The 70,118-nt window shown below is 49.6% G+C and overlaps 2 protein-coding genes across 3 annotated transcripts; both read right to left on the bottom strand.

The window, feature by feature from the left end:
• Positions 1-10,733: 10,733 nt before the first annotated feature.
• Positions 10,734-31,082, bottom strand: MATN1 (matrilin 1). Its single transcript, XM_059868781.1, has 8 exons — positions 30,995-31,082; positions 27,275-27,621; positions 21,728-21,950; positions 17,709-17,834; positions 17,049-17,462; positions 14,560-14,712; positions 12,280-12,360; positions 10,734-10,783 (listed from the first exon to the last, which is right to left on the bottom strand). Exons 1-8 carry the CDS (start codon positions 31,080-31,082, stop codon positions 10,734-10,736), a joined length of 1,482 nt encoding a protein of 493 aa, XP_059724764.1.
• A 9,498-nt stretch (positions 31,083-40,580) lies between these two features.
• Positions 40,581-62,409, bottom strand: LAPTM5 (lysosomal protein transmembrane 5). 2 transcript variants are annotated; one of them, XM_059868647.1, is made up of 8 exons: positions 62,222-62,409; positions 56,370-56,463; positions 50,593-50,669; positions 49,693-49,821; positions 47,476-47,601; positions 46,585-46,680; positions 43,317-43,409; positions 40,581-41,714 (listed from the first exon to the last, which is right to left on the bottom strand). In XM_059868647.1, exons 1-8 carry the CDS (start codon positions 62,306-62,308, stop codon positions 41,640-41,642), a joined length of 777 nt encoding a protein of 258 aa, XP_059724630.1. In that variant the 5' UTR covers positions 62,309-62,409; the 3' UTR covers positions 40,581-41,639. The 2 variants fall into 2 exon arrangements, with proteins under 2 accessions (XP_059724630.1, XP_059724632.1); XM_059868649.1 differs by having other exon boundaries at positions 47,476-47,598; positions 62,222-62,407.
• Between the last annotated feature and the right edge of the window lie 7,709 nt (positions 62,410-70,118).

Genomic DNA, 70,118 nt, shown 5'->3' on the forward strand with positions numbered 1-70,118 from the left:
AGTGTTCCCATTCCCATATCCAGCTTTCCCAGTGTTCCCAGTGTTCCCATTCCCATATCCAGTGTTCCCAGTGTTCCCAGTTTCCCAGTGTTCCCATTCCCATATCCAGCTTTCCCAGTGTTCCCAGTGTTCCCATTCCCATATCCAGTGTTCCCAGTGTTCCCAGTGTTTCCAGTGTTCCCATTCCCATATCCAACGTTCCCAGTGTTCCCAGTTTCCCAGTGTTCCCATTCCCATATCCAGTGTTCCCAATGTTCCCAGTGTTCCCATTCCCATATCCAGTGTTCCCAGCGTTCCCAATGTTCCCAGTGTTCCCATTCCCATATCCAACGTTCCCAGTGTGCCCAGTGTTCCCAGTGTTCCCGTGCCAGTCCAGCCCATTTGGGCTCATTTCGGGAGGAACCGGCGCCGTTCCCCAGCTCCCCGGGCGGGGCTGAGGAGGCAGCTCAGGGCGGCATTCCCGGAGCCCGGCGGTGCCCGGGGACGGACAGGGAGCATCCCTGGATCCCGGGAGGGACCCCAGCCTCCCGCAGCCTCCTGGCGCCGCGCACCCCGCGGAGCTGCTTATTTCCTTATTTATCGATTGATTTCGTTATTTATTGATTTATCTATCCGTTCCACTTTGTTTGCGGCGGGTCAAACAAATCAAAGCTCGCCGCCGCGGTGCCGATTAGGAACGGCTAATTGGTGCTGTCATTAATTACCGTCGGTGTCACGGACAGGAGCCGGGCGCGGCTTTGGGGGATGCCAGCCGTGATTTGTATTCGCGTGGGGACATCTAGTGACAGCGGCGACAAGTGCGAGCATCCCGGGGATGGGAAGCCTGGATCCCAGCCGCTCCGGCCACCTGCATTCCAGCTCGGGAATCTCTGCTGCTCCCCCGCCCTGTCAGCCCAGGGCACCCTCGGGCCGTGTCCCCAGATGGGTTTTGTCTCGGGTGTCTCGCCATGGGGCAGGGCACCCCCAAAGCTGTGTCAGCCCCGCGGGATCCCTGCAAGCGGGATGTGATGGGGGCAGGGATAAGCCTGGCTCAGCTTTGGGCTCCTCTGGTGCCCAAAGGGGACAGGGGACACCCCTGTGCCAGGGGCCACTGACCACACCCGGGGTGATATCGGGCAACAGGAGGGTCCCAGTGCTCCCAGTTCAACTCCTGCAGGTCCCAGTGCCCCTCACCTCTGGATAAATCCCAACCCCACTGGCAGAGTCAGCCTGGCTCCCATTCCTGTGGCCTTCCCTCAGGGCTGAGTCTCGTCCTGTGCATGGCCTGGGCTGTGGTGTCCCCTAGAGCTGGGTGTCCCCTGCAGCTGGGTGTCACCTGGAGCCAGGTGTCACCTGGAGTGGGGTATTACCTGGAGCTGGGTGTCACCTGGAGCTGAGTGTCACCTGGAGGTGGGTGCCCCCTGGAGATGGGGGTTACCTGGAGCTGGGGGTCACCTGGAGCTGGGGGTCACCTGGAGTGGGGTATTACCTGGAGCCAGGTGTCCTGTGGGCATCTCTTACCCTGCAGCTGCTGCTGGGGGGGCTCCCCCAGTCCCTGCTGTCCCAAATGTCCCCTGCTCACACAGCCTCACCTGCAGAGGACAAGTCCAGCTCTTGTTTCATGTTTTGCTGCTCCAGGCCTGGATCTTTTCCCCCCTGGATCTGTCATTGTCCCTGTCACACCCCAGCTCCCTGTGCTCTGGGCATCTGCTGTTATCCCAAAATGGTTTGGGTGGGAAGGGACTTAAACCCCACCCAGTGCCACCCCTGCCATGACAGGGACACCTCCTACTGTCCCAGATGCTCCCAGCCCCAATGTCCAGCCTGGCCTTGGGCACTGCCAGGGATCCAGGGGCAGCCACAGCTGCTCTGGGAATCTGTGCCAGGGCCCAGAGAAAGAGGTCTAAATGTGCCAGGGTAAAAAATTCTTATCCCTAATAAGAAATAGGTTTATGGCTCCTTCCAGAGCAGGGTGGTGTTATGGACAGACTGGAGGGTTTGGTGAAGTGAACGTGTCCCACCTGACCCCACAGAGGGAGAGGTGGGACTAGAGCTGCCCTCCAAGCCCCAGTGCCCATCTGGAGCAGCATCTGGGGCTGTGACAAACCCATGTCCCTGTCACTGTCCCTGCCCTCTGGGAGCTCTCACTTCACTCCCCCATTTCCAGGAGGAAAGACTCTTTGGGCTGAGGATTTCCCATCTCTGCCCTAAGGGCTGCACTGAGCTCCAAAACCACTTCCACCTTTACCATTTTATCTCTCTGCCCCAATTTGCATCCACCTTAAATTTTTACCTTCCACCTGCTGCTATCAAGATCTCCCCCATAAAGGTCTGAAATTAATCCTTTATTTCCCAAAGCAGACCTTGCTATCAGTAATTAACTTTTTTCAAATTAGCTGCTGAGACACAGTGGCTAATTAATGGGCACAGTGATAAAATCCCAAATCCAGGTGATTGCACTGAAAGTGCAGGAAAGGGCAGGGAGTGATTTTCCCATGGGAATTAATAATTTTGTGCTGTTCTGGAAGGTCCAACAACAGAATCCCTGAGACTCCAAGGAACCCTGGCCCAGGATCCTGAGGAAACCTCTGGGATCCCCAGAGCTCTGGGCCAGGAGCTCCCCGTGCCACCTGAGCCCTGCCAGGCTGCGCTGAGGTGCCAAATTCCCTGCTCCCACTTCACAAGGAGTGTGGAGTTCCCAGTTTCCAGCCCTGACACCAGCTGGGTCTGGAAGGAAGGAGCAGCTTTTATCCTGCTTTTCCCTCTCTCCAGAGTGGGAGCTGGCTCACCAGGGTAAGGTCACACCAGGGGCACAGGGAGGGGGGGCACAGGGAGGGCGACCTCCCTGCTGTGACCCCAGGGACACCCTGCCACCTCAGGGACATCCCTGCTGTGACTCCAGGGACACCCTGCCACCTCAGGGACATCCCTATTGTGACCCCAGGGACATCCCAGCTGTGACTCCAGGACCATCCCTGCCACCTCAGACCTTTCCAAGAGCTGCTGCTGGGGTCATGTTCAGGTCCCAGCAGGCAGGGTGGAGAACCAGAGGGGACAAGGGTGCTCAGGACTTGCCTCAGGACAGCCCTTGGTCCCCAGGGCAGGAATTCCTCCTTCCTGCCCATCCCTACAGCCCTTTGAGGGCACTCCCAGCACTTCCCCACATGCTCTGAATTCTTGTGGTTCACTTCCTCCAGCCAGTATGGGGAAAACCAACCTGATCCTCCCCAGGAAGCCCTGAGGGCAGGGAACCACTCTGTTTATTGGGATCTCAGCCTGATCCGTGCAGGAAGGTGGGAACAGCCGAACACCACAACCACTGTAAACCCCACAGAACAGCTCCTGCCCTGAGCGGTGACTGAAACATCAATAAATGCCAGAGACTACTTGCAGTACAGAGCCACTTCCAATTTCTGGCCAGAGAACTTCCTCGGGAAGTTTCTCACTGCAGGAATTCTAGGGGAGTGTTCTTGGCCCTCGTGAAGCTTTGCCCTGAGTCTGAGAAATAATAATTTGCACATGGCTCCAGCTGGAAATACAAGATGTGGCTGTTTGTGTTCTGTCCCCACCTGTCAGAGCTGGGCAGCTCTCTGCTGTCCATGGGGCAGTTTTCTTTATCTCTCCCACAGCCAATCCTCCCTCCAGGAGATCTCTTCTGTCCATGGCCACTCAGCGTCCCTGCAGGGCTGATCAAATTCCAGCATCCCATGGGGAGATGCTCCGCCCAGGGGAGGAGCCAAGCATTCCTCCCTGGATCCAATCTGCCCTTCTGGGGGATCGGCTGTCTGTCTCTGCCCCCAGACACGCTTAGGATGGTTCTTGCACGCTGGGCTTCAAAGGATGAGACTGGACGCCAGGTTTTTTCGGTCTTCAGTTTGTTTATTATCTCTTATCTAAAAAGTCCTTTCCCTGCCTGAAGGATCTGACCAACACGGCAGCCAAAGGCACTCTGCCCACCCCTAAGGCGGCCGCATCTTTTATAACAAAAACTACGTATACCATATTTACATTTTGCCCCCAATACCTATCATCTTCGTCACTAAGTACACCCTCATCCCAGACCAATCCACAAGTGCCAACACCACCCCAGAAGATGGAAGACAGGAAGAAGAAGGAAAAGCCTGGTGGCACACCCTGATTCCTCCATCTTGTCTCTACCACCCCCCTGTACCGAAACCCCAAAATTTGTAATTCACCCTATAATAATATCTTCCCTTCACCATTTACACCTGAGTGGTTCTCGCATGTTCCATTTCCTCATACATCGGTGGCACATCTCTAGATGGATCAAAATCAAGCCACCAAGTGCTTTTGGCAACATTCCAGGGCTCCCGAGCCCCCCAAGGGTTCTCTCGGTAGCTCTGGACATCAGGAGTGATGTGCTGAGCTCCCACATGCCCTGGAACAGCCCAGCAGCCTTTGCCCACTGCATTCCCAGAGGAGCAGCTTTCTCCTGCCCTGCATTCCCAGAGGGAGAGCAGGCCCATCTCCAGCAGCCCTGGAGCTGCAGAGGAAAACTCCCCCCTTGTGCAGGATCCCTGCTCCAGCAGAACCACAGCTGGCACTGCAGGAGGGCTGAGCCCCCCTGGGATGGGACTGTGCCACCACCCTGAGCCACAGTGTGCCAGGGCCTGCTCTCACTCTGGCAGGGTTTGTTTGCACTATTGCATTTGTATTTTAATTTCCTTGTAAAGAACTGTTATTCCTATTCCCATATCTTTGCCTCAGAGCCCCTTCATTTCAAATTTATAATAATTCAGAGGGAGGGGTTTTACATTTTCCATTTCAGGGGAGGCTCCTTCCCTCTTCAGCAGACACCTGGCTGTTCAAACCAAGACAGCCCAACATAAATCCAGCAGCACCTTCAGCTGACTGATCACTGAATTACCTCACAGGAGGAAGGAGAGGAACTTCAGTGCTGTTCCCAAAGAACAGGAAATTCTTTCAGTTCTAGACAGATTCCAGGCCCTGGAGAAAAACCTGGATGCTCCCAGCACCTGATGCTTTGAATTCCTGAGGTTCACTTCCACCACCCAGGAAAAGGGGAAAACCAAACTGATCCTCCCCAGGAACTCTCGGGGACAGGGAACTGCTCCATTTATTGGGATCCCAGCCTGATTCTAGGGCCTGGAGGAAAGCCACAACAGTGCCTGGTGCTCCCTGCCCATTCATTAGCAGCAATTACAGGGTGTGAGTGTTACAAATAGCTGCTCAAAGATGTCAGCGAGCTCCCAGCCCCGGGTTTAATTGAAAGCACTTTTTAATTTGATTACTAATGGCCCTGTGTTATGATATCAGTGCCCTGCAGGAGGAAATGACTTCTCCAGAGGGAGAAGAGCTCCCCTGTGCCTTGGGGAGCTTCAGGCTTCCTGTGGCTTCAGCACCAATGGGAGGCAAAGGAAAAGTGGCCAAGGACTTTTTTCCCATGCCCAAAACCCAATAATTTATACATTATTTTTCCTGAAGGCCGAAAGGATCTTGGAACTTTTGGTGGGACAACGTTTTATAAATCATTTGGCCATGAGATCTAAAGGAACTTGGGATTTTGGGAACAACATTTAATAAATCATTTTGCCTGAAAATCTAAAGGAACTTGGACATAGTGGAAAAGTGAAAAGAAGGAGTGGGGCATGTGTATGATCATGAAATTATGGAATGGTTTGGATTGGAAAGGGCCTTTAAAGGTCATCTGGTCAGTGAGCAGGGACATTCTCAAGGAGATCTGTTTGCTTCTGTCACCATCCAAACCAGCCTGGAATATTTCCAGGAATGTGGCATCAGCACCTCTCTAGAAAATCTCCCTTAAGGACGAGGCAGCAAGGGGAAGGGAAAGGAGTTCCCTGTGTGCAGCGGGATCATCTCACCCTCCTGCACACAGACCTATCCCAGCCCATCCCTGTGGATTTGGGATGTTACAGATACACATTACAATATCGGCTTTTCTCAAATATTAAAGTAGATTTTATCTGTGTGGTGTTAAAGTAACTTTGTTATCCAGTTTTCATTTCTGTTGCTCATTAAGCTCAGTGCAATAGCTGTTAAAATGCCTGCTGGGATGGGATAACACCCAATGCACACAGGATGAGCACACCTGGACACATCTGCCAACCATCAGCACTCACCGGCTGAAGGCAGTGTGGGCCAGGGCCCAGAACGGGAGGGGATGAGAATGGACTGAAACCACAGCCAAGGAATTCACAGGCTCTAAAAAGGCAGATCTGAGGAGGAGCCATGCTGAACAGTTCTTGGAACATGGAAACTAGTTTGGGGAAAGTTTACTATGCATAATTGTCTATGAATATGCAACAGGCTGATGCACTAGAAATGGTAAATAAAGGGTTTCCAAAATAGCAGGGGGGCTCCTGGCTCAGTGCCAAGATGCACCAGCCTGTAATCTTTGCTTTATTGTCTTTGTCTCCTATTGTCCTTTATTAAACTTTTAAACTTTCTTTTACTTACTTTAGTTTTAACTTAAAAACTTTTAAAACTTTTAAACTTTAAACTTTTTAAATTTCCACATGACAGCGAAGGTGTTTTTCACAGGAACATCAGGTGGTGTTTGGCTGTGCAGGATCCTTTGTTTCCCAGATCAGCCACACTGAGCTGAGGATTCTCCTCTGTCAGCTCCATCCCACTGCCCAGGGCAATCCATTAATGATGCTAATTAGGACATCAGAACCCGGTGACTAATTGACTTCTAGGCTGGCTTTTGTTGTTTTAAAGGGATAGGAGAAGGGAGGAAGAAGGATTAATTAGTTTAGTTCTGCTTTATCTGAACCACAATATTCCTCACAGAAGCTGTTCTGGGCCTGACAATGATCTTGGCCCTGGAGCACTGGGAGGAAAAATTCGTTTTGATTTTGTTATTTATGGCCAATTCGGAGGTTGGGCTCCTTGAGGGGCATTCCTGGGTGAGGGGTGATCCAGAGTTTAGCTGGGATTGGGGTTTTAAGGAGCAATAACCAGAGAAATCTGGAGATCTCTCCTTGACTGATGGAGGGGATGGATGGGCAGAGAAACTCTGGGAAAAATGCAGAGCAAAACATGGACATATTGGTCTTCTCTCTGTAAAAAACCACAGGGAAGAAGATCTGCTGTGTCTGCACTCCTGAAACAAGGAAGGATCCAATCCCCAGGTCCTGCCTGGAGGTGCCTCGAAGGAACAATGCTCAGGATCAGCCCTTTCCACCCTGAGAACTGGGATTGCAATCCCTGCCCCCAGGAATGGCCCTGCCTGGCTCAGCCTCCCCAGAAAGGGCTGGAAATTCTTTTCTTTCCCCAAAAAATGAGTTTCATGGAAATTGATGGGTTCAATGTGGGCTGACTGGTGGAGGCAAGGATTCAGCCAGGAATTTCTCCCATTTCCTGAAAAATCAGGGAAACAGCTTCAGCAGCAGGATGGTAACAGTGAAACCCTCTAATGTGGGCACTTCCATGGTGCCACGGCAGAAACTAAAATCAAATCCATCTTCCAGATCCTGAGGCCATTAAATTTTTACTTTTAGGGCATTTAAAGAAGAAATAAATAAGCACATAAGGAAATTACCCACAGGAGCTCATTTCCTTGATGGGGAAAGGGATTATAGGTGGAAATGAAAGAAAATTAATCAATGATTAACCTTATCAGATGGGGATGAATTCTGATCAGCTGATTGAAGAGAGAGAAAAATGGAAGAGAAGAAAAACAGAGTGAAGGATGAGAAAAAAGCTGAGAGGCAGAACATGCAGAAACAACTCCTACTGTCCTGCAGGGGTTTTTCTGCTCCCATTTAAAATATATTTAAGATGGAAAGTGATTCCACATGAGGAAAAGGATTCCTTGGGTGGCAGCAGGGGTGACTTGCTCTCCTGAGAGAGGGGTTCAGGAGGCACCTGCACATCTGAATTTGTTCTAATTTATCAAGAGAAGTGGCTCAGGGGCTCTCAAAGGTGCACTTGGAATAATCCCACAAATGATCATAACTGCTCCTGTCGAGATAAAAATTTGAAACATCTGCAATTTACATGTAAAAATAGACAAGAACTCATCCCAAGAAGTTCAGGAACTGGAGGGGTTACCCTGGGTCTGGATATTCAGGATTTCCCTGCCAGGGTGAGGTTTGGCCATCAGGAGCTGCCTGCAGCCCTTGACTCAGGGTTCGACTCATCCCCACCTCTCCAGGAGTGAAAGAAATGATTTTTACTGTAAAAGAGGCTCTGTTTGGAGAGAAGGGTGTCACCCTGTTCTTCTAAAGTTCTTCTAAGCCTTCTGATGTTTACATTTTTGTAATGGAGTTTCTCACACACTTTTCATGTGAATAATTATTGTTTTGCTTTCCTTTCTGGAGGAGGAGAGAATTGATGGTGTTGGTTTGACCAGTGTGGTTGGAGAGGTGGCAATTTCATTCTCCAATCCATGGTCACTTTCAGAATTCTATAAACATCGAGATTCAGAAATAAACTACCTCTTTTTTACCCTGGACATCTCAGAGTGCGAGTGTCATTCCTTTTGTGTCCTATTGTGACAGGAGGCTCTGCCTTTCCCTCTGGACCCATTTCTTCCCTTTCACAGAGATGAGAGGATGTGACATGAGATGATTCCCTCCTGCTAATGTGCTGCAGTGTGATTTCAGGGTTTACCTCAGAACCCCGGGTCCCTCCCCTGAAGATTCCCTCCCAGGTGTGTCAGTCACCTCTCCTTCCCCCACCCTGACCCCTCCCAGCACTGTCTGTCAGTCCTGGCATTCCAGAAGAGCTCGAGTGATTGGCAGATTCAAAGGATGCCCTCTACCCCCGGGGGGCACTGGGCCATCCAGGTGTCCTTTGTCCCTTGAGACCTCCCCTCCTGTACCTGGCTGGTGGCTCCCTGTCCCTTCCCTGCCCTCTCCCCGGGGTTAAAAGGAGCAGCACCCACGGGGTCAGGAGTTCTGGTGGAGCTGGGGCTGGGTTCAGAGGCTGTGGGCCAGAACAAAGCTCTGATCCAAACCCTCCATCAGAACCAACTCCTTTCCTTCCCCATGGCCCTAAAGCTTCTCTGGCAGAGGGAAACCCGAGGAGCAGCCCCTGTGATGGGGGGAAGCTCCATCCTGCAGCCACCAGAGCTCCTGCACGCCTGGACTTGTCCCCACGTGCCCAGCTGCAGCACCCAGCCAGCCCAAAATGTCTGTGGGGTGAAACACCACACAGCCATGGCCAAAAGTGTCTGTGGGTGAAACACCACACACCCATGGCCAAAAGTGTCTGTGGGGTGAAACACCACACAGCCATGGCCAAAAGTGTCTGTGGGGTGAAACACCACACAGCCATGGCCAAAAGTGTCTGTGGGTGAAACACCACACAGCCATGGCCAAAAGTGTCTGTGGGGTGAAACACCACACAGCCATGGCCAAAAGTGTCTGTGGGTGAAACACCACACAGCCATGGCCAAAAGTGTCTCTGGGTGAAACATCACACACCCAGCCAGCCAAAAGTGTCTGTGGGGTGAAACATCACAGTGCTGCTGTTTGGTTCAGCAGCAGGGCCAGACAAACCACGTCCTGTCTGCAATACTGGTAAAAATATCAATACTGATGAGCCTTTGGGGAGGTGCTGTTGTCAGGCAACCTCCTCAGCATTCACTCAAAGGATGACACTGGCTTCCCAAATTTCCAGCAAACTTTTAATATTCTCCCAAAACCAAAACACATCTGCTCTGGTGACACTTCTGAACAGGCCAAGTCGCCCCAAAAAGCTTTTCTCACGTAGTCTCAAGTATAAATATTTTGATACAAAAAATAAAACCCCATAAAGAAACCCATAAACCCCATAAACCTCCCCCAAGGCATCCGTGGGGATCCACGGCCAGGTACAGCTGCAGGGACAGGCAGCCTGAGGTGCTCCCAGCCCACATTCCCAGGGAATCCAGGAGCAGCAGAGTCTGCAGGGTCTGGGCTGAGCCTGGGAGGGTGCAGGGACCCAGGCTCTGATTCCAGGGCAGCTCCAGCAGCATTCCCAGGGTGGAGGATGGAGTGGAGCTCCAGCTGAGGGTGTGGGGACACAGCACGGCTCATCTGGCTGGTGGCAGAGCCACAGAGGGTCCCTGAGCCTTGTCAGGGTCACCAAGAACAGAGGACATCTCCTGGCTGGTGGCACTCAGGGCCACAGAAGATCCCCTGCAGGTCACCAGACCAGGCTCAGCCCAGGCACTGGGAAACTGCCACAGCCAAAGCTGGGAAAGCTTTTCCCATTCCAGTTCCACAGCTCGGGATGAGCCCAGGCCGGAGCAGCCTGGCCCAGCCTGCCTGCAGAGCACGCTCAGGATCAGGACTAAACCTCACCTAAATACTGACAACAACCAGGAGCTCAGCTTTGGCCTTTGCACCCAGCAGCTGAGGGTGAGTCTAAGTCACTCCGACTTTTAAATTAAATTATCTCATGCATGGAAACAAAAGCTGCAGCAGAGGATTCACAGAACTCATCATCAAGTACTCAATAACACATTGTATATATATTAAGCTTTAAATAAAAACTCTTTCAAGGTTTTTTTTTTTTAATATATGCACTCTATAGGACGCAGCAAACTCGAGCCTGGTCTAACTCTCAGTCACACTCTGTGCTCTGCCCTTTATACAAAGTCTGCTCTACTGTAATAATTCTTCCTTTTAAACAAATGCAGGTAGCCTAGACCTTAATAAAAGCTGCCCAGAGCCCTGGGGCTGAGCTGCCCTCCCTGAAAAATGGAGCAGTTCTGGTTCTGTTACTTTGGGAAGGAGGTGAAAAACTGCTGGGGTGGGGTTTTAGATGATCTTGTTCTCCAGGGCTTCGATTCTTTTGGCCACAGCTTCCAGTGAGGAGCAGTTAAGGAGGAAAAACGGCAATTTTTCTGGGAATGCTGGGAGGGAGACTTTTTATGTGGGCACAGAGTGATGGGCCAAGGTTTTAACTAACAGAGGAGAGATTTAGATGGGATTTTGGGAAGGAATTATTCCCTGGCAGGGTGGGGAGGGGCTGGGCTGGAATTGCCAGAGCAGCTCTGGCTGCCCCTGGATCCCTGGCAGTGGCCAAGGCCAGGCTGGACATTGGGGCTGGGAGCACCTGGGACAGTGGGAGGTGTCCCTGGGACAGTGGGAGGTGTCCCTGGGACAGTGGGAGGTGTCCCTGCTGTGGCAGGGTTGGGATGGGAGGAATTTTAAGGCCCCTTCCACCCAAACCACTCAGTAGTTCCTCAGTCCCAGGCTGGCAGCACAGGTAAGGAGGGGAGCAGGAGCAGAGGGGATCTGTGCCCATCCCCTCTGGTGTTCCCAGAGCTCACTGCAGGAAGGAGCTGCCTGTGCTCACACATCCTCCCACTGCCACGGGCTCGCTCCCAGAGGAGGAGGGAAAGGAGGGGCTGACAGAGCCCCTGACCCTGAGGAGAGGAGCAAGAGCTTTTCCTGGCGTGCCAGAGCAATTTTCTGCTCTTCTCACTAATTCCTGTTGATGGTGTGCCTGGGAGAGCCACCCACCAGGTGGGAGCTGTGACTTCCCGTGACCTCTGCACCACACAGGTCACAGATCTCACCCAGTTTGGCTCTGGGAGGAGGAACAGAACAGTGCCACAGCAGGGCCCAGAAATGTGTGAAGAAATCAGAATGTTCCTTTTAAAATTAGATCCTATCCTGATCCTCAGTGGTGAGACATCTCCCCTGCCCTTGTGAGCAACCCTGAGGCTCCATGAATTCTGTTTTTCAGAAGTTTTAATCCTACTCACAATTTTTTGTGGATTTTTTTCTCTTTCTGCCACTTAGGGAAAAGCCCAGCATGGCAGAGCTCAGTCCCACAGGTGGGTTCTGATGGAATCCAACTCACCTGGCTGGAGATGCTTCCAGGGAACAGTTCCATCAGGATTTATCTCCCAGCACTGAGTTTTGGCCAGCTGGGAGAAACTGGGATGGGTGGATGTGTCCATCTGGATTATCCACACCACCCTCCTACAGTCTGAGCTGTTCTGATGTCCCTCTGTCCCTGCAGTCCATGAGGAATTTGGGCAGTGTTGGATGTTTGCTCTGCAGGAGCTCTCTGCCTCCCATTCCAGCTGCCTCAGGACCTATCTCCCCACAGCCCCAGAATCCCAGAGCTTGGAAAAGCCCTCGATCCCAGGGCCATCAAGTCCAACTTTCAACCAACCCCCACCTTGTCACCAGCCCGGAGCTCTGAGTGCCACATTTGACCCCCCAGGTGCCTCATTCCCGCCTTCCTGAGGCCCAACCCAACTGCCTCCCTCAGGAACAGACCTTCCCCATGGAAGGTCCCTCTGGATTCCCAGCCCAATCCACCCAATCCTGGCCGGATTCCAAAGGATATGTTTCTGCTGCAAGGAATTGATGAGCTCTTCTACTTTGGTTTGGAACTTCACGATGGATTTGCACTCACACGGATCTTCCTCTGTGGGTCACAACAGCAAGAGGATGAGTGGCACAAAAAATTGATTTAACCAAAATCCCTGAGGCCAGTGAAACAGCACAATCCTTATTTTCTATGTCAGAAACGAGAAGGAAATCAAACTATAATTATTTCAAATGATCTATTGATCTCTTCTGGCTTTAACCTCAGATGAATGGAGAATGTCACATTTTCCTGTTATTCCAGCCATGAGAAGTCTTTCCTGGGTTTCCATCTCTCTGGAAACCCACTGAGTTCTGCTCCTGATGTTTCAAGTTTGCCCTGAAATTGGAGTCTGACCAAATAAAACCAACCTCTGTCTCCCCAGCAAGATCCAAAAAAACTGGAGGCACTGCTGCCATCAAGCCTGGTTTGAGCTTTGCCTCAGTAACTCCACTCCTTGAGGGGGAGGAACCATGAGTGTTAATCACTTTGCTAATTTATGTCACTAATTTACATCTGTTCTTCAAGGAAAATTAACTCAGACTGGAACAGGAGGAAAAAAATGCCTGGGAAAGAAAGGGAGGCATTACAAGGCCACTCTGAGCTGAGCAAAGGAGGAGTAAATAAAAGACAGAATTTTTAAAGGAAATTAATCACTTATACCAAAACTCAACTGGTTTTAACCCGCCAGGTGTAACCTAGAGCTGGAGATTAACAGAAGATTTCAAGGCAGCTGTTGAGAAATACAAGCTGGCACTGGGAATGAAAAAAATGCAAATATCTCCTTGCCTTCCTTTTATTTTTAATACTCAAATGTAAACATATCTATCCAAATTAATGTTTTACAAACAAACAGTTTTTCTGAAATTTACTCATTTTTTGAAGGCTGAAGCTTAAATGTATTTGAATGATTTTAAAGCAGAATTTGTTGGGGGTTTCATATAGATCCCATCCTCTTGTTCTTGGATTGATCCTAATTTTTTACTGAGACTTGTCAGAGTCTCTGCTTTGCAATCCTGGCTCTGCAGACACAGGGATTATCCCTCTACAACTTCTCCAGGAGGAAAGGAAATCCCATCTTAAGGAACCTGGAGACAAATTCATCATTTCTGAAGAAAAAGAAGGGCAGAAAGGTGGAGGAGAAAGGAAGGAGAAGGGGATTTGGGAGAGGGGGACATGGCTGAGGTGTGGGGGTTGCTTTGCCTCAGGTAACCACCCAAAATATCGACGTCTCCTGATACTCCCATGTGTTCTGCCAGCTCCACACACTGGGAACCGGAGATTTTTATCACATCCACCTAAAAGGGCATTCTCATCCCTCTGCTCCAGGCTGCAAATGCTGTGACTGAACCCCTCCATCTCCAGTCTCCCTCCCACCCGCACAGATCTTCAGCTACAGCTTCCCCAGGGGCATTTCTACCCCTCCAGTCCAACCCTGAACACTGACTGAACCCCTCCATCCCACCTGTGATAAATGAGTAATGAAATAGCTGACTCTCACAATTAAAAGGCAAATATCCTGGATATATGTCAGGAGAAGTTTTATAGATTTACAGTTGTGTTTTACCCCCCTGTGTTGCTATCAGGGGTGCCCTGGGTTTGGGACATTTGGGAGGGTCACTCGTTACCATGGCAACAGCTGCCCCCCAGTCAAGGTGTCAGGCAGTGATCTCCACCCCAGGGCAGGGAAGGAGGAGTCGATGGACAGAACTTTGGGGGAGCTAAAGGGTTAAAAGGTGAAACCTCTGTGGTGTGGGTGAGCACACGGTGGGGAAATGCTCCTGGCGCTGTGATATTTTCTCTATTCAGTCTGCTGTTGTATTTTTGATAAGATTTTAATAAACCTTTTAAATTCTTGGAAGTGAGGGTCATTTCTCACACCAGTCCTCTCTCACCAACACAGATCGAGGATCTGCACCTTCTCCAAGGCCATTTCCATCTCTCCACTCCATCCTTGACTGAACCCCTCCATCCCCAGTCCCCCTCTCACCAGCACAGATCTTCATCTACAGTTTCTCCAATGCCATTTTCATCCCTCTACTCCATCCCAATCCCCTCTCACCAACACAGACTGAAGACCTGCAGCTTCTCCAAGGGTGTTTTCATCTCTCAACTCCAGCCTTCAAACACTGGGATGAAACCCCTCCATCCCAGTCCCCTCTCACCAGCACAGATCTTCACCTGGTGGTTTCTGGAGGGGCATTTCCCCCCTCTGCTCCACCCTTCAGATGCTGTGGCTGAACCCCAGTCCCCTCTCACCAACACAGATCTTCATCTGCAGCTTCTTCCCGATCTTGCTGATGGTCCTGAAGTCGGCAGTGTAGAAATAATGCTCAGCCACGGGTTCTGAGGCGATCTCCCGCAGCTCGTCCTCCACGGCGTTGCCCACTCCCACGGCAAACATTCGAAATCCTGCCAGAATGGGATCCTGTCAGGGCCACGGAGCTGGCACGGGGCCACCCTGCCAGGCTGGACATCCCCTGAGCCCCCAGGCCCCACATAGCTCCAGATCCTCACTAAGAATCACCCTCTCCACCCCCACTATTCCAGACTCCTTGCAGCCAGGTCAAACAGGCCGAAAATAATTTTACAGGCAGAGATTTTATTAAAATTTACCAGACCATGGGCACTGTGGCCACAAGAACAAGGTTTTGGAGATGCTCCTTTCAGCCAGGTCAAACAGGGGCCAAAATATTTTTGCAGGCAGAGTTTAACCAGAATTTCCCAGCCAATGAAAACAAGAGCAAGGTTTTGGAGATGCAATAAAGAACAGGTGATGATAACACCATCCCACTGATATGGAAGTGATAATGTAGCAAAAGAGGACTGTGGGAGTTTCCAGAACAGGCTCAGCCACTGTTAATCAACCCCTGTTAATGAGCCCCTGAGTGGCAAGGTCCCCCTGCAGTAGAGACCTGGGGTCAGCAGAACTGAGCTGAGTCTCTGCCTAAAATTGCAGCCCCCACTGCGAGTTCAGAACTTGTCCTGCTCTGTCAGGAGATTGATCTGCTTTAAACCTGTTTCTATTGAACTGAAATGCAATTTTCCCATTTTGGGAGGTATTAATTCGCCCTGATTCGAAATACTTGTCTCTACTTGTCCATGCCCAGGCACTGGAAATGTTTCCCTGCTCCCCTTTGTGCCTTTCTTTCTCTGGATATATCCAATATGTCTTGTTTTTCCAAGGCTCAGCCCACTGAACAATTTTGCAGTCTCACTTTAAGCACTTGTTTATCCCACAGCAATAAGTCATGGACAGATAAGAGATTTCCTTGCAGGGACAAAAGAGGAGAGAGAGACAAGGCACAAAGTTTTATCACCAGGGAGGGATAAATTCTATAAATACACTTTATAAGAACCTTTTGTTTTATAAGAGCTGAACAGCCCCATAAGATGTCAGAGTGCTTTGTAAACATCGGTTTTTCACGAGCTCCCTGACCTTTCTGCTTATGTGCTGGCCCCGAGTCCCATCTAGTGGTGGAGAGTGAAGTTAAAAGGAAGGGAAGGATTCGGCAATTCCTGACTGAATTCCCAGGGGCTGGATCCACTTAACACAGGGCTGTCAGAGACTGGGAATGTGCTCAGCGGGTCAGCAGAGGGGCAGCTCTCGAGGCATTAATATTTCATGGGGCTCAGGCACAGGAATCCATCAGTGTGTGGCCACTGAGTGTTTTTCCTACAATAGCAGCCAAGGAAAGTTCCTTATTAATGTGCCTGGGGTTTCTCCTCAACCCGTGTCTGGGCTTTGTTTATCATTTTATTGCTTTTTCTTTGCCTTTTCCAGGCCTTGAGGCTGATGCAGCCAAGCCACACTTGGCCCTACAAATCCTGGGGTTTGTTGTCTTTGCCCCCTGTGCCTCTGGTGCTGGGCTGGGCTTCCTGACCAGCCCCAGACAAATCCCAGAGTGGATAAGGGTTGGCTTAGGAGGGACCTTAAATCTCCTCTTGCTCCACCATCTTCCACCATCCCAGGTTGCACCCTGAAGGTGCTGAAACCTCCTAATTCGAAATTCCCCCTGCAGCATCCTTCCACATTCGTGTGGAGCAATGAGACCTGGGTGCATCCCATTCCAGGGGGTAAAACTGCACCCTGCCCATCCCATTCCAGGGGGTGGAACTCCATCCTGTCCATCCCATTCCAAGGGGTAAAACTGCACCCTGCCCATCCCATTCCAGGGGGTGGAACTCCATCCTGTCCATCCCATTCCAAGGGGTAAAACTGCACCCTGCCCATCCCATTCCAGGGGGTGGAACTCCATCCTGTCCATCCCATTCCAAGGGGTAAAACTGCACCCTGCCCATCCCATTCCAGGGGGTGGAACTCCATCCTGTCCATCCCATTCCAAGGGGTAAAACTGCACCCTGCCCATCCCATTCCAGGGGGTGGAACTCCCCCCTGGCCATCCTATTCCGGGGGGTGGAACTCCACCCTGCCCATTCCATTCCAGGGGGTAAAACTGCACCCTGCCCATCCCATCCCAAGGGGATGTCATCCTGTCCATCCCAAACTCCACCCTGGCCTGCAGAAACTCCTCCAAAGACAGAGAGGGTAACTAAAACCAGCTCTTGGCAAACCAGGGTGCACCTGATGCCCAGACTGAGGTGTTCCAAACTCTCTGTGAGCAAGGATAGTCAGGGAATATCTCCCCAGAATTACTCAGTCTAACCTGTGTATATCCCGAGGGACAGATCCAGGGTCCTGCCTGGGCCAAGGGAGAAAGAAGCCCCGGGGAGCTGAGGAGCCCTACCTGAGTCCTTGGCTTTCTTGGCAGCATCTGAGATATAATCCTGTGAGCGCCCATCAGTGAAGACAATCCCCACCTTGGGGACCCCGGGCCGGGCTCCGTTGATGACGGAGAAGGAGCTGTCAATGAGGTACTTCAGAGCCTGGCCTGTCATGGTCCCCTTCTCCATGTAGGACATTTTCTTCACGGCTGCTTTGATGTCCTTCTTGCTCTTGAACTGCCCCAGGGGGAACTCCTGCCGGACGGAGCTGGAATACTGCACCAGCCCGACCTGGGCCTGTTTGTCTGACACTTCCAGAGAATCCACAATTTGGTTGATGAATTTCTTCACCAGCTCAAAGTTCTCAGGCCTCACACTCTTGGAGCCATCGATGAGGAACACAAGATCCAGAGCAGACCCCAGGCCACCATTGCAAGCTGAGGGAAAACACGAGAAGAGGGCAGAAGAATACAGCAGCAAAGACCTCAATAAATAATGTAGGAAGATAGAACCCTAACACCATTTATTGCTGAGAAAATGGGGTTAATCAATGAAAACCCAACAGGAGAGCACAGAAATGTTTTGAAAGTGATTCTTTCAAAAGCAGGATTTCCCTTTCTGCCTTCCCTGAGCAGAACATCCCAGTGCTGTCACCACCATCCCCGCAGGGACCCCTCACGTACCTGTGCAGGTCCTGCCGTCGCTGTTGAGGCTGAAGCCGTCCCTGCAGGCACACCTGTAGGCTCCCGGGGTGCTGACACACACCTGCTCACAGTCGTGGTCCCCCGTGGCACACAGGTCAGACACCACTGCAAGGAGAGGAAGGGATGGCTTCCAGCAGGGGCCAGCCCAAGGCCTCCCCACCCACACCCAGCTCTGCACAGCCCCACATTGGCCCCATAATTAAATCTGCTTTGCAGGCGGACACAGCTTTCTGAGCCTGGACAGTGCTGCAGCAGTGTCTGGGGTTGGAAATGGGGCTGTGTGTTCTGCCAACCTCTGTCAGAGCTGGGCAGCTCTCTGCTGTCCATGGGGCAGTTTTCTTTATCTCTCCCACAGCCAATCCTCCCTCCAGGAGATCTCTGCTGTCCATGGCCACTGAGGGTCCCTGCAGGGCTGATCAAATTCCAGCATCCCATGGGGAGATGCTCCGCCCAGGGGAGGAGCCAAGCATTCCTCCCTGGATCCAATCTGCCCTGGAACAGCCCAGCAGCCTTTGCCCACTGCATTCCCAGAGGAGCAGCTTTCTCCTGCCCTGCATTCCCAGAGGGAGAGCAGGCCCATCTCCAGCAGCCCTGGAGCTGCAGAGGAAAACTCCCCCCTTGTGCAGGATCCCTGCTCCAGCAGAACCACAGCTGGCACTGCAGGAGGGCTGAGCCCCCCTGGGATGGGATTGTGCCACCACCCTGAGCCACAGCGTGCCAGGGCCTGCTCTCACTCTGGCAGGGTTTGTTTGCACTATTGCATTTGTATTTTTAATTTTCCTAGTAAAGAACTGTTATTCCCATTCCCATATCTTTTCCTGTGAACCCCTTACTTTCAAAATTACAATAATTCAGAGGGAGGGGTTTCACATTTTCCATTTCAGGGGAGGCTCCTGCCTTCCTCAGCAGACACCTGGCTGTTCAAACCAAGACAGGCATAAAGACAAGGAAGAAATTCCTATGAGTCTCCCTGCTCCAAGGCACAGCCAGGACTGGAAATCCTCCCCCTCCTGAGGACAAACCCAGCTGGGTGTGGGGCAAATCGCAGCACACCTCCCTCTGCAAAGCTTTGGGGTGAGATTTGGGTCCCAGCTGCCCCTTGGGCTGGCCAGTAGGACAGCTGCAATTTTTGCAGCTCTGCTGTACAATCCTGAGCAGGGAGCTCAGCTGCCCTTCCTGGACAGCAGTCATGTGGGAACACACCTTGGATTCACTTCACAGCTGTCCCTGCATGTGCATCTCTCAGATCCCTGCTCTCCAAACCTTCCTGCTGCCCCTCCTGCCCTGGCTGTGGCTCCTGGGATGCTGAGCAAACAGCAGCTGAGTGGCAGCAGCGGGAGCCAGCGGCCCTGGGGGTGACAGCGCTGTCACAGTCATGGCAGCAAGGCTGGTAAACAACCTCCAGAGCAAACAGGGCTGGGGAGGCAAATTCAGCTACAAATGCCAGGGAAAAGTTTGAGGAAATCCAGGCCCTGAGCTGGAGTGGACAGATAGCAGGTGGAGCAGAGTCTTTCTGAGTTCAGGTTTGTTATTTTGAGCCATTTGTGTTCTGCTCTACTCATGTTTTGTACATTTTTTTTTGCCTTTCCACTTCCCATGGCTGTGCCAGCACTGGTAGATTGTTCCAGCCCAGATCATTGGGAAATTTAGTGCCCCTGGAGCTGCATGTAGTTCAGTGCTCTGGTTAATCTCACCACAGGCTGGAGCACCAAGGGTTTCCCGTTTCCCCATGAGTTTGCTGAGCACTGTGGGAAGCACTTTTTCCTGCTGTCAGTCCCACAGATCCTGTGCTGTGCCCGAGCAGGGGTCTGGGTTCATCTCTGGGGTGGTTTAGGGCAGCTGCATGTGCACAACACACTAACAGGGACTTGAGCATTCCCGCAGGGCTGTCCTCTGCTCCCTGCAGCAATCCCAAGTGCTTCCCTCACCTCCCAGGGCTTGCTCATGAGAAGAGCTTTGCCATCTGCACAGGGAGGCACAGACAGGATTTTCCCCCCAGCTTCAAACCGCATGGTGCCTGATCCCAGTGAAGCCCATACAAACTCCACAAATATTCATGGCCTGGATTCCACTCCTCAAATTCTGTCTCTCTCCCTCCCTTTGTCTGAGGTGTTTGTTTCCCTCTCCCATGAGCTGCTGCTGCAGTGACACCTGATAATGCCTGACTCATTCTGTGTTATCACCTGAGGACAATCCTCAGCTCACTCTGTATCTGAAATTCCCCTCCTTTCCACAGAGGAGCCAATTTTCCATGACAAAAAGCTGCTCCCCTTCATCACTTTCAGCCTGGGAGCTGGACCAGGAGATTTTACACCTGTCAGAAACTGGGAGTTCTCCAGGCCAAGCCGTGTGTGTTTGGAGTTCCAGGTGGATCTCACCTTTCAGGAAGTGTTGCCACACATCTTTCCTTCCAGGGAAAGGCCCCTGGGCCTCTCCTGCTGACAGAAAATGGGGATTTATGGCCCATTCCTGCTGCCTTGGGGCACATTTGGAAGCAAGAAAACATTCCCAGTCCTTCAGCAGCTCCTGTAGGAGCAAAGCTGCATTTGTAGGATGGTGTTCGTAGGGTGGTGTTTGCAGGATGGTGTTTGGAGGATGCTGTTTTGTAGCATGCTGTTTTTGTAGGATGGGGTTTGGAGGATGGTGGTTTTATAGAATGGTGGTTTTATAGGATGCTGTTTGTAGGACACTGTTTGTAGAGTGGTGTTTGTAGGGTGCTGTTTGTAGGATGCTGTTTGTGGGGTGCTCTTTGTAAGGTGGTGTTTGGAGGATGCTGTTTTTATAGGATAGTGTTTGAAGGATGCTGTTTGTGGGGTGCTGTTTGGAGGATGCTGTTTGTATAGGATGCTGTTTGTAGGATGCTGTTTGTGGGGTGCTATTTGGAGGATGCCATTTTTATAGGATTATTTTTTTAGGATGGTGTTTTTGTGATGCTCGGGCTCCTTTGATGTGCTGTGCAGACAGGAATTAGATCCTGCTCCAGTCAGGAGAGATTCCTGCCCCACAAGGCTCCCAACCCCAAAAGCAGCATCAGACAAAGGCAGCTCAGCCTCTGCCAGGAGCTGGGACCATCCCAGCTGAACTGGGAGTTCTGGAGGCAATGCTGGCGAGGGGAATGCAAAACAAATTCTCTCAACTGCCCCAAAAGGGTGTGATTTCAGTGTGCTAAAACCCTCTTTTCCAGGTTTTTTTTCAGTGCCTCCAGGAGTGTGTGCATCATGTTTACAAACTCTCCAGTGCCAGTGAAATCTGGAGATTTCTTTAACCAAAACCTGAAATCCCCTGAACAGAACCCTGCAGTTCTGGAAAGGCAACTTCAAAGAGCCCCTGTGTCCCACAGAGCTCTGATCCTGCAGGGCTTGGAGCAAGGAAGCAGAGGGGTGAAGGGTGGTCACAGGTACAACTTCCATGGGAAAGGCTGGAGGAGAACTTTGGAAAAGGATCTGGAGGGACAGGACACAGGGAATGGCTCCCACTGCCAGAGGGCAGAGCTGGTTGGGATACTGGGAAGGAATCCGTCCCTGTGAGGGTGGGCAGGCCCTGGCACAGGGTGAAGGCTCCAGGGAGAGCTCAGAGCCCTTGCAGGGCCTGAAGGGGCTCCAGGAGAGCTGCAGAGGGACTGGGGACAAGGATGGAGGGACAGGAGCCAGGGAATGGCTCCCAGTGCCAGAGGGCAGGGCTGGATGGGATCTTGGGAACTGGGAATTGTTCCCTGGCAGGGTGGGGAGGGGCTGGGCTGGAATTGCCAGAGCAGCTGGGGCTGCCCCTGGATCCCTGGCAGTGCTCAGGGCCAGGCTGGACACTGGGGCTGGGAACACCTGGCACAGTGGGAGGTGTCCCTGCCAATGGAAGGTGTGGGATGGGATAAGATTTCCGCTCCCTTCCCACCTAAAGCATTCCAGGGTTCTGTGCAGAGCTTTAAGGTCCTTCCCACCCAAACCATTCCCAGTTCCTGGCTGGCAGCCCTGCAGCTCTGGGCTGGGCACGCCAGGACTCACCACAGAAAGCCTCCTGGAACTTGTGGGTCAGCTTCTCGATGACACTGTAGCTCTCCACGTAGTCCACGTGCTCATCCAGAGGCTCGCTGGCCATCTGCCTCAGCGTGCCCATGTCAACCCTGCCCACGCCAATGGCGAAGATCTCGATGCCCGCGGCCCTGGCCCGGGCGGACACATCCTGCACCCCATCCTGGGGCCGGCCGTCCGTCACCACGATGGCCACCTACAGCGGGGAGGGACAGCCTGCCTGGGCACTGGGATCCTCATCCACATTCCCAGAATTTTGGTGGGACAGGCCACGGTAGGAGGGAAGGGTTTGCATTTCTAAAATTAAGGGAAAAGGGAATCCCACCAGCTTTTCCATTCTTTGGACATCACACCAACCATGGTTTTTTGAGCTGGAATTAGTTTCTTTCTGAGCTGGAAAGTTAAACTGCCAAGGATTGATGGTTTCACCAAGGGTCTACTGATGCATCCCCCTCTAAGGAAACTAAAATAAAATTTATGTTGTTCATAGCCAAACTTGAGATCAAGCCAAACTAAAGATCTTCAGGGACACTCAGGACAAGCCCAGCTGGGTGTGGGACTTCACAGCATCTCAGGAAAAGCCATGGAAACGTGAGATGAAGGCTTCATCCCATTTATAGGTGGAGGAGCTGAAGGATGGAACTGGAACCATCTCCATGGGGAGAGAGGGGAAGAGGCCTGAGGTCACGCTGTTTGTCAGGGCCTGCCAGGATTTGTGATTCTCTGTTCCAAAATAAGCAGCAGGGATTAAACCCCACCCCTGCTAGCCCCAGCATTAAACTGGCAGCTGGTTTAAGTGGGAACTGGATTTCAGCTTGGATTAAACAGTGCCCTGAACCAGCTAAAATCCTCCCAGAGTCCTGCTCCTGGTTTGTCCCTTTTCCTCTTTATTTTTCTTCTGAATGAGACTTTGTCACAAGATCTTAATTCTTGCTCTTTGCCAATTCCCCTGCCACTTTCCCTTACAACTGATTTATTGTGACACCACTGCTGACTCCAGAGGAATGGCTTGAGCTGGAATGCAGAATGGGGAAAGAGCTTTCCCTCTGTAAAAACCAGGAGAAAAAGGAAAAATGTGGGGCTTTGCAACCTCATTTCAGCTGTTTATCTGCACTTTCTAAGGGCTGCACAATTAAAAATTCCCAGGAGCATAATAATTCCACAACTGGTGCTTCCACGGGGAAAAAATAAATTCAAGCCTTGCTCTTTTAGCGTAGCAAAAAAAAAGGGCAAAGCAGCATCTGTGTCAGGTGTGGGGGAATGGATGCCCAAAGAGCTCCGGGGTTTTCCTGGGGCGGGAGTGGATCCATCCCTGCAGTGGAGCCTTTTGCCAGGAGAGAGAGCCCTCGGCTCAGCCTCAGCTGCAGCCGGGCTCCTCCGCCTGAGCAGCGCCAGCAGCGCCGCCCGGGGCTGCCGAGGAGAGGAGGGGAGACCCCAAAGCACGGCTGGCAGGAACGAGGGAGCCATCAAATCAGGGATCAGAGGAGATATCACATCAGGGATCAGAGGAGATTTGAAATCAGGGATCAGAGGAGATTTCACATCAGGGATCAGAGGAGATATCACATCAGGGATCAGAGGAGATTTCACATCAGGGATCAGAGGAGATATCAAATCAGGGATCAGAGGAGATATCAAATCAGGGATCAGAGGAGATTTCATATCAGGGATCAGAGGAGATATCACATCAGGGATCAGAGGAGATTTCACATCAGGGATCAGAGGAGATTTCATATCAGGGATCAGAGGAAATATCACATCAGGGATCAGAGGAGATATCACATCAGGGATCAGAGGAGATTTCATATCAGGGATCAGAGGAGATATCAAATCAGGGATCAGAGGAGATTTCATATCAGGGATCAGAGGAGATTTCACATCAGGGATCAGAGGAGATATCACATCAGGGATCAGAGGAGATTTCATATCAGGGATCAGAGGAGATATCACATCAGGGATCAGAGGAGATTTCATATCAGGGATCAGAGGAGATTTCATATCAGGGATCAGAGGAGATATCACATCAGGGATCAGAGGAGATTTCACATCAGGGATCAGAGGAGATTTCATATCAGGGATCAGAGGAGATATCACATCAGGGATCAGAGGAGATATCACATCAGGGATCAGAGGAGATATCACATCAGGGATCAGAGGAGATTTCATATCAGGGATCAGAGGAGATATCAAATCAGGGATCAGAGGAGATTTCATATCAGGGATCAGAGGAGATTTCACATCAGGGATCAGAGGAGATATCACATCAGGGATCAGAGGAGATTTCATATCAGGGATCAGAGGAGATATCACATCAGGGATCAGAGGAGATTTCATATCAGGGATCAGAGGAGATTTCATATCAGGGATCAGAGGAGATATCACATCAGGGATCAGAGGAGATTTCACATCAGGGATCAGAGGAGATTTCATATCAGGGATCAGAGGAGATATCACATCAGGGATCAGAGGAGATATCACATCAGGGATCAGAGGAGATTTCATATCAGGGATCAGAGGAGATATCACATCAGGGATCAGAGGAGATTTCACATCAGGGATCAGAGGAGATATCAAATCAGGGGTCAGAGGAGATATCAAATCGGGGATCAGAGGAGTCATCACATCAGGGATCAGAGGAGTCATCACATCAGGGATCAGAGGAGTCATCAAATCAGGGAATGAGGGGAGTTATCAAATCAGGGATCAGAGGAGTCATCAAATCAGGGAATAAGGGGAGTAATCAAATCAGGGATCAGAGGCATTATCAAATCAGGGAACAGAGGTGTTATCAAATCAGGGACAAAACCCTGCCAGCAGGTCCTGTCAGCAGCTGTGTGTCCTCCTGCAATTTTCTTCCTAAATCAAGAAATTCTCCAGGTTTTATCAGCTCCTCTCCATCTTCAGCTAAGCCCAAGTCCAGCTAAACTCCAGACGGGGTGGGGCTGCAGCATCCACCCCTGGATGTGATGAGGAAGATCCTCATAATGCCTTTGTGTGGAAATCAGCCGTAAAGGACTCAAAATTCACATTGCTTTCTGCTCTGCTGTTGGAGAAAACAAAACTTCCTGGGTAGAGTCGGGATTGGGAATTAATCAGAGAGCACATGGGGAAAATGAATGTGACAGTGAGAGGAAGCCAGGGCACCTGTCTGTGACAGCCTGACAGAAAGAGTGTAAAAAATATCTCTTAATATCACATTTGGTTAACCCAGTCATTAGGAATTCCTGTTTTTTTTCCTAGGATTCCTACCATAGATATTTTCCCTACATCCAGCCTGAGTCAATGTGAAAAAATGTCCCTTTTTTACTCTTATTATTTTCAAACCTACCTCCAAATTACTTGCAGCCTGAGGATCTTGGAGTTTCCCTGTCATTGAAAAAGCTGAGTCCTGGTGTGTGCCTGGTTTGGGAAAGGCTTGGAGGGAAGGAGCAGCCTCTGGATCTTGGAGAGGCTGGCACTGCTCAGCCATGTGAGGGGAATTATGAAAATGTGAAGCTTCTGCTGCCTCCCTGGATTTTGCCCTGATCCTCAGTTTTACCCTGGGAAAACTCAAAAATTCTGCTTTTCAAGGTCAAACCTTTTTCTCATTTAACCAGCAGCTTTCCCTGTGAATTCCTGACATTCTGGATCCCTCATCCTTCTGTCAGACAGAAATCCCACGTGGTCTGATACAATTTATTCCTGGTTATCTCAGACACCCAAGGATTCCTGAGCATTCCCGAGCATTCCTGAGCATTCCCGGGTATCCCCAGCCCGGGCTGGCATCTCCCGGCGATCCCGCAGCTAATGAGGGAGTGATGGCTCATTATACCCTGGGAATGTAATGTTTCAGCAGCGCTCCAAGGAGAATCGGGCAGGAAGCTGCATAAAGCCCTGGATTTGCTCAGCAATTTGCCAATTTATTTGTTGTTCTTCCCTGAAAAATAAGGTGGAAATAATTGGGCTCCCCGCGGGTTTTGAGGAAGGTGGGAGCAGGTTTTTCTCGGAGCTCTTCCAGAAACAAATTGTGCTTTTCCCTGCCCCGGGGTGACATTTGCTGCACAAAGCAAGAGCAAAGCACCGTGTGATGTTTTGGGATGTTGACAACCAGATTTGCACGAGGATTTGTTGGATTTCTGCTGTGGGAAGGAGCAAGGACCGTGTCTGGTGTTTCTGGAAGCTTCACCTCCCTAAATCCCTGTACAACCTGTTCCTCCTCCCGGGCAGGGGATGGGGTCACCCTGAGCAGAAGGCAAAAGCTGGCTGGACTTCAAGGCAGAGGGAAAAAGTGAAAAAATAACCAGGGACCCAAGAACACAAAGGGTTGTGGAGTTTTCCACCTTGCAGACATTGAAAGGCCACCTGAGCATGGGCCTGGGCAGCCCAGCTGGAGCTCAGGCTCAGCTCCAGAGACCCCTTCCCACCTCCTTCTGTGATTCTGCCTCTTGCATCAGCTCTGGAGTGGAAGGGAAGAGGGAAAACAAGGAGTGATTTCCTTTTTTTCCCCTTTATTTTAATGCCTCAGATACATCATTCCAAAGCTCACTGCTCCCAGCTCTTCCAGCTGTCCAGGAAAGGTGTCAGGGAGACCCTGGAAATCCAGGACAGTTTGTTCCACACAGCCAGAGGTGACAGGGAACAGCAGGGCCTGGGGGAGCTGTCTGGCAGCAGGAGAAGAGTGCATGAGGAGAGGGATGTTGAATGGTGTGGAAGAGATTCCAGAGATGAGGATGCAGCACTGTCATGGACAGCTCAGTGGAAATGTCTCTCCAATCTGCAGGAGTGGCCAATGCTGTGTGCAATTGTCAGACTGCATTTAGAACAAAAACTGAGACTAAGCCTGACTATGTTATAATGAGTTTTGTATTTTCTTTCACTAAGCCCCAAAGATGAGCTTCTTTTTCAAGAAGAATTGAGAAGTTTGAACCTCCCAGAGATTTTTCAAGAACTGAGAGATTTGAAGCTCCCAGAAGTTTTCAAGAACTGAAAGGTTTGAACTTCCCAGAAGATTCCAGGAAGAGTTGAGAGGTTTGAACCTCTCAGAGGATTCCAAGAATTGAGAAGTTTTAACCTCCCAGAGGTTTGCAAGCAGAATTGAGAGGTTTGGACCTCTTGGAGGTTTCCAAGGATTGAGAGATTGGAACCTCCCAGAGAGGTCTTCAAGAATTGAGAGGTTTGAACTTCCCAGAGATTTCCAAGAAGAATTGAGAGGTCTGAACCTCCCAGAAGTTTCCAAGAAGAGTTGAGATGTTTGAACCTCCCAGAGGTTTCCAAAAAGAATTGAGAGGTTTTCAAAACTTCCTTGAGGTTTTCAAACCTCCCGTTTGCACCTCCCAGAAGTTTCCAAGAAGAATTGAGAAGCGTGAACTTCCTGGAGGTTTTCAAACCTCCCCTTTGCACCTCCCAGAGGTTTTCCACCTGTGATCAACCTCCAGGTGTCCACACACAACCAAAGCCCAGAAAAAAATCACCTTTCTGCTTTTCCCAACCACTCCACGACGAGTCCCAAGCGAGGAGCTGGAGGAACCAGCCCCTTTTTACCTTTTTGAAGTCGGGCGCGCTGCCCCTGGCGCCCTCAGCGGCACTGAAGGCGCGGTTGATGGCAAACTGGATGGCCAGGCCGGTCATGGTGCCCGTGGAGAGGGGCTGGATCCTGCGCACGGCCTGCAGCAGCGCCACCTTGCTCTGGGGGCCCTGCAGGGACAGCTCGCTGCGCACGGCGCTGGCATAGTTGATGACGCCCACGCGGGTGGCGTTGGGGCCCACGTCCAGCGCCTCGATCACGCGCGACACGAACACCTTGATCTTCTCGAACTCGTGTGGCCGCACGCTGCGCGAGCTGTCGATGATGAACACCAGGTCCGTGGGCTTGGTCCTGCACAGGGAGCCTGGGGACGGCAGGGACAGAGGGAAAGAAGGGAAAGTGTCACAGGAAAAGTGTTCTGGGAGGGAGAGATCGGTGCTGGTAAAGCAGCACTGGGCAGAGAGGAGCTGCAGGTTTTGGTCCTTTCTCTGTTTCACAGCTTTAACTGAATATTTTAAATGTTCTTAATGCTTTTCTAGGGAAGTACCTTTAGGAAAGCAGAGTTCCTGGGGGGTGACATGGACTTGTGGTGAGTAGCATGTCCCTTGTCACCCCAGGACAAGGGTGTCCCTTGTCTCTGTGGAAATCTCATCCTCCTAGGGCAGCACAGAGAAAAGGAGGGAGGGATAAATGTGTGGAATGCCAGCACAGAGAGAGGGAAGGAGGGAAAAACAGAGGGAGGGAGGGAGGAAGTGGCGGAAGGAAGGAAGGGGCGGAAGGAAGGAAGGGGGGAAGGAAGGAAGGAAGGGAGGGAGGAAGGAAGGGAGGGAGGAAGGAAGGAAGGAAGGAAGGAAGGAAGGAAGGAAGGAAGGAAGGAAGGAAGGAAGGAAGGAAGGAAGGAAGGAAGGAAGGAAGGAAGGAAGGAAGGAAGGAAGGAAGGAAGGAAGGAAGGAAGGAAGGAAGGAAGGAAGGAAGGAAGGAAGGAAGGAAGGAAGGAAGGAAGGAAGGAAGGGAAGAGGGAAGGGAAGGAGGAATTTAAAGCTCTGGACTGAAACCTGAGCTTCATTTTGGCATCTAAAAAAAGGCTGGAAAGGGATTCTGCACCTCAGACCTGGATAACCAATCCCCATGGGTATCAGTTAATGGGAATGGGACCAGAACCCGGCACACGACTCAGCAATCAGCTGGGATTGGGAACAACATTCCCAGGTTAAGGGTTAACATTCCCAGCACAACAGGAGCCAGATCCCTGTTCCCCTGTGATGGCACCCATAATAAACTGCAGTTAACAGCACAGAGCTGGGTCACATCTTTCAGGGGGAAACAACAGAAAAACCTGGAACCCATAATTGATAATTAATACTAGAGAATCAATCTCTACAGCCCCATGAATACCCACAGTGAAAAGGAGAGGCTGTCAGGAGGCATCAGCAATGCAACAAACTGAATAAATTGTTATTATTAATTTTTCACTTTCATGCCATTTTCCATCTTCATTTTCAGCTGTGGTAAGACATAAAAGAAAAGCCTGGGTTTTTTTATGATTTCCTAAATGAATGGCCCATTTTCCCCTGCAGATCTATGGCATCCTCTTCTTTTTAATTTTTTTCTTCTCATTTAGCCTGTCTCTATCAAGTGCTCTGTTAATATTTGATTTCTGCAGGGCCCAGGGAGTTCCTGTCATAAAGGAGATTTCTGTGGACAGATTTTTAAATGGGAGCTTTTGGGCCAACAAATCTGCTCCAAATTATGACATAAATATTACAGCTGGTCCTCAGTGTGAGATCTAATGGGGCTTTCAGTCTTTGAGGCAGATAAAAATAAATACTCTGTGATGGATCTGTAAAGGCAATAATCAGGTTTGTTTCCTGAGAGGCATCAAGGCTGAATCAGCTCCAGAAAGGTCTGGGAAGGTGGGAGCAAAGCAGGCAGTGGTCACTTTGTCAGGAGCTCTAATTCCCACTACAATCCAATCTAACATTTTCCCATACAGATTAATTTCATTTTCCCCCCATAATTCATTGCATGGGAAGGAAAACTCCCAGGGAGGTCCATCTGCAGCACTGGAAATCCCTGTTCCAGGGGTGCCCAGTTTACAGGTGAGAAATGAAGGCCCAGGGAAAGGCTCAATTAATTCCCCCAGAAATAAACCACAAATCCCCCTTTGTGCTGATGAATCATCCCTGGATTTAGTGACAAACCAAGCAGGAAAAGTTACTTTATTTCCCTAAGAACAGCTGGAGCCAACAGAAATTTTGAAGTCTATCTATTTTATTTATTTCTGCTCTGTAATTTGGCCCTAAATAACATTTTCAAGCTCTGTTTATGAGAGCAGAGTTTATTTCAGAGAAGGGAAGAGTAAAGGGATATCAGGTGGGAATTTTTGGGATTTCAGCCACAGTCAGGATCTGCAGGACAGGCCCATTGTCTCCAGGAAGTGACAGTCACTTGCTCTGATTGACACCTTGACTCAGCATAGTTTAGTTCAAATTGGAATTAAACCAGAAATAAAATCTTACTCTATATTTACAAATATCCACACTAGGAATCATTCAGGAATAGCTGAATTAATGCCCTGACTTGGCAGAAAATTCCTCTCAGGGCATCTTTGCCATATCCATTAAAGCACTGGGAGAACAGTGCAGTAACCCAGGACTAAAAGGGATTATTTATTTTACAGAGCTGACTGCTCACAGCAGGGCTCAGCTCAGTCACTGCTCTGTTTCTCTTTGCACAGCAAGGAGAACCCTCCTTTCCCAAATTCCTGAGGAGAAAGGGCTCAGTTTATCTGAAATCCCCCCTCCCTCAGCCCCAGGTGCCTCTGCAGTCACTGTTACACCTGCACAGCTCAGGCTGCCCATGGCTGTGGGTGAGCCATCATCATCACACTGTCCAAACATTTTAAATTCCCACAAGTCTGGCCTTGCAGCCAAGTCTGCCTCTCCTGCAGTGATTTCTGGAGAAATCCATAAATCCCTGAGCTGCCTGGAACCCGGGGAAGAGCAGAGATGCTCCTGAGGACCAGACCCTCCCTTCCCTACAACCCTGTTCTGGGTGTCTATCCCTTCCCTGAGTGTCCAGCTCTGCCCTCAGTGTCCATCCCTGCCCTGGGTGTCCATCCCTTCCCTGCATGTCCATCCCTTCTCTGGGTATGCAATCCTGCCCCAGGTGTCCATCCCTGCTCCAGGTGTCCATCCCTGCTCCAGGTGTCCCTCCCTTCCCTGAGTGTCCAGCCTTGCCCCAGGTGTCCAGCCCTTGCTGGCACTCATTCCAGGCTGGGGTTTGGAGCCCGTGCAAGCTGCAGAGCAGGCAGCTCACCTGCTCCTGGCTGCCCACCTGGGAAGCCAAACAGAGCAGGATTTCGCTCAGGATCAGATGAAGGAAATCCAAGGAAAGTGCCATTCCCAGCAACCCGACCCAGACCTCCTGCTCGGGAGGTGATGCCAGTGCCCAGCCAGTTCCTGCTCCACCTGTGGAGCTGGAGAGGGGAGGGAAGGCAGAGCCCTTGTCCCACCTGGGCCTCCTCCAGCGCCAGGGGGTGACCCGGGCCGCCCGTGCTGTCCCCACAGGAGCCATCCCAGCCCCAGGTCCCCCTGCCTTGGGGGCACACCGGACAGAGCTCCCGCAATTCCCTGGCTGTTGCTGGGCATTCCCTCCCCTTCCCCGTCCCCAGCGGCAGGCCAGAGGCACAGAGGGACCCCCAGCTCCCCAGCCCCCGGTCCCCGGTCCCCACTCACCGCGGGGCTGAGGCGGGGCCCCGCACGCTCCCGGGCTGTGCAGGAGCAGCAGCAGCGAGAGCAGCAGGGCACAGCAAATCCTGGCCATGGCTGAGCCGGGCTGGGAGTGCGGGGCAGAGCGCTGGCCCCGAGTATTAACCTGCCCTTCTGCGGAGGCTCCGAGCCAGCCCCTGACACGGCGGGGCCGGGGGGGCAGCGAGGGGAGAGGGGCAGGAAGAAGGAGCAGGAGGAGATGCTGCTCCAGGGTGGGGAGGGGGCGATGCCCAGCCCTGCCCTGCCCCCGGGGCCCCCAGCCCCCCACAATGGCCCCATTGCTGCCGAGGGCACGGGGAGCTCTGGGGAGCGGGGGAAGGTGGGGAATGCGGGGCTGGAACAGTGGCACCACTGAGAGCAGCCCTGGGTGGGGCTGTCCGCCCGCGGGGCTGCCGCAGGGCTGGGGGGACAGCGGGGGGACAGCGCCGGCGGCACACCGTCCCCTCCGCTGTGCCAAGGGCAGGAGGGCATCCTGCGGCACCAGGGGCTTTGCTCAGGCCAGCAGCGGAGAGAGGCGCAGGAGGGCTGGGGGTGCTAGGCTCGTGTCACACGGGTCCCCTCTCAGTCCCCGCTGTGCCAAGGGCAGGGCTGGAGGTCCGTTTGGGATCCCTGCCTTAGGGGAAGGCTCAGAGTAGCAGCGGAGAGAGGCACAGCAAAGCTGGAGGTGCCAGGTTCGTGTCCTCCCTCCTGCAGAGCCCCGGGAGGGGACAGCGCCAGCGTCACACGGGTCCCCTCTCAGTCCCACCTGTGCCAAGCCCGGGACAGCATCCTGTGGGACATGGGGCTTTGCTGCCCTCAGAGCAGCAGACGAGAGGCTCAGAAAGGCAGAGGAGGTTTGGGAGCACGGTGACAATCCGCGATGCAGAAGAATTTTCCTGCAGGGAACAGGCGCTGCTCTGTGTGGCTGAGTCCCTGTGAGCAGAGCGGGCTCCAGAGCCCAAACCAGATAAACAGGAGAGGCTGGGGACGGACAGACAGACAGACAGCTGCGGGCTTTGACTGAGCTGGCAGTGCAGCGTTCAGCTCCGCACACACGAGGGAGATGCAGTTCCTGACAAACCCAACAGGCTCAATCAGCCTCCAAGGCTGAGGGTGCTGCAAATGAGGCGAAATTTCCTTTGTGGAGGAGCAGCAGGGAGATTTGGGAGCGGGGGAAGAGAGGTTTAATGATGGATTTGTCACAAAGCAGTGCACCTTTTTCTGTTTTTTTAACGACTGTTGTACACTGCTGTCACTTGATTAAAGCCCTGTTCCTCACATGGATTGGGTTCTGCTCACCTTTTCCAGCAGCACATCCTTGGATCCCTCATCCATTTAATCTGCATTGTGTGAGTGCAGGGCCATGCAAAGTACCTTTAACTCAAAGCACACTTTCTCTTCCCTTATCCAGAGTCTTTCTTCCAAAAGCTCTTCAGCAGCCTGGGAGCTCCCTGGGAGAAATGCTCTTTGATGAGGGGAAAGAAAGACCTGTCCTCACTGAAGCTCCCAGGCTCCTCTTAACTCTTTAACATTAAAAATGTTAATTAAAATATCAAAATCTGGCAATGTTCTCATGCAAAATCAGCATGGAATTGTTCCACTGTCTTCCCACAGCATCAGTCCCAGGCTTTCAGCCAACTCTGGAGCTGACAGCTCTGGGGATTTTCAGCCAGGAGGAGGAAATGCTGCAGGTGAGGATGGAGCAGCTGTGCCATGAGGAAAGGGTGGCAGGATTGGGATTGCTCAGCCTGGAGAGGAGAAGGTTTGGGGTGACCTCATCGAGACCTTCTGCTGCCTGAAGGAGCTGCAGGAAAGATAAAGAAAGACTTTGGCCAAGGGATGGAGGGACAGGTCACAGGGAATGGCCTCAAACTGAAAAAGAGTAGGATTGGATGGGATATTGTGATGGAATTGTTCCCTGGCAGGGTGGGGAGGGGCTGGGCTGGAATTGCCAGAGCAGCTGGGGCTGCCCCTGGATCCCTGGCAGTGGCCAAGGCCAGGCTGGACATTGGGGCTGGGAGCACCTGGCACAGTGGGAGGGGTCCCTGCCATGGCAGGGGTGGCACTGGGTGGGGTTTAAGGTCCCTTCCACCCCCTTCCCTTCCTCTGTGGATGCTTTCATGGATATATTTATAGACTCAGGGATTTAGGGAGTGCAAACACAACAATCCCCTGCCATGTTCACACACACAGAGTTTGCTCCCCAAATACATAAAACTGCCCCCATCCATTTATGACTGTCTGGGCCCAGAGTGAAATAAAAGGCTGAAATTTGGGAGATTTTGCCCTGGACCCGTCTGGGCTGGGGTTTCTCCTGTTTTCCTGCCCTGCACACAAGGATCTCTTGGTGCAGACAGCACTTGCTTCCCATGAATGGGGATCATTCAGAGCCCTCCGTAAATGAAGCCTCTATGGCTGTTCTTGCAGGGAAAACATAAAGTTGCTCTGTGTCATTCTGCTGTTAATTAGCAAAGATAAATACATTTCAGGTGGATATTTTCACCAGCAGAGCTTGTGACACACAAGCTGCATTAAAGCTTTGAAAAGAGGGCGAGAGGCAAAGGTGTGCTGGGAGCTCTGGGGCTGCATTGATGCCTCTGGAAAAGCGGTGTTTATTTTTAAAATATGAAACATCATTTCTCCCCAGGCCCCTGAGAAGGAGAACACTGAAGTCAATATTTCAGGAGGAAAATATGCATTTTGAGCTCTTCCCCAGCCTCCTGCAAGGTAAACACAGGAACTGTGAACAGCCCGTGCTGGCCCCAGCATGGCCCCGCTGCTGTTGTGGCCTTCACGTGTTCTGGCAGGGGGAGGCTTTACTTCTTCTCCAACACCCTCAAACCCATGGATCCTGACTCCAGAAGTGATTCCATGGATCCTGACTCCAGAAGTGATACTCCAATGTAGAAACCCAGAGCACCAGGAATATTTCTCTGTCTGCTCTAGGGTGCCCTGACCCCCAGGCGAGCACTGACTTTGACCCTCATTCATGGAGAAAATTTTCTGGACTTCAAGACAGACTGGAATCCACAAAAGTGTGAAATAGATTATAGAGAATAGTGTAGGTGTGTCACTTGGGGGGAAATTGAGGGTTTGGGGATTTTTAGTATGGTGTGGATGGCAGCAAGATGTAGGGCACAGGGTGACATCCTGGGCTTCTTCTTCATGCTTCTTCTTCCTCCTTCTCCATGGGTTTGGGGGGCATTTTTTAATTGGGCAGAAAAGTCTGCACTGGGGCTCTTTGGGATCAGTTATTGGGTTAAAAGGGAAAATAATCCAGGTGTCAGCTCTTAATTGGATAGCTTAGTCTTAAAAGACCTTGTAACAAGAGATTGTTGGCCATTTTTGCCTTCTAATGAAAAGCTGCTGAACTCACAGTGGTGAGACTGTTTCACTGATAAGAAATAATAAACACCTGAGTGTGAACATGAACTGCTGTCTCAAGTGCCTTCAGTCCAGACCCAGAGAAACCCACAACTGGTGCCCCAACACTCTAAACCACCAAATCCTCCCTTTCCTTCCACTGATGGAGAACCAGAAAATGTTGGTGCCACCTTGCTCTTGCTGGAGGCAAAAGGTTCAGAGTCCCCTGTGCTGGGCATTGGTGAGGTCACACCTCAATTGTGGGGGCAGTTTTGGAAAAAGAAGGACATGGAGGGGCTGGAGTGAGTCCAGGGCAGGGAACGGAGCTGGGAAGGGGCTGGAGCCCCAGGAGAGGCTGAGCAAGCTGGGAAGGGGCTGAGCCTGGAGCAAAGGAGGCTCAGGGGGGACCTTGTGGCTCTGCACAGCTCCTGCCAGGAGGGGACAGCCGGGGGGGTCGGGCTGTGCTCCAGGGAACAGGGACAGGAGGAGAGGGAACGGCCTCAGGCTGGGCCAGAGGAGGTTTGGGGTATTTGGGAACATTTTCTCAGGGAAGGGTTGTGAAGCATTGGCTCAGGTGGAATCAAGGAAGTGGTGGAGTTCCCATCCCTGGAATGTCCTAAGAGCGTGTGGCAGTGGCCCTTGGGGACACGGTCAGTGGTGGCCGTGGTGGTGCTGGGGGACAGAAGGACTTGGTGATCCCAGAGGTCCTTTCTAGCCTGAGGAATTCTGTGATTCCAAGACTCCAGTGTGAGCTCAGGAGCTGAAGTTTGTCCTCCCCAGCACGGACAGCTGGGAATCATCATCTGCACCCAGGCAGGAGAGAGCTTTGGGTTCCCTCACTTTCAAAGCTCTGCAAGATTCCCCGAATTCCTCATGGTTTCCTTGTGGTTCTTGCTGTCCTTCGACTCCTCTTCCGTTGTTTTCCAGACAAATTTCCTGGTTTGCAAATCCCTGGTTTGCCAATTCCCCGTGGCAAAATTCCACTCTGCTGGACACCTTCACCTTTAAAGTGCCAAATCTGCCAGTCTTGGGGCAGGGAAAGTAAAGCCCCGCTTAAGGATAAGTCCTGAAAGCACTAAAATTAAAACATTAAAGCAAAATTAAAGCTGGGAGAGGTGGCAACTCCTCATTTGTCATCACACAAATAACTCTGATGGAATAAATGATGTAAATGCAGATCTTCCTCCATCATAGCCCTTCCTAGGAATGCTGATCAGCTGGGAAAAGCCAGTAAAAACAACACTGAATTTTCCATGGGACTGGAAATACTTGTTTAGAAGCAGCATTGCACTCATGCCATGTGTTCTGCTAGAGTTTTAGTTCAAAACTGCATTTTAGCATTGGATTTCCCTGTTTCCAGTAGACACCCTCTGATTGCATTTAATATCTCGCGGTAAATTTCACCCTGCAGCGAGCCCAAGTGTTAAAATCAAAATGTAGCAGCAGTCCCTGAGGCACTGCCGTGGAAATGACCCAGAAAAATGGGAAGGTTTTCTGGGGGGGAAAAAGGAAATCTGGGATCTCAAGACATTCCCAAACTTCCAGTGGAGCTCCAGCAGGAGGCAGGATAAGGAAATCACCTCAGGTTGGGCCAGGAGAGGTTTTGAATGGATATTGGGGAAAATTTCGTCTTGGAAAGGATGAAATTTTCATCACGGTCAGGAATTGGCACACGCTGCCCAGGGCAGTGGTGGAATCAAATCCCTGGAATTGCTCAAAAAATCTGTGGATTGGGCACTTTAGGATGTGGTTTAGTGGTGACCATGGCTGGACATGAGGATCTCAAAGGTTTTTCCAGCCTTAACAATGCCATGGTTAAATACTGGATTTTTCCTTTTTTCTTTTTTGTAGCCCTGGACCAGAAATTCTTTTCCAAAGGTATCTGGAGGGTGCCTGAGTCTCACAGATGATGCAGAATGAAAAGGCTGGGAAGGGAGCAACAGCCAAACTCTGAGTTGTTTCCTGTTGGTTTTTATTTCATTCTAAACAAACCTGGGACTTGTAGTAAACACAGCTCTGCTTCCCTCCAGCCTCCACAAAGCTCCAAGCTTTTACAAAATGCTCCATAATTTCTGTGTATTTCTGGCTTCCTTTGATGTCCCAGGTGAGTGTTCCAAGCTGGATTCCCAGCTCCACTTTTCACCCACAGAGAAATGATGACAAAAGCTCCAATTCTTGTGTTTTACCCCCGCAATGTTTCTATTTCAGTTCAAGGGACGGAGGGACCCCTCCCAACCTCCTGCATCCCCACTGCCCACCCTGGCAATGTGGAATTACAGCAGTGGGGGCAGAGCAAAGCATCCAACAAATGATGCAAAGGAAAGGCTGGGGAGGCAGGAGTGGCTTTGAAAGTAACCCCTGCACCGAGTCAGGATCAAATGAATTTCTGTTTATCCTTCCAGCTGCAAAGAGCTGGCAAATATCCCTGGGGCTGCTGCTGGAAATAGCAAATGCTGTTTATGGCTGGGCCTTGTTTGTGTGTTTTATGGGTCACACTTATTTCACAGGGATCACTTTTTGTTTGTTCCCCGTGCCCACAGCTTCCCCTGGGACTGAGCTGCCTCCTGGGCACGGTTCCTGCCTCTCCTGCTAGCCACCTGCAGGGCTCTGCTCCTCCATCCCTGCCTGGATTTCTCCACCTGCTCAGTTCCTCACTTCTGGCCTGGACCAAGAGGCCCTGAGGTTGTTTCTGTGCTAGAAATGGCTGGGATGGCACCAGAACTTTGTGCAATTTCAGGTGGCACAATAGAAAAAAGGTCTAAAGGTGTTAGAGAGCAGCCAAGAAGGGACGCGAGGAAATGTCATAATTTCTCTTGTGGGGATGGGGAAGGGTTTGGAGGAGCAGCTGAGGGCACTTGGAGTGTCCAGCTGGAGCAAAGAGCGCAGGGATCTGCAGCTCCTCCCGAGGGGCAGCTCCCATCTCTGCTCTGGGACAGGGACAGCAGCCAGGGCGTGGCTGGGGCTGGGCCAGGGCAGCTCAGGCTGGAGATCAGGGCAAGGCTCTTCCCTATCCCCGGCCAGGGGCTCTGTACAAACCACGAACGGGACGGGGCTGCTGTGGAACGTGCCTTGAGCTGTTTTATGTTTCAGCATCAGTCTCATTACATGGCCATGACAATGGGAAGATGCCAGCAGCTCACATCCCAGGCAGCAGACCAAGAATTTAATGTTACAACTTACTTTATAACTTTTTTGACCAATCCCACAAAGCAGAAGCATATTGACAGTGGTTCCATCCAACCGCTATAAGCACACATACCTTTGGTTAAAACAATGCTTGCTTATTTCCAATACAATGTCTGCTTGTAAGCCTTAAAACACAAGGCACAGAGCTCCATTATTAAGCTTCAAACTTCCTAATATCTTGCTAGATAAACTTTTCTGCAGCTTAGGAAGTTATCCTAGACAAGCGTTAATACATAGACCATTGTTCTACTCGTCCTTGCTTTTCTACTTTTTAAATAAATTTTCCACTGACATAAGATTTTATGACTACTGCTTAGCTCCAATCACAGTTCTGCTGTCTCTGAGGCCTGCCTTCTGCAGCTTTCCCAAAACCATCTGATTTTGTGGATTCCCACAGTTCCCCAGAGGGTGCTGGCACTGCCCAGGCTCCCCAGGGAATGGGCATGGCCCCGAAGCTGCCAGAGCTCCAGGGATGCCCAGGGTGGGGTTGGTGGGGGTCTGAGCAGGGCCAGGATTGGATCCATGGTCTCTGTAGATCCTTCCAGCTGAGGATATTCCATGATTTGATGATCTTATGAAAGAACAGCAGGATAAGATTTACCAGTTGCAAATGTGGTCACTGTGTGGGCATCTCCTTTTCTCCAGGGGAATGACCCAAAACACTTGATGGATCAAGGCAAGGCACATAAAAACCTCCAGGAATCAGAGGATCCCAGAATCCTGGGATAGTTTGGGCTCAAGGGATCTTAAAGCCCATCCAGTGCCACCTCCTGCCATGGGTAGGGTCACCTTCCACTATCCTATGGGTTGCTCCAAGCCCATCCAAAACCAAGTAAAATACTTCCATTGGCAGGAATGTTCCACAAAATCCCCTTTTCCACTGGAGCATTTGCTGGTTGGAAAAGCCACAGGCAGCCAGGGAATTTAATGGTCATCCCTGGAGTCCAGGAACACCTCAGACTCCAGGAGATGTTGTTGGTTCAGTCAAGACTCTCTCCTTTATCTGTGCTGAGATCCTCAGCTCAGTCTTAGCTCAGTCTTCAGCTCAGTCTTCCCCTCCACCAGATAATTGCTGCTCATTTCTCTTCTGCCCTGACCAAAATCCAGCTTGGAGCAGTGCTGAGATCTTTGCGTGAGCTGGGTCTCACCCTGGGCTGGGGACACATCCATAAATCAGTTTGGAGAAGCCAAACCAGAATAACAGGGGTATTTAAAAGGGTCTGTTTTCAGTCTCCAGCCCAGCCCTGGCGGGGCCGTGGTGGGGCTCAGGAGCAGCCTGGGCCAGCCTGGGCTCAGTTTGTGTTGGCTGAGCCCTGTGGCATTTCAGAAACCCAAACCCAGCTCTTGTCTCCAGCTCAGCCCTGGCCTGGCTGGGAACTCACAATAAATCCACACATTTTATCAGGGTTGGGAAAAGTGGAATGCTGGAATGCTGAGCCCTGGAGGGAAAGCTCTGCCCCAGGCAGGAGATGGGCTGCCTTGGTTAGAGCCAGGCTCAGTTAGACGAGGTGTGAACCCACACTGAAACCAATCCCAGCTCTGCCAGACCCGTCCTGACCATTTTTTAGCTACTGCAGCTCTATTATCAAAGCCAGTTAAAGCAAGAGGCCCAGGGACTGATTTACCCTGCTGCAGCCCCTCAACAGCCAGGAACATTCCCCATTATTAGCAGGAATCTAATTAGAGGGAGAATCTGAACCACTGAAAGAGGTGGAGGAGAGGTTTTAACAGGATTTAGCAGGACCACATTGAGGAGCCCTCCTCTGGTTTGGAAACCAAGAGAATTGCCAGCATTTCATGTTTGGGCAGTCCCAGTTAATGGGGTTTTGGTGGGAGGAGCCTGGTCAGATGTCCCAGAGCTGTCCCACAGCATCCCAGGCCCTGATAAGAAATATTTAGGGCAGGATGTGCTTTCCCAAAGGGAATCTCCACCCCAGCAGCCCATCCTGAGGCCTCCTCCAGGCCTGGCTTGGAGCAGCCAAGGAGGGAAATGAGAATGGCTCCAGCACCAGCCTGGTCCCGAGGCTGTGAGCAGGAGATGTGTGGAGTTCTCAGTAACCAATTAATAATTCAAAGATCACATTTAATCTCTCCACAGAATAAAGCAGGAGGCCGGGCTGGGCCTTGCTGCAACAATCTGGGCTCTCCTGCGAAGTGTCCTGGTGGAATTTCGAGTTGCTCTCTCTCTCTTTGGTTACAGTTAAACAATTGGCAGATATGGGGGCAGAAAATTGATTTTCTGCTAGGAGGATGGGAGTGGCTTGAGCTTTTGGGGGGATTTCTGAGCATGTTTGAAAGCATGGGAGCCACTGAGATGTCATTTGGGGCACCCTTCCAGACTCCAGGTCTGCTGCAGAGCATCTTGGTGCCCAGAACGAGGAGATGGAGCACAGACAAATGGAATTATCCCCACTTAATGGGAAAATCATCTGGAAAATATACAACCAACATCATCCTCTTCATCCCCATTACAGAAACGCACATCGAGTGAAAAGAGCAGGGCAGCAGCACATTTCTTATTCATCCTCTGCAAATCTTCCATTGAAGTTTGCTGTTAAATATTCCACTGAAGCCTGGTTTGTGCTGGTTCAGAGTGGAGCAGCCCCCCCTGGGCTGTGATCTGAGCTCTGCATGAGGCTGGAATGGAGACCTTATTGAAGACTGAGAAACTCCCACTTTTTTCCCACTGTGATGTTTGAAAAGAACAGGAAATTATCCCAGAAGGGGAGCAGGTGTGGACTTCCAGGGACATCAGCAGCGCCATTGGTGACATCTGCAGGGCCTGAGCTGTGCAGAGTCACTGGTGAACAGGCCACAGATCCTTATCACTGCTGATAAGCCAGAGAGGCAGATTTTGAGAGGAAATTGAAGCAGAAATACCAGCTTTTCCTTTGCAAGCAGCACAAGCATGAGAAAGATCAGGCCAAGGTCAAAGCACCATTTTTTGCTCACTAATTTTTTTTAGAAATCAAATTATTTCTTCCTTCACTCAGCAATAAGACACCCTCAGAAACTAGACTCACAGTTTGGAAGCCATTAACATTTTTATTTTAATCGAAACTCGTCTTCCAAGTGACATAAAAGAACAGAAAAATGCACTCACTCAGGTGTGAAACAGCAGACCTGGATATTCTGGGTTGTGTCAATCACCACAAGCAGACAGGGTGAGGGCTGAAATTCCTGGGGGATTTTTGGCTGATCCCTTTGCTGTAGGAATTCTGGCTGGTGGAGCCTGCAGGGCTGGGTTATCCCAGAGAAAATTCCTTCCCTGTTCATCCCTGTGGTAGCTTGACATGGGATTTCCATGTCCCATGGAACATTTTCCATTTCCATGGAACATTTCCATTTCCCATTTTGTCCAGAGGGACTGATAAGACACTGAGTGAGCCAAGCTACAGCCCACAGAGGGGATTTTTTGAATTTGTCATCTCTTTTGGAGCAGCAAGAAGTTTTATTGTTTAATATTGTTCCTTTTTTGTGCTGATGAATGCTTTGCCTATTAAATAAATAGGGTTTTTTTCACTTTTCTCCAAGGAAATCTTTTCCCTGAACCAGTTAGGGGAGGAACCACTTGAATTTGTTTTTCTAGAAGAAACCCCTTTAGAAGTTTCTCTCCCAAGTTGCCCTCAACCAGGACAATCCTTTAATCCCACTTCCTCAAGGTGTCCCTGCTGAGCCAGAGAGCCACCATGGCACAGAGCAAAGCTGGCAGGGCTCAGGCCAGCCCTGCACCCACAGCTGCCAAATCCCAAATTCCAGGGAGGGCAAACAGAGCCAGAGTCAGGAAATTGGGGTGCCAGAGTCAGGAACTTGGGGTGCCAGAGTCAGGAAATGGAGGTAGCAGAACCAGGAAATCGAGGTGCCAGGGTCAGGAACTTGGGGTGCCAGAGTCAGGAAATGGAGGTGTCAGAACCAGGAATTTGAGGTGCTAGGGTCAGGAATTTGGGGTGCCGGGGAGGAACAAGACTCCAGCAGATCCCTGGCAGATGTGGCTGGAAAAGGCTGGGAACTGCTCTGGGTGGGGACTGGGGCTCTGCTGGGGAGGCACCAGTAGCACCCAGGGTCAGCTCTCCCCGGGCTGGGCTCAGATGGCCACGTAGGGAGGGGGACCATCCTTGGAAGGCAATTTCAGGGCTTCCTCATAGGACGGCAGCATGGCCTGGAAGAGATCAAAAGTTAAGGGATCACAGGGATTTCATCCTGGAGGGTTGAGACAAACAGAAATTTAATTTAAAGAGACACTAATTTTAGATTTAGCTGAAAAATGCTGTTTCAACTTGTTTAGTCTATAGCTCGCTAAACTTATTTAATCGACTAACTTACTGTGCTCACAAAAAACCTACAGAAAAACAAAAAAAAAAATTAAAGTTACTTAAAAAAATACAAGTTTCTAAATTAAAGAGAGATAAGGAGGGGCCCCACCGACCTTGAAAAGAAAACTAAAGCTAAGTTGCAGACACAGCAACGTTTACAATGATGTTACAGTGGTGTTACTGGAGAGCTGCACAGGCTCATAAAAACTGATGAGACAGTTTTAATATGAAATGAGGGTAGGAAATAAATATGCATGAACCTATCGTGAAACCTTATGCATATGCAACAGGTTAGGGGATGAACTAGACTCAGGGATTCTCCGAGGCACACGAGGTACACGTGTCCTTTGGGGGAGCTATCCCACATGCGTCCAACCCGGAAAGAAATCAGACCAGCTTCACAATTTTACACGTTGTAGAGCTGGTTTTATCTGCAAATCAAGGTTCCTCAGCCTGGTTCCAAGCAGGGACAAAGAACCCCTTGGGATTTAGGGCACAGAGGGCAGAAATCCAGCAGGGTTTGGATGCACCTCGTGCCAGTGCCACCGCCCCCATTCCCTGGACAATGGATGGCTGAAGGTTCCTGAACGTGAGAACCAAGCCTCATTCCCAAGGAAAGCTGAGGAATTTTGCATAGGGGCACAGCTGGGGCACTGCTGCTGGCAAGGGAGGGCCCAGCAGATACAACCCAAACCACAGCATTCCATACCCTCAGCATTCCCTACCCTCAGCATTCCATACCCTCAGCACTCCATCTCACCATTCCCTGTCCCTCAGAATTCCATATCCCTCCCTCCTTCCTTCCCACCCATCCTTACAACACTGAAAATCCCAAACTCTCAGACAGAAAAGAGAAGAAAAAGCTGATTTTAAACACTTTTAGCTTTGGAAACCAAAGTCCAGCTGGAATTGCCCCCAAATTCCTGGATCAAGGATCACAGGGAATCCACTCCTATTTGTCTGTTGTGCCTGAATTTCACCTTCCTTGCACATTGACTTTAAAGATTTTATGCAGAAAATAAAGAAGTAAAATTAAATGGATATATTGTAATTGAAAGCTGATTATTAGCACTTGCTACTGGGGATTTGAAGGGTTGGAAATTCTCTCAGATCCCAAAAAAGCAGAGATAAGGATCACCAGTCTAAAGGATTCCTGTTCACGGAATAAATTCACTTTTCCTCACCTCTCCCACTGCTTTTGAGTCTATTTTCAGAAATAAATTTACTTTTACACCCCTTTTTGCACTTGTGGAAGTGCAATTCCTGAGGGATTTTTGGCTGATCCCTTTGCTGTAGGAACTCTGCTGGCAGAGCTGCAGGGCTGGGTTATTCCAGAGAAAATTCACTTTTTTGTGAAGCCTGTGGCTCCACTTCCAGAAAAATCAATTTTTTGTCACCTTTTCCACTGTTTTGGGTCCACTTTCAGGAGTAAATTCACTTTTCCTCACCTTTTCCACTGTGTGTGGCTCCACTTTCACCTCCTCCCTCCTGCTGGCTCTGATGAATTTAAAGCAGCTCAGGACACACTTGAACATGTAGGCCTGGAAAAGAGGGAAAGGGGAAGGAAAAGGGCATTTTCCCATGGCACTGCAGAGCAAAAAGGGCATTTCCCCTTTTGCTACCAGCCTGGGATTTTCCTGCTCTTTTCTCAGGAGGGAGAAGTTTGGGACCACCATCCCAGGGCCTTAAATCAGTGTCTCCAGCCTTCCCTGGAATGTGATGATTCCATGAATTCAGAACAGCACTGGGTGGGACTGGGATCAGTAATTCAGTAAATATGAAATGATTAAACACAAACCCCATTATGCTCAGCAATGAGAGCTCTGAGAGCACAATATCCTGAGCAGGAAAGGAAAGCGTGGCCTTGATGTCATTTTCCAGAGCAGGTCATAAAGTCTGGATTCCATGAATTCAGAACAATAAAAGGAATATAAAGTGATTAATATAAATATAAATTTATAATAACATAAATTGATTAAAGTGTTTAAATCCATGAATTCAGAACAAAGCTGGGATGGGACTAGGATCAACAATCCAGTAAATAGAAAGGGATTAGACATAAACTCCATTAAAACACAACAGAGGACACCTCTGAGATCTCAATATCCCAGGTAGGAAAGGAAATAATGGTTCTGATGTCATTTTCCAGAGCAGGTTACAAAGTCTGGATGCCTCAGGAAAGCTCTAGAGGCACCACAGAGATCCAAGGACTGCCCCAAAAATCCCTTCATTCCACAAAATCCCATTTTTGCACCTCCCTGACAGGACCTCCTGGCACCCCACAGATTTATCCATGCAATAAATGGATATTTATCCATTTTCTGAGGAAAAAGGGCTGATTGAGGGGCTGTGGCCCAGGGAAATAAGCGGGGTCTGTGGGGCTGGCCCTGTTAAATCAATATTTTCCCTGCTCTGAGCAGCACCAGTCATGTGCCTGGTGTTTGTGTTGGCCTGGGAAGGGGCTGGGAGCAGTTGGGATTTTCAGGGAACACAGGGAGCCACAGATCCCAAACCCAGGCTGTGCAGCTGAGCATGCCCAGGACAATGAGGGCTCTCTGTGTTGGCACCAAGCCAAGAGAAAGAGAAAAAAATGAATGAAATATCTGAGGTGGAAAAAATCAATCTCAACATTCCAGAGATCGGAGGTAAATCCAAACTTTGAGCATCTTTTGGGAATGTTGCAAAACCCTTCCTGCTTCCAAAGCCTCTTCATCCAGAGAGCAAACCTGGAGCTGTCATGGAAACTGGGTAGAAACCTCCATTCATCCATGGAAAAAACCCTAAAAAATCTGAAAAATCTAAAAAATATATCTAAGAAATGAATAAAAACTACCCAGCAAAGGAATGCACTGCCTGATTTTGGTTTTGAAATAAAATCATAGGACTTAATTCCCTGATTTTGGTTTTGGAATAAAATCATACAACAAAGGAATGCACTCCCAATTTTGATTTGAAAATAAATCAAAATCACAAGGAATATTTTATTCCCCTTAATTTCTGCTTTCTTATCCCCGTGTGCTGGAGCCCTTTATGACTCCAAAGTGAGATAAGGATTATTGGAATATTTGCCCACCTGCCATCCCTGGAAGTGCCCAAGGCCAGGCTGGAACGCCTGGGACAGTGGAAGGGAGATGAACCTGAAGGTGCCTCCAGCCCAGCTCACGCCATGGATTTAGGGTCACTCATGGGTGCAGAGTGGAATTGCCCTAATGGTGCAATGGCAGCATCACCCTGCCCCTGGAATATTTTTTCCAAGGAATTTCAAACAACTGGTCCTGTTCCCTGTGGAGTCCCACAGCCCCATCCCCACACTGCCCTTGGAAGATTTTTTCCATGGAATTTTGAACTGGTTCTGCCACCACAGGTAATGCAGAGCCAGCCCCATGCTGCCCTGAGCCGGGAGGCTGCAGGGAGAGAATTCCATGGGATTTTACCCATGGAAGAGGAGAGGGATTGGCACTGGGATTAAAGGATGGGGGTCCTGATGGCCTTTTGGGGTTTTATTATCCCACCCCATCCCTCCTGTTACAACCCCAACACAAAAACCCACTGCGAGTCCAGCCTTTTGTGGGTAGAGCTGTGGAAAATTCCAATTAATCCATGTGCCAGGTCAGGGAGATTCCTGCCAGCAGGGGCTCGGGGTTATCTCCACTCCAGCTGCACAGTCCATGCAAACATTAAAAGAGATTTTAAAGCCATGCTTTAAATGCATCCACACAGAACTCTCCACTCCCCACTGGCTTATCTGGCCCACCTGGAGGGCTTGGAATATAAAACAGTTTCCAGCTCACAGCAGCACTTTCTGTCCAAGCACTGCAATATTCTGGTTTCCTTCATGGGGCTGGAGGTGAAAAATCAGTTCTCTGAGCTGCTGAAGCAATAAAAGAATAAAATCCCTCTCTAGTGGAGCTTCCTGAGGCACCAGCAGGGTTTAGCTCCTGGTTTTAATGAACTTTGGGAGTGTCAGGGTGGAGAACCCTGCTCCCATCAGAGAGGACACAGCCACTCACCCCATGAAAGATCTCACCTGCTGCTCAATAATCTCATTTACTTGGGCACTTTACAACAGAGGATTTTGCTGTGTTTTTTTCAACCTTTTCTCCTTCTAGACAGGAATGGACAGTGATAATTTGGGGATGCAAGAGGCATTTGGCTTGGTAACTCACACAGAGGAGTAAAGGCAGGGGTTTGGATAAACCATATGCAGGCACTGCTCCCACTGTGCCCCAGTGTTGGATTAAGCTTTTTTCTAACCCAGAGATGGGGTAACTGAGGTGTGTTTTAAAAACTTTTATTCCATTTTCAGTCTCATGAGAAGGGTGAGACAATACAGATGTTATAATTCACACTGCCACAACCAGAAGCTGACTATTTCCTAATTCATAAATATATTACAAGCACTTCTTGGCCTATCAGCTTTAGCCACACCATGCTGTAGATGCCTTAAATCTAAAATCACCCCTTGTGGGTCCCACTACAGTGCATCTCTCATAGTTCTATTTCTCCAAAGTATACAGCCTTATTTGCAAAGCCATCCTTTAAGACTTGTTTCTAGTTCCATTTCTCTCTCAACAGTGTCTGCCCTATTCCATGGCATTTCTAAGTCAGCATTTCTTATCTCAAAGTTTCCCACACCCGAGGAGAGCTCAACAAGGCAGATCTGGGAGAGAATTAAAGATGAATTTTCCTGGGCAAGCCTCACTTCAGAGCCTTTACCTTGAGGATGAGCACAGCCACGAAGGCGACGGTGAAGGTGATCATCACTTTGGCATATTCCTCTGCTGGCAGCTTCTCCAGGGCTGGCAAAGAGCCCTGGGGGAAAAGGGAGAAGGTCTCAGCCCAGAGCACTCAGATCTCAGCCCAAACCACTCAGGTCCCAGCCCAGAGCACTCAGGTCCCAGCCCAGAGCACTCAGGTCCCAGCCCAGAGCACTCAGGTCCCAGCCCAGAGCACTCAGGTCTCAGCCCAGAGCACTCAGGTCTCAGCCCAGAGCACTTGTTCCCTCTGCCAGGGGCACCCACAGAGAGGGGTTCAAGGTTCAGGCAGAGCAAAGAATGAGGGATTTTGACTGGCTGCAGGATCACAGGAATATTGTTTTCCTCCTGCTGTTTCCACTCCTTGGGCAAAGCCCTGTTTAAAAGAACTTTTAAAATATTAATTTCCACTTTTGCAACCAGCCTGGGATTTTCTTGCTCTTTTCTCTGGAGGGAGAAACTTGGGACCATGATCCCAGGGCCTTAAATCAGTGTCTCCATCCTTCCCTAGGAATGTGATGATTCCATGAATTCATAACAACACCGGGTGGGCCTTATTAAATATGACTGTTTAATAAAGATTAAATCTGAGGCATTTTCCATGCAGGCAGCTCCACCTGAATCACTTTGCTCTGCAATTTGCATCCATCAGATTCCTACTAGGAGAAACAAGATGTATTTTTAAGGAACACGGGAGCTGTCAGTCAGGAGCAGTGCTGGGGAGAACAGGGAAAACCCTCTTTGTTGTCAGACTGAGCAGTTCTGGATGCTCCAGAGGAGCTACACAGCCATGGAATGGGAATTTATAGGAGTTCCCAGGGTGGGAAATGAGCAGTGCTGGCTCCAAACCTACCCCACTGTCCACAGGCTTGAGGCTGAGGTAGGTGGGCACCTCCATGTAGGAGCTGCACAGGGTGAGGATGCTCAGGCAGAAATCCAGCAGCTGCAGCGCCAGCAGGGGAGTCCTGGAGTGGCCCTGCTGAGGGGACAGGAATTGGGTTACAATCACAGGATTGGGTCACTTCTGCAGATCATTTGCACTTTACACAGAGCCTGTGGCTGGCTCCCACAGAGTCTAAGCCATTAAATTCCCATAAATTCAACCCAAAGCTTCCCTTCTGCTGGCCCAAAGAATGAGCAAATTGTTTGTGGGGCTTCATCTGAGCTCCATGGAAGCCTCTGGCCTGGGCAGTGACAATCTCAGTTCGTCTCCAGTGATGCCTTGGGAAGGCTGCCCTAGAACAGAGACTAGACAGAGCTAAAGAATAAAGTAGGGATTTATTAAGAGGTCTGAATAGATCCACTTTGGGCAGCATGACCTAAAATGGCCACAAAAATGGATGAGGTCACGGGGTCTCTCCCTGGGATCAGTTCTGCTCCATTTGCACCTTGCAGTTCATTGTCCCATCCCAGCTTTAGCCCAGGCACTCCCACCCTGCTTGTTTTTCTCTCTCCAGCCCACGGGGTTTGTGCTCCTGGGCTGAGATTTGGGTCATTTGTCCTTGGTGCCCAGCTGGAGCAGGAATTGTTTTGTCTCCCTGCTCTGTGCAGAGAGCTCACCATCCCATAATGTGAACCCAGACCCACACACTACAGCAGCACAGAACCTGAAAAATAGAAAAGCCAAACCTGAGGCATCAGCAGCAAACCCCTCCTGTCGGGGGCACACCCAGAGCCACCTCCCTCAAAGCCAGGAGAAAATCAACATTTCAAGACAGGGGAAGATAAATATCCCAGCTGCCACTGGTTTCCTTAAGCCTCCAAGAACTGTATCCTGTCTAGCCAGGAGAAACCACCTCACATCTGGATTCAGGATCCTAAAAGTCTTTTCCTAACTAAAGGATTCCATGACAAGTCACAGCCCAAGATAACGATCCTTAATTCCAACCTTCCAAGATCCTGAAGGTCTTTTCCATCCTAAATGATTCCATGAAGAATTGCAGCCCAAGATAACCATCCTTTACTCCAACCTAAAGGATTCCATGCAGAACCACAGCCCAGGGTAACGATCCTTCATTCCAACCTGCCAGGATCCTAAAGGTCTTTTCCATCCTAAATGATTCCATGAATAACCACAGCCCAAGATAACCATCCTTTACTCCGACCTAAAGGTTTCCATGCAGAACCACAGCCCAAGGTGATGACCCTTCATTCCAACCTTCCAGATCCTACAGGTCTTTTTCATCCTAAAGGATTCCATGAAGAACCATGCCCCAAGGGAAGGATGCTCTATTCCATGCATTCCCCACCTTGGGAAAGCCAGGAGTTCCCAGGAGGTGAGGAATCTTTGCTTCTTTTCTGCCAAGGTTGGGGTTAAATTGTGAGATGGTGTTTCTCATTTGGACTCAGATGTTTGTTAGTTCTTATCTCTGTCACAGTCCCACAAACCCTGAGTTCTGCAGCACTTCACTCTAACACACTGAAAATGGAGCCCTGTCTCTCTCTGCAAAGCCTTTTAAGGATAAACTGTGCAATTAAGAAATGACACCTAAATTATTTTCACTTTTAACCCAATAACCAACCACCCATGGCCACAATGTGGACTTTTTATCCAATTACACAAAAACACCCAAACTCATGGAGGAGAAGGAGAAAAGGAGAAGGAGAAGGAGAAGGAGAAGGAGAAGGAGAAGGAGAAGGAGAAGGAGAAGGAGAAGGAGAAGGAGAAGGAGAAGGAGAAGGAGAAGGAGAAGGAGAAGGAGAAGGAGAAGGAGAAGGAGAAGGAGAAGGAGAAGGAGAAGGAGAAGGAGAAGGAGAAGGAGAAGGAGAAGGAGAAGGCTCCACCCTAAAACCGCCATCTTGCTTTATATAAATTACTATATTCTAAAACCCCAAACTCTGAGTTTCCCACCCTGTGATATCACACACTTCTATCCAAACCCCACACCCACAATCCCAGTTCTGTCATTCCATTCTGGAAGCTTCTTCACAGCCTCAGGTCAGTGCAGTGTTCTCTGGGGGTCAGAGCCTGGCAGCACACAAAGTCTCCAATTCTCAGCAGCCAGGGCTGCAACAAGGAGGAGGAGCTGTCACCCACCCAGAGCCCCCAGGAGGAAGAGCTGTCACCCACCGTGTGGCCCAGGGAGGACACGGAGATGATCACTGGCACCTGGATGTAGGAGCTGAACATGGTCAGGAGGCTGAGGAGGAAATCGATGACTTGCAGAGCCAGGAAGGGGATCAGGAGCCGCTCCCTCTTCTGAGGAGGAAAAGCAGTGCTGGTTATTTTCTATAACCATGATATATAATGGTTATTTTCATTCCAAGTGGGAAATGAGACCAGCTGGCAACACCTGGAATGGAACACCTTAGATGGTGCTCCAAGAATTAACAATTCCCTGGAATTTCTGATTTCAGTGACAACTGATCCAGAGAAAAATCATCAAAGCTGATTTTTCTTTCACCCCTTCGGAAAATTCCTGTGAATTCTCACTCTGTGACATTGGCACTTCCCATCAGAGCTGTCATCTGACTGTCCCTGAAATTCACCTCTGCAGAGGGAGGACTGGCTTATTTGGGTGGTGTTTAATGCTTAATCTGCCATTGGATTCCTGGGGTTTCCAGCCCCAGGCCTGGTCATTCCTCCTCCTGCCCTGGGAAATGAGTCCCCACTGCAGCAGGGCAGCGACAGTTCTATCTGACTTGCAACAGGGAAAGGAAAGGAGGCAAGAAAACCTTTCTCAATCATAAAATCTCCTTCATTTAACACCAAACACAGCCCCGATGGAAACACTGCCCAGATTTGGTCAATCTGGGTGTTTGAAGCTTTTCCCAGGAACCTGAGGCTTCAAAACAGTTCTTCTCCCACTCTGGAACCAGGAGACATTTTTATCTGCCTTTTTTCCTGTGTGATTCTGGGATTTTTATCTGCCTTTTTTCCTGTGTGATTCTGGGAGGTTTTCCTGCTTTTTTTGACCACAATTCCAGTGAGCACTATCCAAACCCTGAGTGTCATTTGTGGGAAACGTACCTTGAGCACCCCGAGCAGGAGGTGGAAGCTGATGACAAACAACATGAGGATCAGCAGGAAACTGGTGGTGATATCAGCTGAAAAGGATAAAAATGATAAAAGGAATCACCACATCATCAAAAGATGTCCCAACTCCATCACAGCCCTAAGGGAGGGTTCAGCCTGGCACCAAGAATTGTGTCTGTGCAGGAATTATTGCCATGCAGCTGGAATTAACCCTCTTTTACCTTTTTACACCCATTTTTATCTCTCTTTGAAGTTCCTGTATCCACCAGGCACTGTGGGTTGTGAGCGTGGGGAAAACAAGGCCTGAAATGTTAAATACCCCAGGCTACAAAATGAAGAATTAATAAAACCCAGAGGGACTTTGGCTTATAGCTCTGAGCTGGAAATTATTTAGAGGCTGAAAAGCAGACAAAGGAGCCAGCAGTGAAATGGTGAAGGATCTTCAGAATCTCTCAGAAAAGAGCAGGAATTTTCACCCCAGGGAGGGTCGGGGGGATCTCTCCCCCAACTCTGCAGCTGTGGAATGCAAGGGACACCTCAAAAATGCCATGTGAGCGGGTTTAGGGTGATTTTTGGCAGCTGCTTTGGGTGCAGGGGATGATGTTTTATATCCACAGAGTTCCTGCTCAACCTTTGCCTGGAAGCAACTTTCCCTCCTGGAATCACAGCCTGCCCTGCTGCTGATTCACCTCTCCAGAGGCAAAACTCTGCTGCTTTTTTTTGGTCTGTCTCTGCAAAACCTTTCCCAGAGCTTCCTCCAACTCCTTTCCTTCTGTTTCATCTGAGTTTAAACCAGCACTTGCCAGTTTGGGTTCTTCAATTCCCAAGTGCTTCAAGAAAGGGTTTAATTCTGCTAGAAAAGAGCCAAACTTTTAATTTTTCTGTCTTTTTTTTAAAGCAGCTGATCCTTCCCATAGGTGCACAGGACTGGTGGTCCTTGGGGGTCCCTTCCAGCTGAGGATATTCCACACAACCATGAATAAATCCAGTGCCTAACTCTGTTTCAACCATCATGCTCCCGCTGTTTTCATAAAGAACTCTGGGAATTGTGCCTGTAGAATTCCTGTCACATTCCAGCTGCTCTGAAATCCTTAACTGCTCCATATCCCCCTTTTTTCCCAGGAAAATTAATCTCCATCTCCTCCAGCTCTGAGTGTTCACCTGGAGCTTTGGTGCCCCTTTGGTGAGGGAAGATTTCAGTGCTTGGGCAGATATCAAATCATCCTTTATTCCCTTTCTAGAAGTGGATATTCTTTATTTCAGTGAATATTTCTTAATCAAATATATTTATTTTTGTTTGGTGGATTAGTTTTGGGGGTTTTGGGGGTTTTTTTGGGGGGAGGGGGGGTTGGTTTGGTTTGTTTTTTTGGGGTTTTTTTTTGTTGCCAAGAGTATAAAATCATCCCTAAAGAAGTCAAGGCAGACAAACCTGTCTCTCTTTTTAAGGCAGTTGACCCCAACAATGATTATCAGAATTTGGACATTTGCTATCTTTAAGGGGAAATGCAAAGATTCCCCCTAGGGTAAAGGGACTCAAATCTACCCCCAGCTCCAGAAAGGACTGAAAAAGTCACTGAGAAGCTCTGGAACAATTCCAGGTTTGTTGCAAACCTTCCTGAGCCACATCTGGGCAGGTGGCAGCAGCAGTGCCACCCCTCCCATCCTCCCCCTGCTGACGGAGTTCATTTAAATGCAATTTAAATTCATTTCAATTGATACAAAAGAGATTTTCAATTCCCCTGCTGCCTCCTCTTTAAATCTCCTCCAGAAATGAGCTTTGCTGATGGGGAACTTTCAGTGAGCAAAGAAGCCCTGCCCAGCACTTCCTCCCCCCAGCACGAGGAGCCTCTTCCTTCCCCAGGCTTGGGGAAAAACCCTCTGGGGAGGCTGCAACCCCCCAGGAACCAAAAAAACTGATCTCGAGGGGGAATGGAGCCATCTGGAGGGGTGGGATACAGGGAATGATCCAAATTACCCACTCACCCTGCACCCAGAAAGGAGGGCTGTGATGGTGCAAAGCAAGGAAAAGGATTTTCCTCATAAGCTGATAAAACCCCAGTGAATTCAGAACAGCACTAGGTGGGACTGGGATCAATAATTCAGTAAATATGAAATGATTAAACACAAACCCCATTAAACTCAGCAATGAGAGCTCTGAGAGCACAATATCCTGAGCAGGAAAGGAAAGCGTGGCCTTGATGTCATTTTTCAGAGCAGATTATAAATTCTGGATTCCATGAATTCAGAACAATAGAAGTAATATAAAGTGATTAATCAATATAAATATAAATTTATAAAAACATAAATTGATTTAAGTGATTTGTTCCACGAATTCAGAACAAAGCTGGGATAGGACTGGGATCAACAATCCAGTAAATATAAAATAATTAAACATAAAATCCATTAAAACACAACATTGGACACCTCTGAGATCACAATACCCCAGGTAGGAAAGGAAATTGTGGCTTTGATGGCTGCTCTTTGATGGCTGCTTCTCCCCAGGCCATGGGAATTCAGACCCAGAGGAGGGGGAAATCTCCGTGAACAGTGAAGAGAGAACCCCCAGACCCAGCAAACACGAGGGAGAGGGGGAAAGGGCTTTGTCTCCTGGAGAAAATCAGGAACACAAAGGGCAGCTCCCTCCAAGGACAGCCACTGCTGCTTTCCTTCTGCTCTCACAGGTGTGGGAAAGAGAATTCCAATTGGAATTCCAAGGCAGAACAACAACCCCAGCTTTGAGGAGCAGGGGAGTGGAACCAAGGCTGGGAGGTGGGGCACAAAGAGCCAAAGATTAACAGGGAACCGCCTAAACCCAAAACAGATCTTAAAAAATGAGCCAGACTCAGCTTTTGTGGGACCAGCCCTGAAGGAGCCAATCCCAATCCCATTAAAAGCCAGACTCCCAAAGCCTTTTCCCTAAAGGAGTCAATCCCAATCCCATTAAAGCCCAAACTCCCAAAGCCTTTTTCCCTGGGTTTTGCCCAACACCAGCACTCGGGAGTTTGCCCAGAGAGGATTTCTCTCCTCATCCCAGGATTTTCTGCACAGCCACATTTTCCTGCCTCTCTCTCTCCATGGGCTCCTGCTCCAGCTCTCTGGCATGATCCCTAATTAATTGGGAAGCGGCCATTGCCAGCTAATTGCCCAGCTGGATTTTCCAAGCAGAACCTGGATCAAACGCCCCAAACAAAACCGCCACAAACACAAAGGGATGGAAAGAAAAGGAAAACCAAGGGAAAACAACTTTCCATGAGCTGGCTGCCTCCTGTTTGCTCCCGGCCAACAGAGTTATCATCCCTGCTGGCAGCAGGGGTGGGTTGGTGCCATGGACAAAAAAAACAAAAAATGCAACCAAACAAAAAAATCCCCAACCCCCTCCAAACAAACAAAACAAAAACCCCCAAAACAAACAAAAAGCCAAACAAAAACCCCAAATAAGAATCCAAACCAACAAACAAAAAACAACCAAAACAAAACAAAAATCCCAAACAAACAAACAAAAATTGTAAACAAACAAAACCCCAAACCAACAAACAAAAAAAACCCAAAAAACAAAAAGAAATCTGAGCAAACAAAAAAACCTAAATACACAAACAAACAAAACCCCAAATAAACAAAAAGCAACCAAACAAAAACCAGAAAACCAACCAAACAAATAAAATTCCCAAACCCACAAACATTAAAAAAAATAACACCAACCCAACTCAAACCAAAAATCAACCCAAAAACCTCCCACGAAACAGCAAAACAACCAAACCCTGAAAGAGGAAGGAAACCCTTGAGGTCACACTTGCATCAAGTTCTTTAATTCCCACCAAAAACTGGAAGAGGGAACACATTTTACAGGAATGGATGGATGGATGGATGGATGGATGGATGGATGGATGGATGGATGGATGGATGGATGGATGGATGGATGGATGCTCCTGGTTTCCTTGTACTGTTCCCAGCCCTGGCTCTGGAGCCTGTTGGGTCATTCCCTGCTGGGTCATTTCCTGGGAAAGCTCTGCAGGAAGGGGTTTCCACCTGCACTGGAGGCTGAGGTGAGCAGAGCAGCCTCCAAGCCATCCACAGGAATATTTGGGAATATTGCTCCATGGGAAATGGGGGAACCATTGCACTGCCCCTTGCTCAGGTTCCTATCAGCAGGACTTGCCCAAATTCCCATTTTTTGCTCACTGCTGATGCCCTTCCCCTTGGAACCAGGTGATTTAAGTCCCTTCCAACCCAGACACTCCATGATTCTGTTGGATGAAGCAAACCTTTGAGTGCTGATGCCAAACAGCCCTGGGAGATCCCAGTGTGCCTCTTTCCTTGGAAAAACCTGAAGCCAGCTTTTATAACTTCACCAGGCAGTGCCTATTCCTGGTTTAGTACTTTTCTCTATTTCTCACTCCTGTCCTGTGGACAGGTGGGTTTGGAATGTTCAGGAATCTGTACTCAGCCTCCTTTTCCTTCAAGTACAGGGAGTTTTCAGCCCAGGAACAGCCTCTGGAAAACCAGGAAACAGCAATTCCTGGCTGCCAGGGGTTGTGTTTTCTCTCTGTGGGCATGGACAGGGCAGGGAGGGGGCCTGGGTTCCTGCTTTTGCTCCCAGGGTTCTCTCAGCTTGTGGTTTTTCACGGAAAATGACTCAAGAAAGGAAAAGCCCCCTGCACTTGTTTCCAAACAGCTCCGGCAGAACATCCTGGTTGGGCAATATTTGAGGGCTTTGGTTTTCTAGATGGCACCTCATGAGACATCTCCAGGTCTTTTCAAGGATCTGAGCTGGATCCTTCTGGAGGAATTCAATCCTTCAGGAATTGTGAGCTATGGGACAGCTTGGCTGCCTCTTCCAATGTTCTGGAAAAATACACCAGGGGCTGGGAAAATCTGGGAATGGGGGTCACAGGGAGAGGGAGGGGTGGGGTGGCTCTATCCAGCTGAGAGGCAGGAGATCCATGGGAATGGCCCCATGGCAATGCCTCCATGGGAATGGTTCCATGGGAATGGCTCCATGGAAATGGCTCCACAGGAATGGCCCCATGGCAATGGCTCCATGGCAATGGCTCCATGGCAATGGTTCCACAGGAATGGCCCCATGGCAATGCTTCTATGGCAATGGCTCCATGGCAATGGCCCCATGGAAATGGCCCCATGGCAATGGCTCCATGGAAATGGCTCCACGGGAATGGCCCCATGGAAATGGCTCCATGGCAATGGCCCCATGGAAATGGCTCCATGGAAATGGCCCCATGGCAATGCTTCTATGGCAATGGCTCCATGGGAATGGCTCCATGGCATGGAGGGGTGTTGGTGTGCTGGTGGCAGTGTCCCACGGCCCACACATCCATGGGATCAGTGTGCAGTGGGATTTGTCCCCTCTGTCCATTGAGGAGTTCTGGGACACTTCAGTGTTTCCCTGGAAATTCCCAGAATGTGAAGGAAGTCAGGTGTGTGTGTGAGGTAGGAATGATCCACAGCTAGGGAAAAGGGAGAGGAAGGGAAACCAGGATTGCCAGGGGAATCCACAGGAGATTCCAGAGGGTGCTGAAGGATTCTGCAGGAGCTGCAGAGTTTGGGCTGATCCTCTGAAATAAAAACTTCTCTGGGCTCCACATTGATCTCCAACACAGCCTTGGCCTAAAGCAAGCCCCAAACAGAGCCTAAATTCCTTCCTGAGCTTTTGACCAGAATTCTAAACTCTTTGATGGAAAAGGCAGAGGGAGCAATGCAAGACTGAGGGATCCATCCCTGCCCCACAGCTGCTTCCCAGCATCCCCAGGACCCACCAATTCTGTAGTAATCCTTGTCCTGGTCTTTGCAGAAGCCCTTTCCGTTGGCCACCTCCAGGGAATACTCGATCAGCAGCAGGACACTCATGACCTGGAGAACAAAGCAAAAAACACAATTCAGGGGCCTTGGCCCAAATTCCCAGCAGTGAATTTATTTCGAGGGGAAGCTGGATGGATGAGTTTCCAAGTGAGCCAAACACAAAGGGTTTAAATCCCAGGAAATTCTAAGACAACAGTTATAATTTTATTAATATTTTTGATTGAACTGCCAGCAGAAGGAAGATGGAGAAATGACAGAGGCAGTGAGTTTTGTTTCAGTGTTTTTTATCCTGGTTTTACATTTTGTTTATCGTTTTATGCCTTTTGCTCCATAGTTGAGGAAAATGCAATACCAGTATTCCAAAGGGTAAAAAGAAACACAAAAAAGATGAAAGATCTCCCTGTAAGGGCAGCTGTGCCACTATACTGACAAAACCATCACTTTCCTTCTTTTATTATTTGAGGAAAATCTCCAAATGTTCTTTTTCACATTGAACCGGAATTATTTTCCCCAAGTTTTCCAAGTGAACCATCAAACCCCAGCCTCCAGGGCTCATTCCGTCCAGAGTTCAATGAGCTGGGAGATGGAGGGAGGTCCAGAGCTGTGGGCTCAGTCCTGGCCCTGAACTTCGGCACTCAGCCAGGGATGTCTGAACCCAGCTCCGGAATCTCCATGGAATCAGGGAATCCCAGAAAGGATGGAACTTGCTGGGTTATTTCCTGCTGGGTCATTTCCTGGGAAAGCTCTGCAGGAAGGGGTTTGAACCCTGCACTGGGGGCTGAGGTGAGCAGAGAAGCCTCCAACCCATCCACGGGAATATTTGGGAATATTGCTCCATGGGAAACGTGGGAACCATTGCCCACATTGGAAGGGATTTGCCCATGGGCTGGAAGGGATTGGAAAGCTAATCCCATCCCACCTCTGCCACGGCAGGGACACCCCCACTGTCCCAGGCTGCTCCAAGCCCCCTCCAGCCTGGCCCTAGGCACTGCCAGGGATCCAGGGGCAGCCACAGCTGCTCTGTCCATCCCTGTATGTATCCCTGTCTGTCCCTGTCTGTGTCTGTCTGCCCCAGTCTGTCCCTGTCCATCCCTGGCTGTCCCAGTCTGTTCCTGTCTGCCTGTCCCTGTGCAGAGGTCAGGGCAGCCCCAGGCTCTGCTCCAGGCCCAGCCATGGCCCCAGAGCCACGGGCAGGGCCTGAGCCCAGGAGCTGCCCCTGCCCAGGAGGCAGAACTGCCCTGGGCAGTGCCAGCCCTGAGCAGAGCCCAGAGACAGGCTGGAGTCTCTTCCCTGGGACACTCCAGAGCCACATGGACGCTCTGCTGTGCTCTGAGTTCTGGGATGGCCCTGCTGGAGCAGGGGGTGGCCCCAGTGACCCCATGGGGTCCCTCCAGCTGCCCCTCTCCGTGACCCCGAGCCCTCTGGCCCTGCAGTCATGCAGAAACCAGGCCCTATCTGCCCCCCACATCAGCACCAGCTCAGGCAGAGCTGAAAAGATTTTTCCACCAGAGCTGCACCAACCTTTCACTTCAACCACAGCCTAAGCAGCACCGTGGGCGAGGAGGAAGTGGCACTGCTGAGGTCTGGGCTTGTGTTTGCAAACTGGGGCTGCTGGAACAGCACAGAGCCAGCTGCTGCACGGGCTGGGGCTGGGCAGAGGGTGGGGCTGGGATTTCAGAGGGATCCAGACACACTTTGGGCAGCGGGGATGCCCAGCCTGGGGAGCTGTGCTTGCAAAGGAGCTATGGGAGGGAAGGCTCTGCCTTGCCCAGAAAGGGGGAAGCGAGGCTGGGAGGTGACAGGAGCTGAGCACAGCCCCTCCCTTTGCCTCTATGTCAGCTGCAGAAGACCTAGAAATAATTTCAAACCAAATTCATCAACTTTCTGAGCCCCCAGCTGCAGCTCTCAGAACTGTAGCACTCTCAGAGCGAGCACCCAGCAAGCCAAGCTGGGCTGTGAGGGGACTGGGAGCCCCTGTCCACCCTGGCCCTCTCAATTTAAAATTCTGTCCAGAGTCTGAGTGAGAAGGAAGGATGTGTCAGGTTTTCCCTGGGCCTGTCTGATACCAGCTTGTTCAAGAGTCACTCTGCTGCCTTCTCTTTTTTCCAATTAAGTAAATGAACTTTGCAATTTGCTCATGAGCTGGCAGGAAAAGAAGGAATATCCAGATCTCATTACACGAGGACACGACAAAGTTAACACGAGTTCAGCTTAGTGGAACAGCATTTCAGCTCCCAGGGCAGCTCTGAACCCTGTCAAGGATGAAATTGCATCGATCCAAAGTGTCTTTACAGCTGCTGGTGCCCCTTGGGAGGAGAGGGATCTCTTAATGAAGACACATGGAGATCACACCTGACTGCAAGGTGGCTGAGAGGTTTTGTGTTCAGGCTCCCAAACACGTTTTGCTTCCTTTATTTCTGCTGTTGGTCCAACCCCTCAATTGCCAGCTTGGGAAATATGGGCAGAAATTGCTTTTTCAGGTTCCATTTAAAAGGAGGCCAGAGCAAAGTGGAAGAGCTGGGCCCTACATATCAGTTTTGTTCTGAAAGAGGAGTGGGTGAGAGCCAGACAGCAAACCCCAAATTCCCCCATCCCATCCAGCAGATCTGGAGGCTGAAGTTGAGTGTGTGGAACCCTCTCTGATGTCTGCCAGAGAAAAACGAGGCCGTGGTTTCCTTGCTGAAGTGAGCCACACAACCCAGACCAAGTGTAATCACACAAGATAAGGACCTGGCAGGAAACCCCAGCCCAGCCTGAGAGATTCAGGAGACTTTTAAGGCAAAACTTGGTTTAAAATTTTCCATTTTGTGTAGAAGAAGCACTGAGCTGCGAGCAGGCAGAGACCTCCAGGCCTTTTCCTTGGCATGGAGAGCCAGGCAAGCACAGGACACCTCTCCAGCAGCTGCCTTTGGCACACTGGGATGTGGAGCCTTCCTTATTCCTGCAGGGAATGCACATCCAAGGGATGAACCCTCTGCAGAGGGGCCTTTTGGAGGAAGGTAGAGAAGGATGGATGTGGTGCCTGCTCTGCACTCCTTGCTCAGCTGCTCCCACTGCACATCCACCCCTCAGCTCTGGCAGAAACCAAAAACTTCTCATTTCACACAGAAAAATACCCAGTTCCCTTTCCCTTTGCAATGCCACAGCAGGACAAATGCAGGTTTAAAACAGAGGATTTCACTTCCAGGTACTCCATTCCCAGCCTCCCTCCAGCCCTTCCTCCCTGATCTCCTAGAGCTGGAACTTTTGTTGCTGCCTGTCTGTAAAAGGAGCTTCACATTTCTTGGTGGAAGAAATTTGAATCCCTAGGAAATGAAGGACTGGAGCTGGGCCAAGGCAGCTCAGGCTGGAGATCAGGGCAAGGCTCTTCCCCCAGAGGGTGCTGACACTGCCCAGGCTGCCCAGGGAATGAGCACGGCCCTGAGGCTGCCAGAGCTCCAGGGATGCCCAGGGTTGGTGTTGGTCTGGACAGGGACAGGAGCTGGACTTGAGGATCCTTGTGTGTCCCTTCCAGCTCAGGACATTCTGAGACTCCATGATATGGTGAAATAATGTAGGACTGAGATAAATCCAGTCGTTAAATCAAGGAAGATAAATTAGGGGGTCTTGAAGGCAGAACCTGACACACAGAGCCCTCATTCCCTGGGGACAATCCTGCTGCAGCTGCAGTGGGGTTAAACGGCTCTTAGAGGTCACTTTGTGCCTTTTTTTTTCAGAAATATTTGCAGCTTGACTGATCTCCAGGTGATTTATCTTCATGGACGTGACCCTGGTGCGAGGCTGCTCCTCTGCTGCTTCACAGGAGGGGTTTCTGCCAGGGGAGCTTGAAGCCATGAGGAACAGGGGTCCCTGGGGACAGGGACAGGGTGCTCTGGGTGCTGGGGTGCTCTGGGGACACAAAAACACTGCCCTGTCCGAGCTTCTCCTTTTCTCCCTTGAATTTCTGAGTGGGTCTTGTGGCAGCCGAGGGTGAAGTGAGGAGAGCTTTGAGTTCTCCTTTGGTTTCCTTTCACATTTCATCTTCTCCTGCTGCCTCCTTGGTTGAGCTGCTCCAGGAGAAGAAGCTCAGGCTCTGTGGGGCTCCTGGGTCAGCCCAGCCTGGTGAGAGCTCAGTGAATCCCTCTGAGCTCACCTGGGTCATGTCCAGAGGTGAGGATGGGGCCTGGGAGGGTTTCAGAGGGGAATTTCTGCTCTGTGAGTTACAGAGCTGCCAAAAGAGTGGCTGGAGTGCAGCTGAGGCCAGACAAGGTGCAGATGCTGCTTCCCGAGGCTCCTAAGGCTCCAAGCAAGGAGCAGCAGGAGAGGAATTCTGTTCCTGCACTGGAGCAGGTTTCCAGCCCTGATCTTAAATCTCTCTGTCAAACACCTTGAGGCCTGAGGAGCAGGACAAACTCCCCAGTGCTGTCTTTGAAAGTCAGCTGCAGGTCACCTCCCCACACCAGTGGAACTTTGCTGATCACACACCCCCATCCTCTCCCCACTCCCTCCTCCTTCCCTGTCTGTTCCAGAATGCCCAGGATTTATTCCAGTTGTCTCTGAAGAGATCAGCAACGAGGCAGAGCTGATTTATGGGAGGAGAAGACCTTGCCACAGAGCCTGAGAGCTCTTTGGTGGCACTGCTGTCCCCCAGCATGGCTGGGATTCATCCCTGGACCTGCAGCAGGAATTTATCCTGATCCAAAACCCCAGCACTGATGGAGCAAATCAGCCAAGGTATAAAACCCCTTTTCCTTTTCCCTCCCCCTGCCCAGCTGCAGCTGCACTGTCAGAAAGGGAGAGAAGAACCAGGGGGAGAAATTATTTGTATTGTGTGATAGCTCTTGAAGTAAGACAAGACCTATCAAAAAATACCCTGTTTTCCCAGGCAAGAGGGATGGTACAGCTCCTGCTGCTCCAGGGAAGAGGGGGGACCTTGGAATGTCCTTCCTGTGCCACAGCTGCCATTCCCATGGGATTTCTGCAGGCTGCAGCTCTCCCCAGTGCCCCTCTGCTGGGCAAGGAGTGGTGAGAGCCCCATTATCACCCCAAGGGCCCAAAACCCTGGCTGTGCACACCCAGAGCTATGGGGGGACCTTAGAATGTCCTTCCCATGCCACAGCTGCCATTCCCATGGGATTTCTGCGGGCTGCAGGTCCCCAGCTCCCCCTCTGCTGTCCCAGGAACCTGTGACAGCCCCCTTACGACACTGAGGGCTCCCAAACCATGACTGTGCACAACCAGACCAGCACAGGGTTTATTTTAATAACTCAGCCATGCAAGAAACCGCTTCCTCAGGACGGTTGAAAACACCTAAAACTCCTCAGTGCCACCAGGAGTGTGGGAGAGAGGGGCCTCCAGACTGTCCTGCCCTGAACAGCTTCTAGACACGGCCATGATCCCAATGGAAACCAAAAGAGACCCAGAGAAGGCAGCTCTGCCCATCACCCTCTGCTTATCCAGCTCCCAGATCCCTCCAGCGCCCCATTCCCGCATTCACACTGCCAGTGCTGCCCATTCCCACCCGGCAGGTTCTGGATATGCTCAGGTAGGAGCTCCTGCACTGAGCAGAAAAACAGGAAGCCGAGCAAGTTTCCCTGTGCTCCAATTGGCAGAGCCAGGAAAAAATGATTCAAAACCCCTCCCAGTGCAGTGAATTCCACCTCTCCCTGTCCCCCATCACCTTTTGTTCATCCCTCTTAACTCATTGGGTTTTCCTCTTGGGAACAGAGAACATTCCCGTGACAGGGAACCCTGTGAACCACAGCAATGCACCTCCTGGAGAGGTTCCACCTCTGTGTTCTTGTCTCCCTGTCCCCCATGCAGGACTCACCATGTGGAAGATCCCCAGGGCCACTGTTGCTGTCTTGATGTTGAAGCAGCAGCATTTGGGGGGCTCAGGGGGAGTTTGGGCGGTCATTTTCGGGTCCCTCTGAGCGCTCCTGAGTTAATGAGGTCAGATTTGCAGCCACCCCACAGAACACGAAGTGAGAGCAGCTCGGCTTCCTTCCTGCTCTCTGAATGTGTGAAGTCATCTACAAAGTCACATGAGGCCTTTGGGTTTCTCAATCACAAAGAAAGCAAAACTGGGGGGCTTTTTGAGCACATCCAGATGGGAAGTTGAAGCCCCAGTGCTGTGTCTGGCATAGGGTGTCTGGAGAGGTCCATCAGGAGCAGGACGGGGCTTTGTCCTACAAAAATCCTCAGGAACAAAACAGGGGCCAGGAATTTCACCTCAAACTCACCCTGCTGTTTTTGCAGCAAAGCATCTAAGTTCCTCCCTTTGGAGCTGGTATTCCCTGCCAGCAAAGGCACCGTTCCCTGCAAGTGCTGCTGGAGCAGCCCTGGGCTCTGCGAGGAGGAGGAGGATGACAGAGGGTGTTGGTGCCTTTTGGGGGCTACCTAAAAACACAGGCCAGGCAAAATTAAGAGAATAAAAAGCAGTTATATTTATTGAAGGGCCTTCAGGTACCTTTTGGGCAGACAAAGCCCCCAGAGGCTACACCCAAAAAAGGACCAGAGGTCATGGGTTTGCACACTTTTATAAGTTTGGTCCATTTGCATATTGGGGATTACTCTTCCAATTACAGCTTCAGCTAATGAAGTCATTTACCCCAGGTTTGCTCCCCCCAACTCACTTGTTTCCATCTCTCAGGGCCTTGAGGCAGTGAGGTGTCCTTGATCCCCAGGCCTGGAGAGGAATCGTTGTGTCCTCCCTGAACTAACCAAAATGTACTCTTTGACAGAGATTTTTTACTGTTCTCATTAAAAAAAAACTTTTTTAATTCTCTTTTCCTCTTCCCCCACCCCATTCCCTCTTTAGACTGCAGTGGAGCTGATTGATCCAAGTTTTGGGCTTTCTGACAAAGGTTTGATGTGTCCCAGCAGGGGACAGCTCTCCAGGAGGGAAATGCAGGTAAATAAAATGAGAATTGAGCAAGCACTCACATGAGCTCTTGTGGGTGTCAGATCCCAAAAAAGCTCACTGGATTTGCTGTTTGATGCCTCCAGGAGCATTCCCAGCACAGCATCCCCACAGTGATACAGCAGAGAGGATTCTTGGTGGTTTTTACAGAATTAAATGCAGAGATTCCACCTGGCTGCTTCATAAATACAATCCAGCTGCAAATATTCCTTGGTGGATCCTTGGTAGAGCAGGATGGTGAAACCTCTTCACCAGCAGGGAAAGTACAAAGCTGCAGGTGAGGATTGAGGGTACCACATCCACCAGCACCCCTGGAGCTGCATCCACCTGTGAGAAATAGGCTTAAAAATCAGATTTATTTTTACAAATAGATCATTTTTGAGCATCTTTTCTTTACAAACCAGATGCAAACATGGGCTTGGCTTTGCCTTCCCCACATGAAATGTGTTTTCTTTAGGGGCTGCCTCCACCCCTGACAAACAGGGCTAAAAATAAGGTTCAGATTTTAAAATAGATAATTTTGAGCATCTTTCCTTTACAACAGGCTTGGCCTTCCCCACATGAAATGTGTTTGCTTTAGGGGCTGCTTCCCCTCCAAGCCAGTTTGTGGAAGGAGGTGCAGGAGGATGATAGATTTCCTGCAGATCTGAAAAGCTGGTTTTTGATCTGACCCTGCCCCTTGTCCCCTCAGGGGCACACAGAGTTCTCCTTGTGTGCCAGAGCATTCCAGACCCAAACTTTCTAGCTGTGGAAAAACAAACACAAACAGACACAAGTCTGTTCCATTTCTTTTTGAGTTGGTGCTGCAATGAGCAAGTCATCCATGAAGTGTGAAATCCTTGACCGTGGGTATTTTTGTCGGGCTGGAGACAAAGCTTTTGCCACAAAATATTGACAAGTAGTAGGCAAATTTTTCATCCCTTGTGGCAAAACTGTCCAGTGGTAAAACCTCTGCAGCAGTTCTCCTCTTATTGGTGGCTGGAACCAAAAAGGCAAATCCAGTAACATCCTCTGGATGCAGTGGAATGTGGAGAAAACAATCTTTTAGGTCGATGACAAGAGGAGGCCAGTCTCTTGGTCAGAAATGACACAGAGCCAGTCAGAAGGCTGAGTGGCATGAGCATGCCAGCATTACTGAAACCGCTTCTTTTATAAACTGGTGAAAACAGGTGGACCTGATTGGTCATTTAATCAATATATTTCACCTGATTGCCTAATTAACATGACACCCATTTGTAAACAACCTCATGAGAATAACAGGAAAACAGATAATTAGAAAAACACCACCTGCAGGTTGTTTTTAATAATTGGCTATCATTGTTTATCTCCAGCTCCCTAAATCTTGCCAGGCCGATTCTGGGAAAACTTATCCAGCTTTCTCTCTCTCTAAGCAGGCTGTCACATCCACATCTTGGTCTTTGAAAGAGAGGGAAGTCCAGGCTGCAGAGGCCCCATGTCCTCTGTGATCTCTTGATGTTCCTCAGGCCATGGAGCCATCTCCCGGAATCAGAAGTCTTCTTACGAATGACAAGAGCTGGGAAAAGCTGGGCCTGGGCTGCTGCTGGAGCCTGGAGGCCACTGAGGCCTGGCAGTGCCACCCCCGTGTCCCTCTGGGGGCTCCAGGTTTTAGGAGGTTGCTCTGCTCAAAGGGACACGGCCTTGGCTGGACATGGAATTGAGGTGTTTTGTGGTGCTTTGTCCGTGACTCCTTCCGGGCAGCAATTCCAGCAGGAATCTCTCCTTGGAGAGGTCATCAGAGCATCTCCCACCAGGAGAGGCTGGAACCAAGTGCTGTCCCTTGTCCCCAGAGCAGAGAAGAATTCCAGCCCTGTGGCAGCTGCACCTCAAGGAAAGCTGGGCTGGAGGGTGGGGCAGCCACTGGGAATAAATACAATAATAAATAAATAATAAAATTATAAATATAAATATAAACATGCCAATAATAAATAAAGGAAATAAGAAAAAAAATATTCTATCATTATATGATAGAATATGTGTGATAGAATATTTTCTATTTAGATATATTATAAACATCAATATAACAATATAAGAATATAAATATATATAAATATACAAAAATAAATAAAATATAATGGGTGTAATAGACATAATACATACAATATTATATTATTGAAATATGTTAATATTTTATATTTTTATAATGTAAATATATAAATATTTATATTATATAATTATAGATAAACATAAATATGCCAAATAAAAGAAATATAAATAGATATGAATATATGTCTTGATTTAGGGCAAATTTAGGAGGAAACTTTTGAAGTGGTTTTCTTTAGAAAATAAATTCAAGCTGGTTCTCCTCTAACTGGTTCTTCTTTGCTCTTGGAACCAGGCTTAAAGGTTAAACTTGACATCCAGCATAAACAGAACAGACTGGGAATACAAGTGTCATAAAGTCACCCTAAGACAATATAATAATGCATTTTGGTAGATATATTTATTATATTATCTAAAGGTACGTAAATATAAAAATACAAATAAATATCTATGCCAAAAAAAAGTAAAGAACTATAAAATCCATGGGGAGATTTGAGGGAGATTTGGGGTGGATTGGGGAGTTCAGGGGTATTTGAAGGGGACTGAGGGACCTTTGTGGAAGTTTGGGGAGATTTGTGAACTTTTGGGAGGGCTGAGGGGGTTTAGGGGGATTTGGGGAGGATTGGGGAAAACTAGGAGGGTTAAGGGGGAACTTGGGGGCACGGGGATGTTTAGAGGGGATTTAAGGGGGTTTGGGGAAATTTTGGGGGGAATTTAATGGTGATGTGGGAATCATTGGGGGTTTAGGGGGGAATTGAGAAATTTAGAGTGGATTTGGGTGGGGTTGGTGGAGAATTTAGGGGGATTGGAGAATATTTGGGAGGGATTTGGGAGGAAAATTTGGGGTTTGGCAGGAACTGGGGAATTGCCCTGCCTAACCCTTTCTGCCCATTTCAGAGGTGGTTTGGGGCACTCGTTGCTCTGTGGAAGGGATGAGAGGTGGGGTTAGGACACAAAGCTTTGGGTCCGTGCTGCCGTCACAGGTGGGCAAACAGAGAACGAGAAAATTCCCGAGTTTGTCCCAGAGCTGAGCTGGGCTCAGCTCCTGCCCAAATCTCCTGTCCAGCTCCCAGTCCCCGCCAGCCCCAGTCCTGCTCAGCCCTGGGAAACATTTCCTCTGTCCTTCCTGTGAGAAACACAGCTCACTATTGAAACTTTTATAAAAGTTTATTAAGGGATAAAAGGGACAAAATCCAGCACTGGGGCACTTGGCTCTTTGCCAAAATCACACCTTAACTTAATCCATGCTCTCTGTATCCTGTTACATCACAGGATGCATAGTCATAAAGTGCATATTCATAAATTTTATACATATTCAAACATTTCTTTGAGTTTAAATTAGTTTTTCGTTTCGTTTTTGAGTTCTTTTGCTTGGTTTTAACCGTTGACTTGTCTTCATGACATCTTGTAGATTAAGCTAATGTATTTTATTTTTTCTTGTGGTTCCATCCTGTTGTATTTTCACTCCCTGATAATGAGGGTCAGTGTCTTGGTTTGGAAAGACAGGTGCCTGCTAAAGAAGGCAGGAGCCTCCCCTGAAATGGAGAATGCAAACCCTCCCCATCCCCCTGAATTGCTATGAATTTTAAATTAAGGGGCTCTCAGGCAAAAAATATGGGAGCAGGAAATAACAGTTCTTTACTGGGGAAGGGAAAAAAAAAAAGGATAAAATAAACAATGCAATACACTAGAACAACACTGACAGAGTCAGAACTCACCCTGACAGCCTGTTGGCCAGGGTGTTGGTAGCAGTCCAGTTGGAAAAGTGGCTGCAGTCCTCCTGAGGTGTCAGGTGTGGTTCTGTTGGAGCAGGGGGTCCTGTGGAAAAGGGGATATTCTTCCTCCACAGATCCGTGGAAGTAGAAGCAGCTGCTGTTTCCCTGGGGAATCCAGTGGGAAGCTGTGCTGGTGTGTCAGAACCTCCAGATTATATCTGGGTAGCAATGCTTGGCTCCTCCCTCTGGGCGGAGCATCTCACAATGGGATGTCATAGTTCTTATCAGCCATGCAGTGACATTCATTAGCTTGTTATCAGCAGGTGTCACCTGCCCAGGGAGGAGTGATTATGATCACTCAGGGAGAGAGATAAGGAGAATTGCCCACTTGACACCAGACAACTGATGGTATGCAGATGGTAATAGAATACATCTTGCCTTGCAATCTGAAACAGTCAGTAAATTCTTCTTTTTTTTTTTCAGTGTTCTGGTTTTTGTTTCCATTATCTTGTCTTTTAGATAAGATAGTCCCCAAATGTGGGAAATCACCTACTTCTTTTACACCATTTCCTGAGTTAGTTAGATGAAAAAGCATTTCAGCATTTCACAGTCTCTATTATGCTGCGGTCTAAAATCGTATGTATTACACTATGTTTACACTATATAATAGCTTTGCACCATATAATAGTATATATTACACTAGATTTACACTAGTATGTGTTACACTATATTTACACTAGTATATATCACACTATATTTACACTATATAGAGGTATTACACCATATAATCGTATATATTACACTGTATTACACTGCTATTTAGAAAAGCTACATGGTGCATCCATAAACTGACAGATTATATCAAAAGCAGTAATTACAAATTGTATTATATCAGGATTTTTGTGATCAATAATAACTTGCAAAACAAAAGTTAATAAACAAAATAAAATTTACGTATTGGTGAATTTATAGTTATTTTATTGTTCTAAAGTCACAGTTATTGGCAAAAGCCAGTAACCATATTTACATTATAATATTATAATGTTATATATATTTCTATATTTATATATAATAAAAACATATATAACAAATAACAAATATTTAAGATATATTCTATATATTTTATATATGATATATGAAATATATATTTATATATTTGTTATTTTTTATATCTATTTATATTATACATAAATATCTATAACATATTATATATAATATATATAATTATTTATAGTTCTAAATAATTTCAATATAAATATTATTATATATAATTATTTACTTTTTTTTTTATTTATATCTACATGTATATTTATAACAAATACATTTGTTATATTTGTTATTTGTAACATTCCTAATTGGCTTCTCCCAAGGCTTTGCTCGGTGGATTTACCCTCCACGAGAAGCCAAACAACGTGAGAGCCCCAACAAGGGGAATCTCGGATTGATTGCCAGCAATAAACAAAATAAATCCCTGCCAGAGCTTGGCACTGGGGCTGCCACCCCAAATTTCTGCTCCAGTTTCAGGCAGGCTCTGCTGCTGCCAGGGGAAAGGGAGAGTCTGGGTGAGTGGCTGGGAAATGGCTTCTGCTCCTGGAGTGTCTAATTAAATGAAATGGATGTTTTAAAATCCCAAACGGATTTCCACAGGGAGTTTGGTCCAAAGGGATGGAGGTGAGAAGCTGCACAGTCATGGAATCACAAGATCTGCCAGATCCCAGCTGGAAGTGCTGGAGGAGCAGGGGAGCAGGTGGGGCTTTCTCCAGAAGTCACAGAATTATAGGATCATGGAATGGTTTGGGTGGAAAGGGACCTTAACACTCATCCCACAGCAGGGACACCTCCCCCTGTGCCAGGGACACCTCCCACTGTGCCAGGTGCTCCCAGCCTCAGTGTCCAGCCTGGCCTTGGGCACTGCCAGGGATCCAGGGGCAGCCCCAGCTGCTCTGGCAATTCCAGCCCAGCCCCTCCCCACCCTGCCAGGGAACAATTCCCAGTTCCCAAGATCCCATCCAGCCCTGCCCTCTGGCACTGGGAGCCATTCCCTGGCTCCTGGCCCTCCATCCTTGTCCCCAGTCCCTCTGCAGCTCTCCTGGAGCCCCTTCAGGCCCTGCAAGGGCTCTCAGCTCTCCCTGGAGCCTTCTCCTCTCCAGGGCAGCACCCCCAGCTCTCCCAGCCTGGCTCCAGAGGGGCTCCAGCCCTGGAGCAGCTCCGTGGATTCCTCTGGACTCTCTCCAGCAGCTCCATGTCCTTAATTTTGGGGGCTCCAGGGCTGGGGCAGCTCTGTAGGTGGGGTCTCACCTGAGAGAGCCACAGAGGCACAATCCCCAGTTTCCTGCTGCCCCCTGGGATCATCCCAGGTCTGGGGGGGTTCTGGGCTGGGTCATGTCCAGTTTCACCCACCACCACCCCCAAATCCTTCTCCCAGGGCTGCTCCATCTGGATCCATCCCAGGAGTTTCTCCATCTCAAGGGCAGCACCAGACTCGGCCTTGTTAAACCTGAGTGATTCCCATGGGGAGGGGGCTGTGCATGGCCTGGAATTTCCAATATTCCCAGTTTAACCTGTGCACAGCACGGTGTGGCTAAGGCTGATGGGCCAAGAAACACAGTGTACTGTAATTAGGAAACAGTTGGCTTCTGATTGTAATAGTGTGAATTATAACATCTGTATTGTCTCACCCTTCTCATGAGAATGAAAATGGAATTAAAGTTTTTAAAACACCTCTCAGTTGCGCCATCTCTGAGTCAGAAAAGGGATTTATCTGACATTTAGCCCTCCAGGACCTGTAGTTGCTGTCCTGTCCCTGCCCTGTGTCCCCAGCCTGTCCTGCTGTGTCCAACTCCCCCCCTGAGCCCCACAGCAAACATTCCCAGCCTGGCAGGGGTTTAGAGCTGCTCCTAACATCCAGCAGAAGGATTTGCAGGTGTCAGAAATCATTCATTGCTGAGAGAGAAATCCCAACCCCTCCCACAGCAGCCAGGAGCTCTCTGAGGGCTCCAAAGACAAAATTATAATTTTGCTTATTGGGA

This window comes from Haemorhous mexicanus, chromosome 27 (genome assembly GCF_027477595.1).
Source record: "Haemorhous mexicanus isolate bHaeMex1 chromosome 27, bHaeMex1.pri, whole genome shotgun sequence".
Taxonomy (NCBI): Eukaryota; Metazoa; Chordata; class Aves; order Passeriformes; family Fringillidae; genus Haemorhous; species Haemorhous mexicanus.

Excerpts from the sequence above, each read along its gene's own strand:
- LAPTM5 (XM_059868647.1), bottom strand. The coding sequence starts at position 62,308 with ATGACCGCCCAAACTCCCCCTGAGCCCCCCAAATGCTGCTGCTTCAAC. Across the intron at positions 56,464-62,221 it reads CCCTGGGGATCTTCCACATG|GTCATGAGTGTCCTGCTGCT; the intron begins GTGAGTCCTGCA and ends TTTGTTCTCCAG. Across the intron at positions 43,410-46,584 it reads TGGCTGTGCTCATCCTCAAG|GCCTACATGTTCAAGTGTGT; the intron begins GTAAAGGCTCTG and ends CCTCTTTTCCAG.
- MATN1 (XM_059868781.1), bottom strand. The coding sequence starts at position 31,082 with ATGGCCAGGATTTGCTGTGCCCTGCTGCTCTCGCTGCTGCTGCTCCTG. Across the intron at positions 21,951-27,274 it reads GCGCGCCCGACTTCAAAAAG|GTGGCCATCGTGGTGACGGA; the intron begins GTAAAAAGGGGC and ends TCCCCGCTGTAG. Across the intron at positions 10,784-12,279 it reads CAATTCCTTGCAGCAGAAAC|TGGAAGCTGTGGCCAAAAGA; the intron begins ATATCCTTTGGA and ends ACTGCTCCTCAC.